The 71,535-nt window shown below is 49.3% G+C and overlaps 1 protein-coding gene across 1 annotated transcript; it reads left to right on the top strand.

Annotated features, from left to right (window-relative positions):
- Positions 1-17,063: 17,063 nt before the first annotated feature.
- On the top strand, positions 17,064-42,837 carry CRHR1 (corticotropin releasing hormone receptor 1; the record flags this gene model as incomplete). Its single annotated transcript, XM_084275646.1, has 13 exons — positions 17,064-17,105; positions 25,080-25,164; positions 34,001-34,120; positions 35,271-35,356; positions 36,379-36,485; positions 36,858-36,978; positions 37,219-37,372; positions 37,625-37,685; positions 38,574-38,646; positions 39,733-39,818; positions 41,008-41,143; positions 41,333-41,374; positions 42,697-42,837. The coding sequence occupies 13 exons, from the start codon at positions 17,064-17,066 to the stop codon at positions 42,835-42,837; spliced, it is 1,254 nt and encodes a 417-aa protein (XP_084131772.1).
- Positions 42,838-71,535: the final 28,698 nt, after the last annotated feature.

Raw genomic sequence — 71,535 nt, forward strand, 5'->3', positions numbered from 1 at the left:
CCTTTTTTTCCCACTTTTTTGTAGGCTTTGACCCACCAACAGGCAGACTGGGGCATTAAATTCAGGCAAAGCTCCTCACCTCCAGCAAGAGACAGGCTTGCTTCATAGAAAAGAGCAAAGAACTTTCCATCTGCTTAGTTTTTTGGCCCATGAATCATGTCTTCAGAGCACATATTTCCTGGGTCAGGGGAGTCTGTGCCAATGGCAGGGAATGATGCTTCCAAATAACTTTAATAATGTGGAGAAGTGATTGAACAAGGCATTTCACATGAGGACTATCACTTTGGCTGTCTCACATTCACTCTGGAATTGCTGATCATGGTACATCAAATGCAATTTCATTTCAATTACAATCTCTCTGATAAAGCTCATGGTTTCTTTCCCCATCCCCCTTTGAGCACCCTCGTGCACTCGTGCTCTCATACACACAACACAGGCAGAAAGCACTTCCAGAAAGGAGAAGATCCAATATATTTCTGTTGCATTAACAAAGGCTTTGTGCTGGCATTATATCCCCCCTGTTCATACATGGCATGTTGAGAAAGTAAGTTTATTAATCAAATATTGCTCATAACATTAGGAATCAATAGATTCCCATGGGAAGGAGACATATTTCTGACTTCAATCCAGCACTATGGAGGAATCAGAAGGAAGAACATTCCTTTATTTGATTGGCAGTCAGCTTGGAAAGCTGCAGAAAATTTTATTGATTTCACTGAGGCTGTAGAATCATTATGAAGGCTCTGGCTAGAACAAATAATGGGTGCCCAGATATTCTGCAAATGGTGTTGGGCATCTGCACAGGTCCTTGGCAGTCTGGAGCTCGAAGCCCAGAAAACTGGAAGCAGGAGGCAAGAATGCAGTGAGCAAGGGCAGGTAAAGGATGGAGAACTGAGGGGGACATTGAAGAAAGTCTGCAAAGGACCAGAGGGGAGGAGGTCATGGCCAGTGGCAAAGAGCTGACGTTTTTTCCTTAGTTTTGTTGTGCATGGATCACAGCCTACTCTTTTCAATAGTCAAACAAACTTTGAGATCTCAGTCTGATATCCCCTTATCCTCTAGCACAGATCTAACACACACACAGACATATAGGCATTAATTTTATAATTAATTCCCATGTTTAGGAGCTTTGACTCTAGCACTTCTGATTTTGCAGTTTCTCCTGTCTACTCTAGAAACCTAGTTCGCTTTGGAATGGAACAAGAAATGTGGAGAAGACAAAGGCAGCAATTAGCCACACAGTCCTTAGACTGTGGGAGATCAGAGCCTCCCTACAAAGAACAAATTGTGGCTGGTGGCTTCATAGGGGCAGAGATTCAGGCAGCTTCCAAGGAATGTCACATCCAGGGTTATTTTCATTTCAGTTCCTTTTTGATTTATTGCAACTGACTCTGCTTTGGAAATTGGTCTTTAAAAGAATAACAAAAGGAAAGCCCTGATTTTGCAGTCAGAGCAAGGGAAATGGTGCAAACTAGATTTCCAGGGCTGAAGGCAAGTTCAGATAGCTCAGGGCTGTATGTTTATGGGCTACCTGAACACCATTTTCCACTGCACAGGCGCAGGGGAGTGTGGGCTGCACCCTATCTGGATCCACCCTCTTGGAGTGAAAGGATGGGGTTTTTAAAAGGTTGCTGGCTGTTTTATTGCCAGCAGATCCCTGAGACTCCCCCAAAACACCGTAGGCTCTCCAGAGGTGATGGCGAGGAGGACAGCCTTACAATTTGTCTCCCTTCCTGTAAAAGAGAGATTTCCATTTCTTTTGCAAGGGATTAAATGGAAGAAAGGGACTGCAACACACTGCTTTCTCTCTCACTCCTGTATCTGTCTCTTTTTCACCCTTCTTGTTAATTTTCTCTCTATTCTCTCTCCCCAACACACCTTTTTCATTCTTCCTCCCCTCCACTACATGGTCTCAGCTTTCAAGATTTGGCCCTACCTGGTTGCAGCCCTTTGGCACTTCTACCTGAAATAAGCCTTTTTTATTTCATATGCAAATACTTTTCAAATTTCAGCAAAACCAGGCACCTGCCTCCCATTGAAAGAGCTTTTCAGAAATGTGTCCTAAGCTGAAGTGTGAGCCTCCTCAGAGCTCAGCACCTGGCAAGTGAAAATGGAAGTTGTCAGGAGAAAATGAGATTAAATCTTCACAAAGTGTGAATAGAAAATGACCAGGCTGCTATGAAAAAAAAAAAAAAAAAGGATGAAGATACAAATAGCTTCTAAATATCTTTTCTACAGATTTTGAATTTGAGCTGTATAAAGGAAGAGGAAAAAAAAGTGGAAGAGGAAGAGGAAAAGAGAGAAAGAAGGGAAAGGGAAAGGAAAAAAAGGAAAATTAATCAAGGGTGGTAGGAGAACCATTGACCCTTTTGATGGAGAAGACAGCCTGGTTGTCTCCAGGCAGTTGCAGGCAGGGTGGCTTTTTCACGAGGGACATTGGGGTAACCCTTCTTGCTCAGGTCCCCAAGCAGCACAATGTGCATGGAGCTGGGTGAACCCAAACCCGTCTCTGTCTAAGCTGAGGGGGCAGCATGGCTGTCCCAAGACACCATCCTCAGTGTAGACATGGGAGCTCTTCTAGGGGCATCCTTTGGCTTTTGTCTCAGGCTCCAACCCTAGGGTAATATGAAACATGACCCAGAAGTCCCCCAGCCATCTCTTCCAACTTAAATTACTCTGTGATTCCCTTAGCTTAATGCTTTAGCCAAATTCTTACAGCAATTACTTTCGTATTCAGCATCTTAAGCTTGTCAAGAAGTGAGTGGACTGGTGCTGGAAGAGAACTTGAATGGAAATAAATCCTGACCTGTGGGTTTGTGGGTGCTTGTTACGAATGGAACCAAAGCTTTGCACTCTTCTAATGAGGGTTGGGTTATGAGCAAAAAGCACTTTAAATCAGGGCAGTAATGCTTGAACAATCTGTGGGACAATGGTCCCAGCAGGATGCAGTGATCAGGACCTTGCTGCTCTCTGCAAATGCTTGAACAAACTGGCCTGAGTTCTGGCACTGAGCCAACCCACGCATCCTTTATGAAAAGCTAAAAGAGAGCACTGGAAGGAAAGCATGTGGGAACTGATGGCCATGCATATATGAACATTGGAAATTGGCTGGAAACGCTGCCCAGAGCAGGGAGGTTAGGGCAGCTGCAGTGGCCAGGGCAAGGGTGATGGCACTTTGCCTGTGCTTGGGACTGTCTCATGTCCTCCGGCATGCCATGCTTTTGATAAGTCAATTAGGCACAGAAATGCTTCACTTTCTAATCCAGCAAAGGTCCCCCCAGGCATTTCCCTTCTGAGTTATCACAGTTATCACAGCCAGTCCCATGCTACAGGCAGGCAGGGCTCTCCTCCCCAGTCTGCCTCCCCCAGGCACTGTTGCTGGACCCAGGCGCTCTGCTTGCCTGGCTGGCACCACACAGTGTTTTCCATCTGATCCTTTAGATTTGCTCTTCGCATCTGGCAAGTCCCTCTGCAGAGGCTGCTGTGCTGTCAGCCTGGCTGAGACTAAGGGGTTGGGGGGGTTTCAGTTCTGTTTGCAAGGCAGCTGCAGCTGCCTGAAGAATCCCTCCAGCCCATCACCCCTTGTGCGGTGAAGCTCAGCATCACACTGTCCCATGTACCTTGGAGGAACATTTGGCATCCAGTGATGGACTGCAGTGAGAGCATGCAGGGGGAGAAATAAGGTCCAGCCCTTGGAAATGCCAGCTGTGGCTTTGGATGCTGAAATCAGTGTTGGGATCCTGTCCCATCCTCATCCACTCCAGCTGCAACAAGAGAACGAACAGTCTTGGCCATCTCTGCTTTCAGGAGGTGGGTTGGACTCTGTCATGAGTGGAGCTGTCTTCAGTTGTTCTTTGGACCCTCCGAATCATTCCCAGTGTCTTCCTCTCATCTGAACCCACTCAGTCTAGGCAGACGAAGGGGCTCCAGTGACCTGCTGGTTATGTGGCATCTTTCCTTGGGGATACACTGTGGTCCTCCAAACCCTCACAAACACAAACAGAAAACCTCTAGAAATCACAGTGGAACAAAAGTGATTTTTTTTTTTTCCAGTTCACATATACGAACATGCTGTGAAATGTGGGAGCCTCACTTCTCCGGCTGGTCCCAACTCTTACATCCCCAGGGAATGGTTGTTATTGAAATAGTGGAGCTGTGGAAATAAATTCATACACATCAGGATACATAACAGGCAGAGAGGTCTGATTACTAGTTTAGGGCCAGTTCTTTTGCTGATAGGATCTGGTTAAGATTTATTTGCTTACAGGTTACGCTGGAGCTGCAGCTCACCAGCATCGCCTAGACCAGGGTTTGATCCTGCCTGGCTGGTTTCCTTCACCTCCACTATTTGTAAAGCATCAAAGCTGGAAACCAACCACTGCCACCCACCCCCCAGTTTCAGAGCAAATGGTGGTCCAAAGTATTTCTTGACACAGCTAGGCTGTCATCTGCTGTGAGTCACTGCCAGTGACTCGGGTTGTCTTCCCCTCTCTGAGGTGTCTCAGTGTCACGTCTAACCATAGAGAACTTCTCTCCAGCTCTCACTCCTTTGCTCTCTATGCTTCTGCACTTAAGTGGAGACCTAATGCATTGCAGCAGGGAACTTGTCACAACATATTAGCAGAATATCTCTGGATAGTTCCCTTCCATCATCTCAACTACATCTCATTTTCCAGGAAGACTTTAGAAAATTTTTGTATATGTTATACAAGGCTCAGGAAATAGCTATGACTTGCTTTGCAGAGCTTTCATGCAGCCTGGTCAGTCCTTCATTCGATGCTTTTGATGCATTCCTTGAGCTGACTTTTTCCCCCTGTATCTGATGACTTTCTTCCCTCTTCTAGCTCTGCCTTGCTGAGGACTTGATTCACCTGACCTAACGGAGATGTCTTGTTTGGGGTAGGACAAAGGGAGCTTAACGTGAGCAGCCCCAGTGTGGGGACCTCCACAGTGACAGATGGCAACTTTCCCCAACAAGCAATATAAAAGTTAAAACAAAATTAACCTAAAGAACTACGGTGAAAGATGTGTGTTTGCCTTACAAAATATTCCAGCACCTTAAAAAACTCTTCCAAGCTCAATACCAGGTCTTTTCCCCAGCAAAGCCATCGTTTCCCATTGAATGGCATTTCCTCTCCCCTGAATCATTTTAAGTAAACCTGGGCACTATTACAGGGCTGGTTAAATGGCAGGAAAACAGCCATAGATCAGTCTGCCTCATCCTTATAGCACAGTGATTACATGGAAGATGTATCAGCCAGGTAATATCCACAGAGCAGCCATTAAGCTGACTGGGGGCTGATCCAGGTCCTTTGGCTGGAATAACGAGGTTAATCACACAAACTCATTTCACGACTATTACTTTTGTGGCTCAGGCTTCCCATGCACCTTCATCACAGCAGTATGAGTAGAGAAGCCCCTGAGCAAGGCACGGAAACAAATCCACGCCCTGGGCTTGCCCCACTATTGGGAAATGGGATTGTTTCAGCTTCTAGATAACAAATTTGGGGTTAGTAATCTGGTTGAGCCATAATCCCAACATCCCACAGCCAAACCCTGGTCTGCATCAGCAGGGTTTGCCTTCCTGATCCCTGATGGGAGGCACAGCCTTACAAAGACCATGTTAGAGTAAAACCTAAGGCACTGTCAGGCTCTTACAGAGATTCACATGAAATAAAAGCAGCTTGAAAGGACCAGAGCAACCCCAGAATCTGATGGGATCACAGGGAAGAAGGGATGATCTCAAACAAGATGCACAGATCACCAAGGTAAGCCAAGTGCTTCATGTCCCTGGCTGAGCATGCTAAATAATGATAACAGAGTGAAAATAGGGAAAAAAAATCTTGAAAACTGGAAGAAAAAGCTCAGCTCATTGAGATATTGCTAGTCTAGGCAATGCTTAAAGCCCAGGTAGGATTTGACATTATTAACATTTTTCTGGGCACCCAAGGACCCTGACAGAGATCAGAGTAGAGCTTTTTAGTTTGCGGTGGTGGACCTTTGCTCTGAGAGCAAATCTCTACTCCCTGGTGTCTGTCACTGAGAAGCAATTTGCCTCTGCAACTCCTTGAACTTGTAAAAGCCAACAAAGGTTCTGGATTGTCTCAGGTTGGACAGGATTATAGCAATGATGCTATCTCATTGCAGCACAATTGTAACAGCTGTGTGGATTATTATATTCTTGCATGTTTTTCTTCTTCCCTTGCTAAAAAATTATGTGTGCAGAGGCCAGAAAGCAGACAAAAGGTTATTCACTCATTTGCCTCTCCATACTCCTTCACCCCCTAAATGTGGCAGCACATCCCTCTTACAGCAGCCTGTGCCATTCCTGCCAGCCACTAAAACTCAAGCCCAGATGAAGTTTTCTCAGTACTATAGCCTGAAATACTGAAAATTCAGCAAAATTTCACTCACTGCAATGGAAAGACCCTCCAGTGCAGGGTTTTAAAAATGAAAAATAGTAATTGTTTTTTGAAGCACATGCATTCAATACGTACGTCACGACTGCAGGTTTCATGGATACAATGGAGAAATGCACTACTGCTATTTAGAAGTAAGACTACACTTATTACAGTCACAAGAGATTCGCAAAATAACACTACTGCCAACACAACAGTCACAGAATTCATCGTTACCGCCTGCAGCAGGGTCACCTCACTCATTGTTACTGCCTGCAGGCAATTCACGAGGTTTAATATTACAACCACAGCAGATTCACAGAAGACACCATCACAAACACACTAAATACTAACATGTGTGTTAGTTAATTACCTGAGAATACAAACTTAAAGCACAGCGAATATTTACTTACCCAATGATGAAATTCTGTCCTTTAGAGGGATCGCTATCTCTCTGGTAAGGGTTCTCAGTGCATTACCTCAGCCCGCATCCTGGCTAAGGGGGAAGAGTCTCCTTGCAAAATTGGAGAAGTGGCTCCCCCTTCTCAGACTGAATCCAAGGGGTTTTATTTGATTTTTTTTGTCTGATGTAGGTGACAGTGGGTAGGACTGTGTCCTAGTGGACAATGCCACTTTCCATGTTTGTCATTAGCAGTGATCCCCCTATCTTATGCCCTACCTGTTGCATATCTCTGCATTGTCTGGGCCCATTAAGGCCAAATGGAGACCCTCTGGCTTGTAAGACTCTGCAATAGTGGCTTGATTGGGACTCAGGGCATATTGTTTGTTGAAGGAATTCCAAGTCTCAGCACAGGTTTCAGTTCATTGAATTATGCAGCAATGCCCATTTAGTCTTGTGCAGGGCCACTCAAGACCAAGCTATCTACACAGCTCCCCATGGGTTGTCTCTGCTGAGATGGGGCCTCAAGGCAATCCAAGCCACTGTGCAACCCCCCATGAGTGGCCTCATGGGCTTTGACATTGCTGCTTGATGGTCTAGACATCGCTGAAACCTGTTTGTGGCACTCTGAGCCAGGTGACCCTTACACTCACAGATACGCACCCAGCTTGTCGGCCTGTGTGCCTGTGTGAAACACGGCGGGTTTTTTCTGCCCCCCCCCCCCCCTTTGGGTCTGTCTGGGATTAATTTTGCCAAAGCGGAGCAGTGCAGTGAGGTCTCGTGTGTGTCCCCTAGGTGGCACCCGTGACTGTACAGTGACTGTCCCCACGCTGTCCCTACAGGTGGGGCTCACACCCACACCCACAAGCATCACAGTGCCTCCTGAAACCCCCCGCCCGGTCCCAAACAGCTTTTCCTTGGAGATACACGTTTTCTTAAACTCGGCAAAACTCTTCGCCCGTATCTCCCGCGTGTTGGCAGCGAGAGAGTTCCCGCACGTGCATTGCGCTGGGGTCCTGCACTGTAATTCACCCCGTTAGCAGCAGTGATAAGCTCTGAAACATCCTTCGCAAGCTGGGCTTTAATCTTGCTTACTTTGCAACAATGGAAATGAAAGCACAGGGGAGCCCCTGGTTTGCCTAAAGCCACAGAGCCGAGCAGAAAGCTCACAGGGCTGAAAAATACGGAGAAAAACAATGTCTGATTTCCCAGACCACTGCTGCCAACAAAGGAAACTGTATGGTAAACTTCCAGTCCCTACAATTCTGTGAATCTGTGATGCTGGTCTGGGTCCCTCTCATGTTGGGGAGACATGAGTGGGGCTGGCTTTTTGGGCTCTGGCTTGTTTTCGTCCGATTTTCTACAGGTTCCCATCTGCCTTCCTGATCTGCTGCTGTCACTGCTTCCCTCCTCATCACCCTCTGCTGTTTCATCAGCTCTTCTCCTCCTCCTTCATCTTCCCATGCTCCCTTTATGCCTCCTCAGAGGCAGCCCATCAGCCAGCTCTGCCCCCCAGGGACCTCTGCACCCTCCCAGCCAGGATGATGGCAGCTATGCCTGTTTGCTTTGCCCCATCCGGGAAGGCGAAAGAGGAATGTCTGGGAAATCCCAGCTCTTGAAGATGAGGAAAAGCCAGGGAGGCACAACCCCCTGCAAGCAAATATCTGATGGATTGAACACACTGACATCAGATTGTAGGGCCCTGGAAATAATCCTGGACTTTGTCCTCTCCCTGACGAGTGGAGGTTGAGGGGATGGAGGTGCCTCAGAGAAGCAGGTCTCTGACCTACATGGCTCCACTGGAGAGCAGGATGTTGTCTCAAACATGCTGCCTGTAGAGCACATGTGTGAATTTGCTTGGGAGGCAGTTCAGCGCCCTGGGAAGGGATGGGGTGCAGCAGACTCTAGCACTGGCTCAGCACGCTGGCAGCATGACATAAATCACCAACTGCTCTCCCTGCCCATGCTGCTTTGTCTGCTGAGAGTACAGCGGTGCACCACACAGGATAATAAATTTCTGCTCTCTGCCCGGAGGCAGTGACAGATCAAGCGATTTATTTAGCACTGACCTCCTCGCACGTGGCACTGCTCGGCAGCAGGCGATGCAGCCATGGTGGAAGCCATTCAGACATAAGGCGGCCAAGGACAAGAACACATCCCTCTTCTTTCAAAAAAAAATTTACCTTGCTGAGGCATTTCTTGGAGCCTTGTTATTAGGTGTCTTAGGACACCAGCCCATAGAGCATCACTCTGGGGCAGGACCGGGGTCCCATACTCTCACAGACCCTCAACAGCTCAGTGTGCCCATCTAAAACCCCAGTAACCAAGAGAGGCTTTTACACTGATCCCCGCAAGCGTGGCTCATTCCATAGGAGCAAACTGAATCTCTGGAGGACACCCAGACCTGAGCTGCTTGTACGTGGGGAGGAACAGGGACCTTGGCAAACCCACCACGCACTAAATAACTGAACCTGCACAAGCTTAAGGAGACAGGGCAGGTGATGTTAAGAGAGCTGGTGTATTCCTGGGCTGAGATTAGCTGTCAGAAAGATCAACCAGCACTAGAAAGCCCAAGAACAGAGGAGAACCACAAATGATGTTACTGGAGACCTGGGTGAGCAGCCCGAGCCGCCGCTGAACTCATGGCCTGACCTGTTTCCCCCTGCCCGCTCCCCTGCCTGCTGCTTCACAGCTAATTTTAGGTTAAAAGCCTTTTATCAGCTGCCAAGCCTCCAGTATGCTCCAGGCACTCTGTAAGAACCAAGTCTCCTCCCCATGGCTCTCTGAAGGGAAATATTTGAGATTTTGAGGGCGGCAGAAGTGACAGCTTCCTGTAAAGTTGCCATAGCTCCTGCAATCTGCCTTTGAAAGTGCCCAGGAAAAATATCTCCAGCACCAGAACTTCTTGAAAGCCATTTCTATGCCTCACTTGGCCTGTTTTGGCACCTTCAGCTTCAGGGGAGCCTCTCACCTGAGCTTTTAAAGGCAGCAGATTCATCAGCCTTAAATGGGGCAAATTTTGCATTGTGCATCTTGCTGAGCACACCTTCCAGCTGGAGGTAGCTTTGAGCAGACCAAAGTGCTGAGCCAGAGCCAAATCTTGCAAAATTAGTTAATTTAGATGTTTATGCTCAAGTTAATGGGAATGTGGAGGCTTTAGCTGTGTTGAGTCATCCTGTGTAGCAACAAAAATCCAAGCAGAAAAAGACCCATGAGGCCACATCACTGCTCCAGAGTGGATGTGATTGCCTTTCTGTAAAACTCAGTAGCTGGGATGACAGACTGTGCCTGGAAGACCTGAGCATGGATTTCATCAGCTCACAGGTAAGAGGGCTGTCAATGCACCTTCTGCTGGAACATGAACAAAGCAGCAGCTCTAGCTGCTGCCCAATTCCTTCCTCTGTGTAAGCTGTAAAGCTGCAGTTATCTGTGCTGCCATCATGGATGGTTTCTGAGCTGCTTCTCTGGATAATTGAGGGGGAAAAAAAGTCCGATTTATTGTAGAATTGTATTAGATGCTAAGGCTTCTAACTGCATGTCCTGGCCCTGCTCTGGAGTCCCAGCACCCTGAAGACTCTCATCTCTGCAGCAGAAAGGAAAAAGCAGGGGAGATGGATGGTAAGAGGGGAATGAGGTATATCAGGTATCTGTCAGTGCATGCATGAGGCTCTGCTGGTGGATTCAGTTCCGCTGAATTGCAGTGCCAAGAGATTTGGGGAGGGCATCCTGTCTTGTCGTTCAGCACACCCAGTGCCGAGCAGCCAAGATATGGCAAGGGAGGTCTGCCCTTCCCCAGTGCACACCTGAACCATGACATGGACTACTGACCTCACACAGTCTGGGGCTGCCCATGGTGTGTGGAGAGGTTAGGCTCAGATGGAACCCAACCAATGCTGCTTTTTCACTAGCGAGCATCATTCCTGCCCACAAGCATTCCCTGGTAGCCTGAGGTCAAAAACTCCCCATGCCGAAGCCCAGATGTGAAAAATACCTCTAGCTTCATACCTGAGTCCATCCTACATAGTCTAGGACATGCACAGGGGAGGTAGGGGAGTCAGGTTGCACGGAACAGAGGGCTTCTGCAAGTGGGATATACTGCTTTGCAGAGACATAGAAAAGGAGGAGAAGCTGGTCCTCTCTTCTCTTTATTTTATCCCAGAAAAGGTAATGCACTGCTCCAAAGGTAGCTCTGCCCTATCATTAACTCCTCTACAGAAGCAATTACTGCAGTTGCCACATCAATGCTCTGTGCGTGTGGAGGGAGGCACGGGCTGCCACGCACAACTTCCCATTCATACGAGGCCCACCACAAAGACATTAAAGAACATCTGCTGAAGAGGGAAATACATCCCAGTCCAAACTAGATCCCTTTCTGCAGACCAGCTTGTGATTTCCTCTTTCCCCCCCTGTAATAAACTGCAGTCCCTTTGTTGACCTTCATTTGGCAGTTAATTAATCCAAATGAAGGAAAATTCCTGGTTGAGCAACGATGGATTAAAATGTGTATGAGAAATACAGTTAGCAAACCTCCAAGGACATTAACCTCTATGGAATGGAGTGTTATTGGTATATTAATAATCTCTGTGCTTCTCATGGACTGAGGGACTGTATAAAACAAGAGACAAGACCAAAAAAATGCCCAGTAAATGACTGTCCTTCTTCTAGTTCCTCAGGTGAAGCAGTGAGGGCCTGCAGGATCATGCTTAACATGTACCTTGGTAGAAAGAGGACTTTTACCTATGTGGTCAAATTATTTTATCACGGCAGCTCATAGGCAAGCTAGCTTTCCATCACTTCCCACAATAACCACCTCACCCGTACACAGGCCATAGCTGGAGAAACAAAGGAGCTGGAAAGTTTTGGGACTCATCCAGTGTCAGGAGATCTTCTGTGAGATGACTGGAAGGAAAAGATGCATCAGCATCACAAAACACCCAAAGAAATTGGACTGAGAGGATACAAAACTGGACCACACATTGCCAGACTTCTTTTGGCTGCATGTGCAAAGCACTTTGTACCAGCACCATCCACCAGTCAGGAATGTTTTCCCAAGGGCTTAGAACAGAGGATCACAGCTTTGGAGGACACAGCCACACAGAACACCCCAAACAAAGGCTGAGTCCATGTTCAGGTTGCACTTCCCTGAAAGCAGATGGAGACAGGGCCTTACGTCAGCCTTGAGCTGGGATATGGGTGGCATCCCCATATCCAAGCTCTTTTCCCTGGGGGAGACTGCCAGTCACCATCATGCCAAATGGAACGGTTGCTATGAGTAACAGCCAGCACCACCTCCGACACACCCACCTTCTGGCTTCCTCCCATCTCCCAGAGCAAAGGCCCAAGCTGGCTGGTGTCTTGGCATGAACCCCCCCCCCCAACTAAGGCATAAGAGAAGGAAGGGGAAACATTCAAAGAAATCCCACCAACAGCCCTTACAGGAAAGCTAAAGACCTGCCCAGACAATTGCCTGATCCAAGTCCTCTTCATACCCTTCCCAGCACGATCTTGCTCAGCCTCCCATGTCCATCTGCCCCGAGGGCACCAGGTCACTTCATCTCCGCCCTTTGTGTCACCACAGAGATGTCTTTTATAGAATTTTACATTATGTTTGGATTTTTATTTTGCTGGTTTTTGTTCTCTGTGCGTCATTCCTTCGGGGTTTTGATTGCCTTTTGGAGATGAGGAGATTAATATTTCATCAAATGTACGGGGAATAAATAACCAGATGTGAAAGACATCCAGAATCTCTCCTGCCTTGACTGGCATTTACAGACCGGATGAATAGGGAGGTGTTTTGCCACAAGCCATTTCTCAGGAAGTCACAATTTTTGTTGTGATCTCTGCAGGACACTTCCACCATCCATGATGTAATGATGCCCAGGGTGATGTCATCATGCCCAAAGGAAGGATTTATCGGTTGCAATATGTGCAACACTGTGGATGGGGTCATAGCACTGGCAGGTACCCAGAGGCACAGGCATATCCCTGCATCAGCAGAGCTGTAGCAACCACCACTCCTGCAACAGCATCATGTGCACCATGCAGTTCCTGGCCATCCATGTAACAGCATCACGTGCAATGCAACAGCAGCACCTTGGAAGGGAGGAAGGGGTCCCCAAGCTGCTGAGAGAGACAGCCACAAACAGGAGGGCTCAATGCTGCCAGGGTTGTGAGTCTCATTCACATGGTGCATGAAAGCAGAGCACTTTTGGCTGGTGGATTGAAGGGATCAGTTGCCAGAGTAAAATCGTGGAGTTTTTCCCAACCACAAACTGTGGCATTTCATTTGATCAGAAATGCTGATTAGCAAATTCTGGTTGACTTAGCTAAAAGCATTTTGATTGAGGAAAATAATAATTATGACTATTACTATGATTAGTTTAGCATTCTGCCTTGGAAGTTTAATTAGCTGTAAAACAAAACCTTTTGTGTTTCTGCTCCATTCAAAATTGACACTTCCTCCCAAAAGAAATTTGAAAAATATGACAAGCTATTTTAAGAACCTCAGAAATCAAATGAGATGTTCTGTTAGATCCCAGATCTTTGTGGATTTCCCGTCTTCCTTGAGTTTGCTTGTTTTAATTTGCAGTTTTGATGGTTTTCCTACCATGGTACCTCCTATTGATGCACACAATCTGGGGAAGGGGTGAGGAGAAAGGTCAAGAGGGAATTATCTATGTACTGAAGGAATCAGTCATTTGCAGCATGGAGCAGCAGAGTTGGATGGGATGAGTAGGGGTCTGAAGCATACAGTGTCCATCCAAGCCTTTCACAAGGTCTTCAGGACCAAGAGACCTTTCTGTCACACAAGCTCTAAGGTAATAATCATTAAAGGAGGTTGTTGATTGAGTAATCAGCCTTTGGTTTCCCTTCCTGTAATGTATTTGGTGAGTCTGTGGTTTAAGCTTTCCTGCTCTTCCTTTCAGAGCAGCTGTAAGGCTTGCAGGGACAAGGCAGGCTACACAGCCTGCTCAAATACAACAGGACCACCTGAATTTGGGGCATGGTTATACAATGTAGTGACCTGGAACCAGGGCAACCTGGTCCCAGCAACTGCTTTCTTTTGTCAGGCAAAATTGGTGAGCATGTCCTTCCTCTCACTGCATGTCTAGGAGGAAGAAGAAGGGTGAGGCCAAAAAGCTTGAAACTGGATTTTAAAACCAGGGCAAAAAACAAGTCCCCTGGGAGAAGCTTGATGTGTTGTGGTACCTCAGCCTGCAGTTGCTAACGCAGCTCCACGTGCTGACAGTCCTTCCTCCTCTGAGCACTGCACTGAAAAGCATCCTCAGCTTTGCTGTGTTTTCAGCTGAGAAGCCACACTCCAACCTTCCATCAGCCTGATCAATACATCCATGATACTGAGGATTGTATTTTCCCTGCAGATATCCCACCTGGAAGCAAAGTCCCACAGCCCACACTGCTACTGATGTCCAATGCTGGAGGCAGGGACACACACGCCGTGTTCTCCCGGTGCAGGGACTGTCCCCAGTCTCATCCCCATTGTGCAGGATGGATACATGGAGTTGGGTGTTTTTCTCAGGCAAGTGGAGGGGATGTCTACAGGGACAATGTGTGAGCACTGCTGTGGCATTAAGTCATACCAACAGCACTGTAGAGCAGCTGTCATTGAGCTGCTCAGAAATAGGAGTGTCAAGCTACATGCAGTTATATAAAACAATAATAATAACATACTGAAGGCAGACAAAGTCAGACTAAATCGCTCCTCTCCCTCCTTCCTGGAGATGGATATTTCTCTTCATTCTCCCCATCCCTAATACCCATCTCCCACGTTTGTCTCTGAGCCACACTGAGGAGTTTGAGATTAACCATGACGAATAGACTGATTTCCTTGTTTCAGGGACTGGTTTATTTTTCCTTTGCCACATCTGACAAGTTGTGTTTTACTATAAATCCCCTCAATTAGGCCTTTCAAACAGAACTGCAGCCATTTCCTTGATATATGGGGAAGGAATTATCTTTAAGTTCCTGGCAAGCAAATCCTTGACTAAAAAATAGTTGATATTCACTTTTTCTTTCCTCCCATCACCCTGCACCTTGGGCATCTAAGAAAGCATGACCATTGCACATGCCCCATTCAGTTGCCATGGACAGGCTGACAAAAGGATGATTCCCAGGGTCTCAGTGTGGAAATAGGGTCTCCAGTGCTTCCAACTGCACTGGGTCTCCGATGTCCTGAGGTGCGCATAGCACTGAGCAGCCCCCCAAAACCAGAGCGTGGGGCTGTGTCCTAGACCCATCATGCGCTCAGTGAATGGCCCGAGTACAGGCTGCTCAAGGCTGTGGGACCTTTCTCAAGCTGTTTTTGGAAAATTTTGCATTTTCAATTGGGCTTATTGAAGTGCAAGATAACACAAGGGTGGCTCTGGAATGTGCCTTACCCTGACACTTGTCAGGGGTAGGGATATTAGGAGACCAGAGATTTACATATTTTCAAACTTCTTTGCCAAAGCAATGACACAGTTGATTAAATCCATCTAATGCCAGAAGATTTATGTCTCTGTTGTTTATTCCCTTTGATTACTGGGCCAGAAGCATTTACCCTTTGTGGCCTGGATGGGCCATTGGTTGCATCCATGTGCTGGGGTGCAGCCCTGGCTGGCCACTCTCACTTTGGTCCAGCAGATGCAGGAACGACCTTTATCACCTTCTGACCTCTCCCATGCTTCGGAGACAGAAAGCAGCTCAACAAAGATGGATGGAAGCTTCAGCCATGAATCCATGAAAGGGCACTGCCCTCCTATTGATCTGTCTGTGATACGCCACGGTCTGCAGTCGTTTGCAGAGGCAGAGGCTGTTACTGGGATGAAGCAGGGAGCACAGTTCAGCACCCCATGAGAGGCTGTTGGCCGATGCACCAGCATCAGGTAGGGGAAACATCTTTGTTTCACCCCAGGACGGTGAGCCTGGCTTCCCAGCAGCACACCTCGGCTCTCCTCATTTCCTCAAGGAAAGAAGAAACCATAACTTGCTGCCTGACTTTCTGCTGCCAGGTCACCACAGGCTGGTGGAGCCTGGCTTGCTCCCCAGGGTCAGCACAGCAGCCTCAGCTGGGATGAACACCTCCCACCCCACCCCCAAGCCCCAGGCAGGTGCAGAAGGAGTGCCCTCAAATTTCCCTGGCACAGAGAAGCATGTTTCACTCAGACAGAGATTTATCTAGCTCGGAGATGGACCTAAGCCTGGCCACAGTGTCCACAAGAAAGAGGGGATGTGGGGGACCCCTCCTCAGGAGCCCAGGGTGGAGTCTGCCCGGGGACATCAGGGGATGAAATGGAGAGGCAGGACAGAGAGCCCTTAACATCTGAGCTGGGATTGGGGGTGGGTGTGTGTGTGTGTCATTAGCCAAGACCCCAGGAGCATTATCCAGGCTCCCTACTCTCCTGAGGACACATGTACCCCACTGGTGCCCCTTTCCTCTATCAGTTCAAGCTCCCCTGCCTCTGCCCCTTCCACCACCCATCCTGCAAGAAAAACCACGGTCCCAGCAGCACCCCCACCTCCTCCATGACTCAGTTTCCCCATTATTATCAAGTGCCCCAGCACAGCCCTGCTGCGTGGAAGCACCTTCATCCACCCACCCCACATCCCGTCCTCGTCTCAGGATCTCACCCTCACGAGGAAGGTCTGAAACCCTTTCGACTCCCTCCCCTTCCCTCCGTGTTCACCAGCCAGTTCGCAAAGGGGGTGCAAAGGGTGGCAGCGGAGCCGGCAGCGCGGCAGGAAGGGGAAACCTGCCCTTCCCCCAGTCCCTGGAGCCAAACCCCCGAACACATAAAGCCTCCCGCGAAGTCGGCCCCAGCCCCTGCGCAGACACAGGCGGGGGAGGGGAGTAGAGAGGGGAGTGCCTGGGCCGGGAAGTTTCTGTTACTGAAGATGCTGAGGGAGGGAAGGAGAAATGGGGGGATAATAGAGTTGGAAAGCACTAAAGGCACTAGGGAGGTGGAGGAAGGAAAAGGGGAGGAGGAAGAGGAGGAGGGAGAAAAGAGGGGAGTGGAAGGCTTGTGGGGAGGGATGTAGCCCATCTCCGGGCGAGCTGGCAGGTGGGAAGCCGGAGCACCGGCTCGGGGAGGTTATAAAAGGCAGGAGCAGGGCGCCGAGTAACGGGGAGGGAGGAGGGGATTTGTGTGCTGCGCGCCTCTGTGCGAAGCTCAGAGGATTTTATCCCGGACGGCAGAAGGAGCCCAGCAGGAGCGGGGAGTGCTGCCAGCCATGCTCCGGAGAGCTGGGCACATTGGGAGTTAAGGATGGTGCCCAGCCTACATCCTACCCTCCTCCTCCTCCTGCAGGTAAGATGCTTTTAAGTCCTTTTCTTCTGGAAGGGCCCTTCTGCCTCCTTCCCCATCACCCCTCGGCACCCTGCACCACTTGCTTCCTCCACTTGCTTCTTTGAAGGAAGGGAAAAGTAAAAGGAGAAACTGCTATACAAAGGGCTCTCTTCCAGTCAAGATGTGGTGCCTAAAAACTAGTAGGGAAGGGGCTGGAGTCAGTGAAAGGGTTATTAGAGGGGGAGACCTGCAGCCCAGCAGCTCCCTTCCTCCTACCTCTCAGTGAAACCAGCTGCCACCCGTTTCCCTTAAGCTGCTGGGAGGAGGCAGACGCTCCGGGGGTGTGATGGATAGGGACAACACAAATGCAATGCCTAATTGCACTCCCCTTAATTCATTTTTTCCAAAGAAACCTCTGCTTTCCCCTCACTCACACACCTGTGAGGCACACGACTTTCCTCTCTCAATTGCTTGCTGGGGCACTGTAGCCACTGCTAATCTTGCAGTTCTGCAAAAAAAAAAAAGCAAATGCTTTGTCAGAAGCAGTATTCCTCTTCCCCAAGGGCTCGTCAAGAAAAGAAATGATCCCAGCCCAAAGCATGGTTAAATCCCAAACCCTGAGCAAACAAGGAGATGAAAAGGTTTCCAGTGAAATCTTGAACGTTATTTGACCAGACCTGTGTAGGCAGTTAAAATGATCAGCTTTTCGATTAAACCTCTGTGTTAAAGAGGGTTAAAAGAAAAGATTTGCCTGGCTCTCTGCAAAATGCTGTCTCAGTGGCCCAGTTGTGGCTGCAGAGTTAAAACAGCAGAAAAAGCCGAGGGTCAGCCTTCTCCATTAGCACTGTTGCTGTTCGTACCCCACGGGCTCGACTGCAGGAAGAGCAGGGAGTAGTGTTTAACCGCACCTTTGGGATAGGGAAATTCTCACCCAAGCAACGAGAAGAGCTGATACGCATCAGCCGACTTCCTTGTTAACTTAGTGTTGCTTTTACAAGCTTGTCTTCTCAGCAGCTGTTTTCTCCTAGAACTGCACATCCCTAATCCTGTTTTATAGGAGCTCTTTAGTGGTTGTATTCCCCAGGTCAGGTTATGTTTGGTTCCGATGTAAGAAATAAAGGTGAGACAGGGCAAGGTGTTTTCCCCCCCAGCCCAAGTCCTCCTCGGTCAATATATAGGGACGCTGCAGACCTGGTGCAGGGTCTAATGGGGGCAGCCATGCAAGCGTGACAGCTCCTGATAGCTACCGTGAGAGCAAAAAGTCATTAGGAAGAAAAAAAGTGCAAAGGTGCTGAGATACAGCTCCCATCCTCTGCTAAATCCCCTCAGGCTCAGGGGTTTCCCCAGCCATCCCTAGTTGTTTCCTAAGGATGGTCTTGTGAAGATGGGGGGTGGGGGGGTGGGTACAAGTCCTCCAAAAGCTTCCAGAGTTTGAGCACAAAACCACCCCTGCGCTGGGGCTGGGACAGGAGGGGGGGTCATGAAAACCATCCCAAGCAAAGAGAAGTCTCTCCTAGTCAGTTCCAAAACAAGCCATCCAATCTAGAAAACACCCCTTTACTGCAAAGCTATCTTTTTTTTTTTTTTCTTATAAAAAATATTCATCCAAAATTCAGACCCTTTCCAGCACAATCCCAACCATGTCCTGGGGACAGTGCAGGCTAAAAGACAAGGAAACTCCAGCCTCAAGTGAACGTGTCCCTGCAGCCAGGTACACCCACAGCAGCATCCAGCCTGCAAGTGCAGAGAGCTGCAGCATCCTGGCTCCGACAGAGCTCAGCAGGGGCCAATGTCCCCTGCTTGGGCAGGTTTCACAGCCTGCAGATACCTGGGCTGGCGGAACTAATGGGTTCCCCATGCGCCTGACCAGCAGCTCCAGTTTAGCATTGATTTGTCCACCTTGCCTTGCTGGGTAGACATCCCTTGGGGAGGTTGGACAGACAGGCCAGGAGACAGGCAGCCAAACTTGCTGCAAAATGTTCTCTGGCATCCTGCAAGTCATTTAAACAAACTGAACAAGTTGTTTGAAAGAAAGAAACACTTTACCTGCTGTTTTGTCAGGAAGGGATGACATTTCTGGGGCTGGTAAAACTGTTTTCAAAAGCATTTTATGAAAAAAGCAATGCTTCATGCTGGGGGATGGGGTAGTTTCCTTTCGCCCTTGATCAGGTCCAGCGGTAAAAAGCCCAAAACCAGCCCTCAACCCTTTCACTGCTCAAATCCTTGCATAAGATGTGGAGCTGAAGTAGCAGGATACGCTGACCCTGGGGATCTCTTCCAGTCCTTGCTTTCCTTAAAAGACTGAGTTGATTCAGTGTGTATGAAATCATCCCCGTGGTTTTGTATCCTTAGTGAAGAAGTGAGTGGAAATGGCACAGCCTGTTCCCAGAATAGCTGCTCTATTGCCACAGCACGAATATATAGAAATACGATGAGAACAGCCCGCACAGGCGGCTCAACCCTGCCATGAAATACAGCTCTGCTCGCCAGAAATCCTGCATAGGGCTGGCCCAAAAGTTTGTTGTGAACAGCAGGCTCGAGCTGAGGTCCAGGTCCATGGCATTTAGAGAGGTTTTATCTTGGAGAACAGTATTTGGACCCAAAGGAAAGCACAAATAGTTACTGTGGGGTTCCCTCCACAGAGCCCAGGAGCTGTTGTCCAACACTTGAGAGCTGTCATTCATGAGCGGGTGGCTCTTTCTGAAGTGGGTATAACATACCCCAAGGCCCATCTGTTGTTTTTCCTTCTTTCTCTAACTGTGTTTTGAGCTAATAGAAAAGACCCTCCTTCTCTGCAGTGTCCTGTTTTATCCATGAGTCACCCACCCAGAAGCAGTCGCCTCCATTCAGCTGAAAGAGGGCAAAGGGTGTTGGTCTTACAGATCATAGTCCATCTTCTACCCTGAAATTCAGTACTGTTCCCTTCTGCAAGCTAAGGGCAGATGCAGCTTGGGTATGTGGATAAACTGGAGGAAAATTACAGGTGAATTATAGGTATGATCCTTAAAAGGTGATGGGTGAAGGAGGGGATTGTGGCAACTGAGATGTGGGTCTTGGGAGGCAGCTGGGGAAAACAAGTCTTCGAGCCCAACATGAAAATGTCTGTGAATGCACACAGATCCCACATGTACAATCTGCAGGAGAGTTCAATACAACCACTTTAGAAAAACAGCCCTCCTGTGTGCTTGTGTCCATCACCAACCCTTCTGTAGCAGCCTTTATCGTGGCACATCCAGATGCCGTAGGAGCCACTTTGATTCAGGCAGTGTCCCCTTTCCCAGCTTCTTTGTGCCTTTAGTTTCCAAGGTTCAAATGCCATTATCCCTTTTTTTTTTCCGCTTTTTTCACCTGTTCCCCAAAACCCATGCCCCTTTTCATAGATAAATTAAGTCAGAATTATTTATGGCAAGGGAGAGAAACCAGAGCTTAATCCAGGAAAACCTTTAATTGCTCATAAATCAGGTTTTTACGTGGCACTTGTTTAGCCCTGATTGATATTCTTTTGTTAGGATCATGCATCCAGCATGCTCAGAGACTCCAAACAGAATAAATACTCACACCAAAGCCTCTGTCTACACACAATGGGGGATGGCCATATAATATGGCTTAATTCATAAACTCACAGATTTTCATGCCAGATGGAGGTTTTCGTGCTGCTTGCTTTCTGCCCCCCCAAACCCCCCAAGTAACATCAGCCACAGAAACTCCCCACCCTACCCTCCCCCTGTGGTTTTTCCTTTGAGCCTTATTCTGCTGCCTGTGATCTGCCTTGATGCCTTGACACTAGCAAGGCTTCTGCTGTGGCTTTGCACAAAAGCAAGTGAGGGAGCAACTAGGAGCTTGTTAGTTAGGGTGGAGGTCTCACAGGAACCTTGAGCTCGGGGGTGGCAAAGCAGGTCACACTGTTTGGGCTAAGGCAGGGGCATGTAGAGGGTGTCTTTTGTGGGCCAGATGCTCCCTGGGAGGTTCATCTGTGGCTTGGACTGGGGATGTGACTTATCCAAGTGAAAGACCCTAAGGTGAAGGTGTTAGAAGCTCACCAGCTGCTGAAGATGGTGCCTGGAAATCAGAAGAGACAAGGGCAAATGGATCCCCTCCAGCACAGTGAAGGCAGGGGATGGGGCTGGGCAGCAGGGGCTGGAGGCATTCTGACCACCCCTAATGCTACCTCCAGCACGTGTTGCTCCATGCCCTCCTTTCCCATGCTGCTGATGTTGCTCTGCCATCTGAGGTTGGCATCCAGCTCCAGGGTGGCTGGTGTTGGGCCCCCTCCCAGAAGGTCTCAGTGGCCATCACCATCCATCAGTCCCACTGACCTCCCCGGCTTTGTGCAAAGCTGCTGCCTCACACTGCTTCATCCTGCTAATCACTCCAGTCTCCAATTACAGCCCTGTTGGCAGTGGAAAACCCAAGCCCTGTCTTAGATTGCTAATTAGGCTGCAATCCATCTATCTCATTTCTCAGAGCTGTCAGCCCTTCCTGCCACACCAATCTGATCTTGTTTGAGGCAAGAAGATATCAAGGGGGGACAAGCCTGTCTGAGTAGTATGGTGCAGGGGGGTTGATGTTTGACTCGGATGTGAATATATTAATTAATACATGTGGATTGCTTTGGAGAGGGAAAGCACTGCAGGGGGACATTAATTCCTAATTGTTATTAATTGAATTTTGCTGCTAGGTCAGTGGCAGGCCACAGAGACTGATGCTGTGCCTCTGTGTGATGTGTGTGTGTGTGTGTGTGATGTTGCTGCTCGCATCCAGACAAACAGTGAGACCCCCAGTTTCCTCAGGCCAAAGAGTTGTGCTGCACCACCTGTCCCATGGGACCTGTCGCCTCGTTTCCCTCCCAGGGACTAGCTTAAAAAACCCCAGTGACATTACATCAGGACACAGTTAGTGGGTTCAGGTAGGAGTGAGCTGCTCCATATGGTGCAGCACAACCTGAAACACCTTAGGCAAGTGGCACTCCGTGCCTCAGTTTCCCTGCTGGGATGGCATTTACTAGGTGGGTGGCAGGACACCAACTGCAGCTGGTGTTTGCAGTATGTGGGATGCAAAAAGCAGTGGCACAGCATCAGATTTTGGGGTCTGGGCCATACAGTGAGGACTGGTGGGGGCCAGCTGATCCCACCACAGGAAACGTGGGGGTGAAAGGAAGGAGCGTGCTGCTTCACAAGGTCTGAGGTTAACCCACTGCCATCGGCATACGCTGCAATGCCTTCCTGTGCGTAAAACAAAGACGTTAACAGAGCCTGGAAGGGAGCTGGGGTGATGCTGAGCCCAGTAGTGGCTCACAATGGAGGAGAAACTGCTGCCAGTGTGGGGACTCATGGGGCCTGTGCAGCTCCCGGCAGAGCTGCCATCGCCTCAGGACCAACACCCCAGGCAGACCGGGGCCTCTGTGCAAAGCAGCTGCTTCTGGGAAAGCAGATTGCTTCTCTGTCCCCATGCCACTGACCGGTCAGCCGATGCTCACTGGGGTTTTGGCAGAGGTCACGGAGGTGTTCTTCACTGCAGACCAGTTTTCTGTAGCCGGTGTCAAAGCAGAGCTGGGAGGGCAAAGGAACACAGCTCGTCTCTGGCCCAAGCATGCCGCACCACCATTTTGAGGCTGCTGAGATGTGCTTGGCTCCTCCCTGGCCAGGCTGGGACCCGCTGGGCACCATGTGGCACCTTATGGCAGCGATGCTCTGGCAGGAAAAGGTCTTCAAGGATGGAGCTTTGACCAATTCTCTCCACAAAGCCTAAGGAGGGGTTAAGGTAATCCACAAAGGATGAAACACAGGAGAGAGCCCAACTATCAGGGTACCAGCTCGGAATTCTTTTGGCTTATGCAAACCCACCTGGAGCTGCAACCTTCTTGAGCTCATGCCCCTGAGCTGGGGCTAAAAGGAGTGGAGCCAAACCTCTGCCACTGGTGAGACAGGGCCAGAGCCTGGTAAAAAAGCTGTTAGGGCTTGTTGTGTTTGGGGAAATTTTTTTTTTTTTTTTCCCTTCCTTCTGTAGCAGTTGCAGCTCATTTACAAAGCCTGCAGAGAGCCAGGGGCCGCTCTCCATCCGCACACACAGCTCCTCTAAGCTGTAGCTTGGGCCATGTTGCTGCTCGGTGCCAAGACCTCTCCCTGTGTCTGGAAGGAGAATGGGTACTGCCAGGCTGGAGCAGGCTGTGATTAGGTGAAACACATCCAATTAACACTTGAGAGCCTGTTCAGGTAGGCAGACCATCCCGGATCCTTCTGTGAGGAAACCTTTTGTCCCAGCTACCCATGCAGAGAGCCACCAGGTTCAGCAAGCAGCAGCTGGCAGCATCAATGCAGAGCGGAGCCACCCCCCTACTCTTTGCTTACCGCACATCTGGAGCTTGGGTAGTCTTAGCTTTTGGCAAAGAGACCCAGGAGGTGTCCAGCTCCTGCAGGACCAGCACAGGAGCAGCCCCATGCAGCACCAGCACTTGGGGCAGGGTTTTGCTGCCAGATCCCCTGTGCCATCTGGAGCAGTCATAACAAGGAAGCTATTCTCAGCTCCATTTATACGTCTGCCTGACATCTCTTTTGCTGTCAAAACCAGCTTCCCAAGGCAGTAAATAGTTGTTTGGAGAAGAGCAAGTGGGTGCTGAGCTTGTCTCCCATGTCTGAATAAATCCTGCTAATGCTTTGGTAAGATGCAGGGGATTGTTGGGCATGCCAGCAAGAGAAGCCAGTGTTTATATGGACAAAGGGCAAGAGGAGGATCATCTCCCTCCTGCCAAGAGTAGCTTTGAAGGTAAAGGGCACTCAGGAATGGAGATCAGGCACTGGAGACCAGCCTGGCCAGTGGTGAAGGAGGAGGTGGTTGTTCAGTGGTGATGAATGAGGTTGTGTTCATTGTATCAGAGGACTCAGTGCAGTCCAAGCCCCCTGCCCTGGGGAGCTGGGAGCAAGTAGAGGAGGCTGCAGCCTCTCTTGCCTCCAGACTCAGGTTTGAGTTTCCCACAAGACCTGACGTTCTTGCATTGTAGTGTACGGCTCTGCCACTCAGTCAGCAGAGAGCTTTTCTGCAAGGGGTATGGCTGGTCCTTGGAGGTTTAGGGTGAGAGGAGTTCAGCCGCATCCACAATTGGCGTCCATCCCCTGAGCAGAGGGGATCAGCCTGTGTCAGCATGTCACCCTTCTCTGAGATGCAGGAGAAAATGAGCAGCTGCTCTGGTAGAAATTTGTGTTTTGCAAAACAGCAGGCCCATTCCCCATCTGCCTCCCTGGTGACCCTTGGGTCTAGCAGCACCATCCCTCTGTCTTTGGTTTGCAATTGCCTGCCTTGGTTTTAGTGTCCCAAAATCCTTCAAAGACACCATAATTCCAAAACAGCTTTTCCAAAATAGCTGCCTGTGTAGACAGAGTTGATGACTTTCACTTCCACTGGAGCTGCAGAGCCTCCCAGGAGCTGCTCTGGACTGGGGATGGGATAGATCCTGGTCGATGCAATGGGAATGGCAGTACTTTGACATGATCTTGTCCTCAATAAAAGGCTTTAGCCAGACCTGGTTGACTGTGGATCAGATATCCTTAAGGATGTGTATTAACAGCTTCCCCCTGACAGCTTACACGGCTGTGATTTTAATAAGGTATTGAAAATCTGAGCGTCATGTCAGGCTCATCATGTTTCCCCTTGTCTGCTCTCAGGATGCAAAGATGCTAAAACTAAATGTTGATTAAATTGCTAACTAGCAGAAACTCCATGGCCTGACAGGGGCTGGGCAGGGCTGCAATGTGGTTTGCTGAGGGGGATATTTGGGGCAGAAGACAATCAGAGGGTGGTAAAGAGCAGAGAGCATCAATCAGCTCCAAGGGCTGGAAACCTGTCCTGCAAATGGGGACGTGCCCATGATGCAGCTTTGGGGTTGGCATCCACCAATGGACAAGCTCAGATCTGACCAACCTGCTACAATGGCCAAGGAAGGATCGGGGCTGGGGAAGCGGCATATTGCACATATGACCTTGCCTGCTTTCTCCCATGCAGGCGTTTCTTCTCTGGGACAGCCCAGTTGCAGCCTCCATCCAAGAGCAGTACTGCGAGAGCCTGCTGCCTGCCACAAACCACTCCGGTGAGTGCCCTGCATCCCCAGCCCTCCCCAGGGGAGCCCAGAGGCAAGGATGGCTGGAAGAGAGGGGGCAGAGGTGTCTCTTCAGGTTTATCTGCAGCTGCCTGGCTCCTTTTCAGGGGCAGGTGGGATGTGCTGAGGCTGCATTGCAGCCTGGTGCTGGCTGCTGCAGCCTCTCTGCAGGGTGACAGTTGAGACAGGTAGAAGCTGCAGAGCTCAGGAGAGCTAAAAATAGAGAAAATAAATGTCTGGTGGCCTGGGGTCATGGGGAAGGTGGGGAAAGAGACATCTGCCTGGACCCTGATCCTGCATGGCCCATACTCTGCTATGCTCAGGGATACCAGGACCTTTGTCCCCTCTGTCCACCCTCCTCTGCCACCCTTCTGCCCACAGTTGTGACTTGCTGTGGAGACCATGTCACCAGTGTGGCTACCACGTGCACAGGGCTCAGCCACAATCCATCCCCCATCGCTCTTAGATGTGTGCTGTGAGCACTTTGGGAGGCAACCAGCCATGAGAAGCTTCTGGGGATGTGTCCATGGCCAAGGCTGGCTCGGCTGAGCCGGGTGAGACCAGCAGGATCACAGGCAGCTCAGTCCTGCTCAAGAGCTGTGTATGGGTTTGCATCCAACTGGGTCAGGCCCAAGGTGTGTTTGTGCCAAAACTGTCTTTTGGTTTATATTTAAGATGTGGCTTGAATGTCACCTCAGCAGCGACCGGTCTGGTTCAGTGACACATTTTAGCGTAGGACAGTAGCTGAGGGTGAGGAGCTCGTAGGGACAAGGAGAAAAGTCCTCCTCAGCTCAGGGATGCTGCAGTGTTCATTTTCCCATGATTAAACAGAGACCAGAGCAGGCACCAAGCGATCACCCAGCTTGCTCCTGTCTCTGCTGATCACAGCAGCTCTCTCCATCAGGGTGATGGATGGCCGCAGAGGCCCGGTGCTGCCCGCCACCCAGCTCCCATTAACAGCAGCATTAAAAACTCCTTCTTAAAAAATTACAACTTGGCACCAGCTTATTCAGTGCCTGGCCAACTGGCAGAGCCCAGGGTACCACAGCCGTGCAAGGAGCATCCCCAGCCCAGGAAATGGAGGCAGAGAGCTGAGGGACGGTAAGGCTGCCAGTGGAAATGGAAATGTCCGTGTGTCTATGGCCTGGGCATGGTGCAGACAACAAAACCGGTCATCACTCATGTATTTTGCTCCCTAAAGGTTTCGTATCTCTGCTCAGCAAGGTGGCTGTCCTTGGCCATGTTAGGCTGTGGTAAATGTTTTCTTCTTACTCATCTTCTCTTGTGTGTCCAGCTCCATGGGCTCTAACCTGCAGAATCGCTGGCCAAGCACTGCAGGGACTTTGTGATGCAGAGAGCAGCCAGTGGCACAGCTCAGGGCAGCAGGGGGTCCCAGAGCCTCTTTGTGTCCACCTCATGGCCTTTGCCACCCCTTGCTGAAACCCCTTAAGCACAGGGGAGAGGGAGAGACAGGGGAGCATTTCTGCCATGGCTTTGCTGATAAATGAGCCCTGCAATTGCCACCACCCTGAAGCAGTGGGTGCTGCTTTCTCCAAGTATTGAGCTTTGCTCTGTAGGGATTTATTAGCATGAACCCAGGCAGGATTTAGTGCACCTTGGAACCTATCACTCTGGGACAGGGGAGCACAATGTGTCAGGCTTCAGATTTGCAAAATCTCCAGCCCTTCCATGCATCTGACCTGACATTGCTGAGTACCTTGTTAATTTGGGATGGGGCTGGGGCATGTGAGAGCCCCTTCCAGCTCAGGGAGGGGCCTGAGAATAAGGAAACTAATTGTCTTACATCTGCTGCTTGGTAAGTGGAGCTCAGCGCCCGCTGTCATCCTTGGGGTCCATTTAAGCCCTGCCTGATTCAGTCAGTGATTCCTAGGGAGGGATATTTACAAAGCTGGAAAGCTTGTTTCGAGGCTATTTAACATGGAGAGTCATTAGGATGACACTAATGGGGATTCAGTAAGGCCATGAGACTTAATTTGCTAATGTCCGTGTAACCCTGGGGAAATGGCACATGTGGCTAACATGAGCCCAGCCATCCTCGAGCGTGCAGCGCAGCAGGGCATCAGTTGGGTTTGTGGTAGAGTCCTGCCTCGTGCCTATGTGCAACATCCTTCCTCTGGAGAGTAGCCCAGTGTGGGTTGTCCTCTTTTGGGTCACCAGACCCTTTATAATTTAATCTCATACTTTAATGAGGATGCATGGCTGGGCAGTGATATCACCAGGTTGCAAATGCTCTCTCAGGCACATGCACTGAGCTGGAAAGGTCTCTGCTCACAGATATGTGATGGGGAGAGACCCAGGGTGATACTCAGCCTCATGGGTTGCAGGCATTGGGAGAGAACCCTCATCCCCCAAAAGCAAAGCAGATGAGGTCTGCAGAGGTCCCTTGTCCTGCCCCTCTCCCAAGCACTGATTTATACATCTTCCTCTAAACTCTCTGCCCCTAACACAGGGCGATGTCCCTTGGCATTCAGGCTGCCTGCACAGGCTGGCTGCACTGCTCACCCTGATATTTTAGGTCTGTGTCAAAAATACGTCTTTGTAACCCCCCAATTCTAGATTCTGGGGGACACAGGCACCCACACACAGCTGGCCACTCCAGCATAAAGGCTGTCTTCCTCAGCAGCAATGAACATGTTCTCCTCCCAGCAGGCTGGACCTGAGGTCTACATGGTGTGTTAGGAAAGTCAGGTCAGCTGCACCCCCAAACATCAGGAAGCAAAGAAATTCCCAGATTAGACTTGAACACAGCAAGGATCAGCATGGTGGATAGGTGCCTGTCCCAAGGGCTCCCAACCTACAGATTGCCTCAGACAGCAAATTTGTCTTCCTGCTGATTTAAGCTCCCCAGAGTCTGTACGCAGCTGCTTCTTGCCTTGCCATACCATGAAGCCCATCAGGGAGGGACAAGGTCATTTCACTCGCTGGGGCACAGCATCCCCCTGCAGCTGCAGGACTGCTTCCCACCACAACACCCTGGGGAAGGAAAGGGGAATCTGAGCAGATGGGAAAGCATCTTCCTAATTAATAGATAAGGCTTTTCCAAAGCAGCCCAGCAGAAAGCACTAAAGGAAACCAAGCTCAGAGCGCCCTCGGGGTTATTTTACTGTGCTCGGATCATCCAAGGAGTTGGCACCCAGTTGCTAATAGCCCTGGCTGGTCATGGCTACAAGGTTCACTCCTTTAAGATGTTAATAGGAATAAATTGTTACCCACAATCTAGGGTGTATGCTCACAAGAGAGAGAGGAGCACAGCTCATTCCTTGCTGGGAAAGAAATGCTTCCTGCCACTGCACGTTCACCTCAAGCACAGCAAAATGACACCAAAGCTGGGCAGAACTGAATAGAAATGTCTAGTTTTTTTTTTTTTAACTGGAGGTTTTTTGTGGGAGGGGAATGGAGAGTAGCTTTGCATTTAAATAACACAAATCAAGTTGGTCCAGATGTGGCAAAAGCCTGTGGTGGAGAAGCACAGGAGAGCAGGGAGTGATGAGAGCATTTCCTTCACAGCACTTTATCACACAGGTTTGGAAACATGTTTCACAGCAGGTGACAGTTGGACCAAGAGACTTTCCACCCGCTCCAGCTCAGCTCCCTGAACTGCTGACACTGCTCCAGCAGTCCCTTCTGCTGCTGCTGTTTCATTCACTCACTGACTTCCCTGGGGAGAGACTGGATTTTAAATTCATAAAGGTCAAATTAACAACATCAGAGCATCTTTTCCCTTCAGCCTTGTTGGCATCTCTCCCACAGAGGCAGAAATACTGACAAAGGAGCTGAGCAGGGGCTAAAGAGGCAGCGATGAGTCCTGGCAGGGGCTTAGCACTGAGGGAGAACAGGGATACTGGGGTAGGTTTGGAACCAAAACATTTTAACTCATCTATATGGAAAAACTGTAGTGTTTATAGCATATACTTGAATCTGTAAAGCCATTCTGCTTCATCATCTAGGGATGCCAATAGATACTGGCCTATATTAATAGATTTTATTGTGGTGGAAAAGGGAAGAAGGCAATGAGGTTTTCTGGTAGGAAACTGTGTCCTGGCACATCTTGGTGTGAGTAGCATCCACAGCAGTTAAACTGCACTTTGGACAGGATGCAGTAAAAGCGTTGCCAGCTACTCTGTTCTGTTGTGGCCAAACTAGATGTGTCTGCTAGGAAAACTCTGCCAGCAAGGGATTATGCTTCTCTGCTCACCCACCAGCAAAGCCCAGGCGACACCAGGGAATAAAACACTTACTGCTGCTGTTGGCAGTAACACAACTTCAGCCACTCTACGGGTCGTATCAGGAGAACAAAGCATGTCCCAAACCCAACCCACTACATTATACATACAATAAATATATGTGCTCCACAGAAGCTGTTCATGAATCAGTCTTAAGTGACAACATTGAGTAGATGCATCAAATACCACTGACAGAAGCTAGGCTTGACACCTCCTATTTATTCTTCTCCAGAATAGCAGGAAAGACCCAAGGGGATGGTTAATGATAATGAATAGCAACAAGCTGAAAATTCATTATAAAGACACTTTACTATCATAACGCTTAATTAGCCTGTGTAATTATTTTACATTGAGAATCATGGAACTTGAATGCTTGGGAGGATTGCTGGGGATCTTTTAAGGACTGGACTCTCATAAACAGAAACACCCAATGCCACCAAAAGTATTGCTGGAGGTAGGGTGTGAGCTGGGGCCTAGGTATTTTGAGACAACTCCAGCTTCTCCCAGCCATATTGACTACCCAGCCCTGTCTCAGAGAGCAGGCAAGCAGCTCCTCCACTCCAGTTGCAGCCAGATGTTAACAGAAATTGTCCCCCAGTGCCATTTCCCTCAGTGCCTCAAGGTGTTACTCAAGCATTTAGCACCTGAGTGGCTCTGTGGCTGGGACTGAGATGGCACGTCAGCGCCTGGAAATAAAACCACCCATCAAAATATTGCCCCTATTGCTTTGGGGCAGTAGGGTGTGAAATAGCTCCTCTGCTCAAGAAGCATGACAGAGCTGCTCAGGAGGGACAAATGACTTTTTGCATGCTGGCCACAGCGAGTGTATTTTGATTCGCTGTGGACATGAAGCCCTGATTACCAAATGCAGATGTTGCCACAGGGACACCCTCAAGGAGCCAGAGGCTTCAGCCTGCTTGAGCAGCAGCAGCCGCAACACAGTCACCAAGGACATTAGGGATGGACAGGGAAAATTGTGTTTAAGAGCTCAGGACTGGTAGAGATGTGAGCTAACACCTTTCAGCTGTTATTTACCTTCTGAAATACCTTAAATAAATAACCCCATCACTCCCAAACCATGGGAATGGGCCTGTGATTCCAATTTCCATTGTTTCTCCTGACCATTGCACAGTGGGAGAGAGCTTTCAGCTTTCAAGTAGCTGTAGTGTTGCTGGGGACAACAGCAAGCTGGGATGCTGCATTGGTGTGAAGCTTTTCCTGGTGTGAGACAAGAAAGCATTTATTGGCACAACTATATCAGCACCACATTTGCTTTGCTCCTCTTCATACCATCCTAGCAATGGTTTGATGGTACAACAACACTTCAGACCTCCTGGCACCAGTTCAAGAGCACCGTGGCCACACAGCTGGTGGTGCTAGCCCAGGATAAACATGCACCATCCTCTTTAAATTTGCTCAAAATCCTTGGTAGATTAGCTAGGATTGGAGAGCTTTACCCTGCCGGCTTCATGTGGCTGCATGGCTTCAGCTTGGAGACAGCTCAGGGGCCTCCATGACTGGTGGAAGCAGGCTGAAGACGGATGTTTTACATAAACAGGGGAGATATTACTGTAGTTATTGTGAGACAGTTACTGTGATATAGTTGTCTCAGTGTAAGTCCCCGGACAGTCACTTTTTCCTTCAGAAGAAAAGAAATGCTTTATATTGTTTCAGAGCAGCGCAACCTAAAGGAAGTAGAGTGAGAAGGGATTTGAGTGACTTCTCCCGTGCCACATTCCCCATCTCAAAGTAGGACCAGCTCCTTCCTACCCCAAATATGGTGTTTCTGTGTGGGAGGGAGCCAAATCTTGGGGCTTGGGTGCAGGTAAGAAATTCATTGACTTCCTGTAAAGCTGCAAAGACCAAAACTGTCTGTGCAGCCAGCAGTGCCGAGAAAGCTGGAGCACGTGTCTGCAGAACCTGGGAGAATAATCCCCCTGCAAATACGGAGGGGCCGCAAAGCAGATATGAAAGCATTCAGCACTGTTACGTATAATTTCCATGCTAAACAGTGCTCTAAATGCTGGGAGCTGCACCTCACTGGAGAGCAGCAGAAGCAGATGGTCGTGCTGGGCAAACGGGATGTCGCAGCCCTCACGGCACTTTGCCTTTGCTGTTTCACTTAACCCTTACTCAGCAGGAGATGGGTTTTTTCTTCCCTATATGCAGCAGCTGCTTTCTGCATTTTTCTTCATCATTTCTCAGTGTGACCCTGGGAAAGATATTACAGCCACCCACTAGATTAAAACTTGGCTGGACAGACTTCAGAATGCTGTCTGCAGAGGTGCTGGAGTGAAGCATCAGTACAGGGGATGAGATCCCAAGAGCCTTGTGAACTCTGCTCACCCAGCTGCAGCCCCCAAGCCCAAATGTCACCTCACACCACAAACCCGAGCCATAGGACAAAGAGGGGGCTGAGGTCCTGGTGATGCTACTCCACCTTCATCCTGCATCCCTGCCATGGTAGGACTGCAAGACCTGAAGGGTGGGCATAGCACTTTATGGGAGTGCCAAGCAGCATTAAGCCGCATGCCTTGGAGAAATGTGGAGGTATCAAATCCATACTTGAGCTGATGTATAACAGCATGATGCTGCCTTTGTCTGACCACGTAATTTCTGTGAATCTATCTTGGATTTGGTTATTAATGGTAGCACTGTGGTTTTGTTTTACTGATGGAGAGTATCATTGCTGCCAGTCTCTGGCCCTGATGACTATTAATTATTGAGTCTTCCTGCTTGCCCCCCTGAGCATTTGCATCTGTGCAAATGGGATACAGAAGGAAAACTGAGGCAAAAGGGGAAGAGTTTGTGCTCAGCCACACTGATCACAGTGGTGGTTTTCAATGGCTGCTCTAGGCCTGAGCACTGTGCAAGCCCCATTTCCCTGTGCTGGGTTATTACAAGCAAAGCTTTTCCTATTCCAGAGCTGCTCACCTGGTTGTATTCCCAGGTAGCTAACAGAGAGAGCACTTGCAATTTAACTTTGTCCTTAATTGAAGCAATTACCAGTTGTCTTTTCTCTACCTGGATGGCTGTTATCATAAAATTTTAAAAGGGTACTTAATTTTCTGTGACCCTCTATTTCTCTGTCAAATTTGGGTCAAAACAACTAAGGAGCTTGAAATATGCTAATGGATGCAGATAAGCTCAGACATGGAAGCTACATGTGATTAAATGCACCTTGTTTTCTAAGAAATACAGGTTTAAAACAGTTAAAGTAAATGTTGCTGCAGCAACCATACACATTAGCAGAGATAAAAGCAAAGGTCACCATTAAAATTAATTTCTCACTACGAGCTCTGGAAGGAGAAGGTAACGCTCACCACGGTCTGATGATTTTCCAGCTCACACTCTTGGAAGTTGTTTTCCCTTGCAACAGTATTTGAAGAAAACCCTCCTTTTCTTTGCACTGAAAATTTGCTCTGAGAACATCCCAAGAAAACAAGGCCCCCATTTTTCACGTCATCTATGAAAGCAAATATTCCCCCAGGAAACTTTTATCATATTGACAAAACAATATTTTCCTTTTTTTTTTTTTTTGAGGTTTTTCAGGGTGGGGTTTTTGGGTTGGGTTGAGTTGTTTTTTTTTTTCTTCATTTGCATTTTTACCATCTCTATCCATAGAAAATTGTGGAAAAGCCATTCAAATACCAACCATCGAGTCCGGGTGGACAGGAATCACTCTTTTCTCACCCAGAGAGCTGCGAACTGGGGTGTTCTGTCTTAGGAAGTGGCAACGACTGTCTCTGCACAGGCAGCACAAACATCTCTGGTACCCAGGAGTGGTTTGCACTGACCTCTGCCCCTTCCATTGTCTGCTTCCCACTCATCTGATGCCTGACAAGGATTTTATTATATGGATGTTACAGCTGTTGTGCTTCCTACCTCGCTTTGAGATACAGCTAGGACATATTTAGCTACAGTACATGTTGTTCTAAATATACACAAATTATACACAAAAAAGCCTGCAATCTGGCCTACCTAATGCCTACGTTAGCACACTTGTGTAGCTGGGAAAAGCTACACAAATCTGAAATAGCAGCAACAGACTTGGAGTAATTTTCCTGGGAAAGGCTGGAAGAGACCAATGGGAATGGATGGGAAGGTCTTGCAGCCAGGACGTGTGAGATGGTTGGAGGGGCTCTGAGGAACATTCCACCAGCACCAGGCTGGAATCACTACTGGGAAAGGGATAATCTGGCTTATTGCTGCTGGTTGCAGGGCTGGATGTCATAGTCATGTTTGAGGAAGGGAACAGGGCTGGACGAAAGAGACAGAGACCCCCAAGCTCACTTTGGAAACTGGGTCAGAAAACCAGGGTTGTGCCAGGATTGGGCTTAACCTAGGTTGTCAGACGGGACCAGGGGGATAGTGATGGCCAGGATGGATCAACCAACCCTTGGGGAACCTTGGCACAAACCACATTTGGCATCTACTGTGAGGGTCTTCTGGGGGCTGAGCTTGCAGCAACCTATCAAGTCAACTGGGACTGCAGCTCCAGTTCTCTGGGCTAATCATGAACCTTCAAAGGCCTGGTGGTAGCTCACAGACCTCCACTGACTCTGTACCCTTCTTCTCCACAGGCCCCCAGTGCAACGCCTCGGTAGACCTGATTGGCACGTGTTGGCCCCGGAGCGCAGTGGGACAGCTGGTTGCTCGACCCTGCCCTGAATATTTCTACGGTGTGCGGTACAACACCACGAGTAAGATGAGCAGCACTGGAGGAGACACAGCGGACGAGAGATGGGGGAGTTCAGAGAGCAATGGGCATCAGGGGCTGCAGGGGCACAGACAACAGTACATTTCTGGGTACAGAGCTCACTGTGGGGCTCTGTGTGATCCATCAACTTAAAAAGGATAAAGCCCTCATATCCCAAATTTCAGGGAGGGTGGTTTCACAGCAGCAGCTTTACAAGCAGGTCCTCCTTGAAGGGGGTCAGGGCTGATGCCCTGCTCTTGGAGGTGGCACAGAGGTTTGCAACCCTCAGCTGAACAAGGACTGGGTGACGTTGCAGCTCATCCCCTCCTGGTGCAGGTGACAGTGTTGTAACTGCTGATAATGTGCTGGGAGCAGGGGATGAAGTGAAGGCATTTGAAAAGTGCCCACAGCCATTCCTAGCACACGGCTGAGTTTCTGACCATCCAAGTGCTGCTTTGGATGAAAGCAGCATCCTGCTTCCTACAGAAAACATCAGTTTTTCCATCCCACACACTTGTTCAGCAGTGGAAGATCATATGCAATACAGTTCTCATGTCATCGCAGGAGTCTCTTTGCATTAATCCATACTTGTGCCTGCCCAGGAGCCATCCCCATCCCTGTCCCATCCCATCATCCTGATGAGGCTCACGGTCTCCCTTGTTAATGGCAGAAGCTCAGCATTGTCCCAGTGCTGATGCTAATCAGAGGCTATTCCAAGACTGTCATGGCCATTCCTTCCCAATTAGCCCTGCTGCTTGCCCTCCTTGCTGGGAGGCGAAGCAAGTGCCTAATGCAGGGAGAGAAGTGATAGCTTCCTGCTGTCCCTGCAGCAGCACTCACAGGATGGCACGACTGCTTGATCAAATGGCACAGGGAAAGGAAAGTCAAAGTTATGCTGCTCCCACTGCATCTCAGTGGAGGGAGGCACCAGCGTCCCCCAGAGGGGCAGAGCTGGTACAGGCCCAAAGCCCTTGAGGGGGTCTGAAATGTTCCTGCAATAGCAGGCAACCAAAGGAGCACCTACACTGGCTTCAAAGCAAAAGATACAGCTGGTTTGATGCCAGTGACCCCTTGCTTAATGACAGTCATTGGGTCACATATTTGTTCCTCTCCTTAGGCACCATTAACCCTTCAACACACACCCTCTCTTTCAGATAATGGCTACAGGGAGTGCCTCGCCAACGGGAGCTGGGCAGCGCGGGTCAACTATTCCCAGTGCCAGGAGATCCTCAGCGAAGAGGTAGGACCTTGGTGGTCCCTCAGCTGGGACCTTGGTGGGAGAGTGAGGGATAGACAATGGAATTTTGAAGGGCAGCAGCATCCATGTCAGGAATGGCCCAAGGGATCTGTGCTGGGTGTGCAGCTGCATCCTAGATATGCAGTATATATGACCCCCCTTCTTGATTTGTATTTTCATTCCTTGCCAGAAATAAACCCAACCCTGTTCTCTTCCCTGTTCAAAATCCAAAATTTGCAGTGTGAGGTCCCCTGGCCTCAGGGCCACTGGGTGCAGATCAGCATGCCCTCCTGACACAAGCACCCAGTGCAAACCCCATCCCTCCCTCCTGGCAGTGAAATAAAGGAGACATTTAGGAAGCTGAAAGGGATTAAAAGAAACCCCAGGCACCAAGAATTACAAGCCAGCCCTTAGCACAGAGGAGAAGAGATGCATGCTGTTCATTTGCAGCTGATAACCACCTCTGGTATTTAAAATGTTGGTATCTCTTGCCAGCAATAGTTTTCTCACTCAGTTAATTGCTAATTCACGGGTTGGATGAGTGCCTAACAGCAGGAGCAATCAATTAATTTAATTATCACTCACACCTTCCTGAGATCCCCTGTTCCCTATGCCCCAGCCTTTCATCTGCCCTCAGGGCAATGTGGAATGCACTGAGACATCAGCTGTCGCATTGCCAGTGAGCTCAGCTGAATTACAGCAGGATTTCCTCAGACAATGTTTGGGGATGTCCCAGGGGTGATGTAGGATCAGCACCCTCGAGCTGGGTTGGATGTGTGGGATGTGAAACACCTGAGCCCTTTTCAGGGACAGGTTAGTGCCTCCCCTGTCCATGTTTGCCCCATCCAACCAGCATTATGCCTTTCCAGCCCCATCTCCACTATCCTGTACCAGGTGGGCTCTGCTTTCTTTCTGAAAAAAGGCCCAAAATGTCTGATGCAGCTCTCAGAGGTGCTGTGGTGGCAGAGGTGGTTTTGTGTTGTTACCTGGGGCTGTTGCTGACCCCATCTTGCCTCTTCCTCCAGAAGAAGAGCAAGCTGCACTACCACGTTGCTGTCATCATCAACTACCTGGGGCACTGTGTCTCGCTGGGGGCCCTCCTCGTGGCCTTCGTCCTCTTCATGCGCCTGCGGTGAGTGACCCAACTGCTGCCATGCTCCTGCTGGGAACAAGCCCAGGAAGGTCACCTGTGGACCTTGGGCTGTAGATAGACCCAGCCCCTGTGTTTTGCCACATCTTCCCTGTGGCCATTGCTCTCCAATCTGGAGGCATCACGGCTATCTCTGGTTATTATCCTCCTGCTGCTTTTTCAAAGGTGTGGGTTATGGAGGCAGAGTGCCTTCCACCTCCTGGTCCTGGCTCTCCCCACCTCACCCAGAGCATTACCCCAGCAGTTTGCCCTTGGGGTCCCAACAAAGACACTCAGCTACACAAACAGCTCCAGCCAGCGCGTGGCCAGACCTAGGCACCCATCATGCTCTGATGGTCCCCTCCTCTTCTCCAGGAGCATCCGGTGCCTGAGGAACATCATCCACTGGAACCTGATCACAGCCTTCATCCTGCGCAATGCCACGTGGTTTGTGGTGCAGCTCACAATGAATCCAGAGGTGCACGAGAGCAACGTGGTAAGTGCAGCTCTGCCGGGCAGCTGGGGTGTGCAGAGCTTGAGGATTCTAGATATGAGGCTACAAAAGCAGTCTGAGGACCTAAGTAGGGCTGCTTGGTGGTTAGTGAACAACCCACACCTGTGAGAAACATGGGTTCAGTTGTTCTGCTGTGGTCTGTGTTGCTCTGGGCTTCAGTTTCATCACTAACACAGAGCTCTGCTCTTCACCCTCTATGTCTCCTGCTAATGCACACGGCAGGTCTGGTGCCGCTTGGTCACTGCTGCCTACAATTACTTCCACGTTACCAACTTCTTCTGGATGTTCGGCGAGGGCTGCTACCTGCACACAGCCATCGTGCTCACCTATTCCACGGACAAGCTCCGCAAGTGGATGTTCATCTGCATTGGCTGGTGTAAGTACCAGGATTTCCCCTTCCCCCACCAGGTACCTGGAGTTCTAGTGGTGGGTGATGCCCACCGCCACTCTGCTCCACCTCTTCTTGCACCCAAATAGCTGCAAAAAGGCTGCCAGGAGGAGGAGGGTGGGTTTTGCATCCCTCTATCAGCTCACCCAGTGGTTCACCCTGCTTGAGAAAAATCTGCATTACAACATAACTCGGTGGCAGCGCTGCACCCCTGAGACTCACCCATGTGTTCATCTGCAGGTATCCCCTTTCCCATCATCATCGCCTGGGCCATTGGGAAGCTGTACTACGACAACGAGAAGTGAGCCTGATTGCTGTCATTCCCCCTTCTCCTTTCTGCCCAATTCCCCAGAGATCAGTTGTGCCAGGGGCTGTGCACAGAGGCAGGCACGGATCCTGGCCGGTAAGGCTGACATGAGGCAGGGTACATGGAAAGGGTGGGAGGGAAAACAGATAATATTCTTCAGTTATTTCTTTTATCCCACCTTTAGGCTCTCTGCTGCACAAACTCTGCCTGCAGTCACCTGCCGCTGTTTTTTTCTCTTCAAAGGGCAAATGAGATTTTTAAGGGGGAAAAGTGAGATTAAGCCAGAGCTCCTACAATGTGTTTGCTAAATGGAGGTGGGATTTAATCTAGCAGCAGAGATAGAAACTCTCCATCTGAGCCATTTTCACAGAGACTTGCTAATGGAGGACTTAACAGGCACCTGAGAGTTCATAGCACGGATGCTGAAGGTAAAAGGAGCCCATTCAGATGAATGGCAGCTTGCCTTGTTTTTCAGTGCTACTTTTGCTCCCTGACTTCGGCACCACCATGCTATGTATGCAGGCACAGCTCAGGTTTAACAAAACCCAGCAAGGTGCTCTCAGGACATGGATATGCTCATGTGAGCTTCCACAGGGTTTGCTGGGGACAAAGCCAATCCAGGCATGTGTGTCTGGTCCCTGCTTATCATACAGTAACCAGTTCCCATATCCATACAGGGCCCATAAACACCCCCACATCCCCCATGCATCCCTATGTATTGGGTTCCTGGGGATGCTATTCCATAAGTGGCTGCAGCAGTTTTAAGTTGTAGTGTTTTCACCCTATGGACAGTGATGCACAGAGATTGTGCATGGATAGGAGTAAATCCTGGTCACTCATGCTGGAGGCTTGTCCCCAACACCCCTTGTCCTTGCCTTGCAGGTGCTGGTTTGGGAAGCGAGCAGGAGTTTACACCGACTACATTTACCAAGGCCCCATGATCCTAATGCTGCTGGTGAGAGCAAAGCAACCTTAATTGCTAAATAAACACAGGGTTTTTCCCATCTCCATGGGGCATTAGGCTGCTCCCGAGCAGGGTCTTGCTCTCCTCTCCTTCAGCTGCACCCTGCTGCAGCTGATTGTGCTGCCCTGTGGCAGCAATGCTGCTTACCCTGCAGACCCATCTCCCCTCACCCACACTGCACCTTGAGCAAATTGGTACCTAACCCACTGTGATAAACAGCGTGCATGAATCCTGCTGGCTTGAGATGGGATTGGAGACCTTGCTCTGACAGGGATGCTCCCTCCAGCAGATCCTCACGAGTATCAGTAAGTCCCTCTGTGCTTGTGCTGGTGTTATGTGGGTGCAGGTGGGTGCTTTGTCAAGCATTGGCAGCAACCTGGAGACCTCAACCCCATTCCCTGACCCACATTGCTTTTCCCCTGGCTTTTGGCTGAGCAGCAATGCTTGAACCAGGGGTCATGTGGGCCTTTTGGGAGGGAGAAAAAGAGATGACAAGGTGTTTGAAGGGGGAATACTGTGCACAGAGACTCACAGCTTTTCCCCCTTATTGCCCAACGCTGAGGAAACCCAAGGTTTTACTAATGACCATCACCAACTGGCCTCACTGATTGTCATTTCCCATCCTGCCAGGCAGCCAGGCCACTTCTAATTTGCATCTATTTGTGCTCAGTTCCCAGAGCTGCCTTCCCATGTCCTCATTACTGGTTTGGTGGCCAGGAGAATGGTCAAGTGACTCCTTGGTGTGATGGTAGCCACTCTCTCAAAATCCTTTGGGTCACCTTCTATTCCTCCTCCCCTTCTGTCTTTTATTCCTTCACACCTTTCTCTAACGCTTGCCCTTTCTCACCCATCTCCTGGTGTGTCTTGCTGCCCCACTCCCTTGAACAAATTCTCAAATCTTATTGCTAAAGAGCTTTAAAAACAATAAATGCAGATGTCCTGTTCCAGTGCATGGAAGGCAGTAGATCAGGATCGAGAGGAAATTTCCCATTTCCCCTGGGAACCCATTGCCTCCACTGAAGAAATGGGAGGAAACACTGGGGAGCAGACACTAAAAAGGTGCCCTCTTCCTTCCAGATCAACTTCATCTTTCTGTTCAATATCGTCCGAATCCTTATGACAAAGCTCCGAGCTTCAACCACATCAGAGACAATCCAGTACAGGTAAGAGCATGATCAACCCTGCAGAAAGCAGACATAGAAACTGCATTACCATGATTGGGGGGAGCAGGAACAGCACCATCAGCCAGCTGTCGAGGGGATGGGAGCATGGAGAGACATCTAAGAGCACCTCAAATCCTTTTTGGTTGCACATGGTGATTGCATCTGGTGTTGTCCAAAAATCCTGGCCAGTGAGAGCTTTGTTATACCTTCACCCTTCCTTCCCTAACAAAAATCAGGCAAATACTGGAAAACCAAAAGTCTACATCTCTTGACCCAGCACACCTTTGGGTGAAAGTATAACATTTTCATTACCCAGAAACATTTTGTGGGACAGGAAAACTTGGACAGTCTGGTAGATCATGATCTGTGTAGTGTCCTCATGCAAGGAACAGCCCTGGAGGGCTCCTGCTCACCTTAGATGATGACTTTTGGTGAAAAGCTGATCCCCTGCTATGATGGCTGTTCCCCTGGAGAAGCTACACAGGTGCACGTGCTGTCCCATAGTTTGCCAACCTGGAGATTCTCATGTCCATGGTTATTTCCAGCCCCTCTATGCCATACCCCAGTTTGCGTCAGTGGCTGGAGATCTCCTCCAGGTCACCAGTGCAGCACAATCCCCGGCCCTGTGCAGCCCAGACCTATCAGGGATGTCTTTTCCTGGGTTTGGCTGCTATTGGATCTGTCCATTAACAGCAGCTTTAAGCAAAAAAGTGTTGACTTTGCATTGTTCTTGACCCTAATCCAAATGAATGAGATGCCAAGCCCTGATCCTTCTCTTGTATCAGCACTATTACTTTTCACAAACCACACTTTTATCTCATTAAGAGAAGATATCAAATTAATTAGCTGAGATGTTTTTCATAAACCCATGTTGAAGGGTGTGAATTATTTTTATCCTCCTTAATTCCTTTTTAATCAAGCCAAGCAATCATTTCATGCCAGCTCAAGGTCAAGCCTCCACTATCCACTGCCTTTTTCTGGATGGAGAAACCAGAGAAGGTGCCCAGTGCTCAAACCATCCCAGTCACTTGAGGATTGCACTGGAAAACAGCACAGCTCTGCTCCATCCTCCCCTGGTCACTGGTTTGCACAGACCCAGACAGACCAGTCTGGTGCTGGAAGTGTGCTGGGGAGAGTCCCCATGCCCCAGTCTGCACTGCAGCAGTTCAGGTCCATGTTTTCCCCCCAGGAAAGCAGTCAAGGCCACACTGGTGCTGCTGCCCTTGCTGGGAATCACCTACATGCTGTTCTTTGTTAACCCGGGGGAGGATGAAATCTCCAGGATCGTCTTCATCTACTTCAACTCCTTTCTGGAGTCCTTCCAGGTATGGTCCTTAGCACTAGCTTCCATCCCGGTCCCCTACCAAGGGATGTGGGGAAGCCTATCCTCTGGCTGATGCCTCGCACTGCTCCTGCCCTCTTACAAAAAACAGACATACCCAACCCCAGGGCTGCTCCAAAGCTCCTGATCCTGAGGGTGCTGCTGGTCATGACTGCTGCTTGTCTCCTTCCAGGGTTTCTTTGTCTCTGTCTTCTACTGCTTCCTGAACAGTGAGGTGAGCACCAGGGGTTAGGGTGGGGTGGGTCTACACCCTTCCTTGCAAGGCCCAGTTAGTAGTGGGATGGGAGACTGCCTGGGAATACTTGGAGCCCAGGAGTCCTGGGCTGCAGTGTGCTATGCCAAGCTAAGGCCGGCATCAGTATGGTGCCAAAACCCGGGATCAAACCAGGAAACACTAGATCTTCAGTATAAGACCTGTACTCTGAGCACAGAGCTCAGTGGGGGCTGGCATCTGATTCTGCAGCTGAAGACATTTTCTGTATCACAGAATGTATCACAGTCAGTGTGTTACCTCCAGCTCCAGAGACATCTGCAGGCACAGGTTGTGCCTGGATGGACAGAAGGAAAACACATCCCTGAGAACAGATGCTCTTGGGATGTACCCACGTGATTGGGTGCAGCAGAAGGACCTAAGGTCCCCCCGTCCCTGAGAAATCCCTCCCCAGAGTGATCTCCAGACACACATGGGTATCCAGCACATGGACGGCGGCACCTCCCAGGCTCTGACCCAAAACACAGCAGAAAGCAAAGACGGTGATGGTAGAGTCTGGTCCTGGGGCCAGTCATTTGGGCAGCTCTTTCCTCTGCCTTCTCCCAAATGCCTGTGTAACTTTGCTGTCTCAGGAGAGTGCCCCAGACAAGCTGGCTTCATTACCAAAGCATAAATAGGTGATGCAGGAGGAAAAGGGACTGGTCCAGCGCTAGCTGGTGAAGCAGGAGCACATCACACCACAAAAGTCATGGTCATCTCTCGAGCCTAGCTGGGCTGGTTGAGGATTTTGGTTTTCAACTGCACAGTCGCAGCTGCCTGCATCCAGTGCCCTTATCCCAGGGCATCCCACACTGCAGTCATGAAAGAGCATCTCTTCACTGTGTGCCGGCCACACCAAGCACTGGGGCAGAATTAATGTCAAGTTGATGCCACTAGCATGAACCAAACAAACCATAAAATTTTTCCAGTTGTGTCTTGCATCCCTCCCAGCCCCTTGCACCATCCAATGCAGCGTGAGATGCTGGCTCTCCTGCAGAGTCCCTGCTTAGATTTATTTATCCCTCTTTATTCCATTTTGTGCTCAGAGACACCATTGGTCGAGTTCATCTCTTTTTACAGCTGCAAGGGCTGCTTTTCCCTGGCATCCCATCAAACAAGTCTGGGTGGCCTGGAAAGTGGCAGGGGCTCCCAGGACCCTTCCTTCCCCTGGGGAGCTGAGCAGGATCTTGATTGAAAGACTGAGGATAGGGTTGGCTGGTGCCTCTGAACAACTTTGGGTAGCAATCTAGTGACTGAATGTCCACTCCTCTGTCTCACGCCCCCAGGTCCGATCGGCTGTACGGAAGCGGTGGCACCGATGGCAGGACAAGCACTCCATCCGTGCCCGCGTGGCTCGGGCCATGTCCATCCCCACCTCCCCAACCCGTGTCAGCTTCCACAGCATCAAGCAGTCCACGGCTGTCTGAGCCGGGAGTGAGCTGCCATATGGGATGGGGGAGCCAGCATCCCTGCTGTGTGGTACACCTGTCATGTCACAGCAGAGGAGCCAGGTCCCGCCTGTACCCACCAGTCTCATGGAGGACGCACAAACTTGCAGCTATGGGAAACCCTACAGAACCTTCTGTCCCGTGTGCTGGGGCAGATCTGTAGGTCAGGACAACTGAGACACTACTTTGTCATCTCCCTGGCAGCAGTGTAACCTGCTGGGGCGGCAGAAGGAGACAGAGGTTGCAGCAGCCTCCCTGCCTGCCTCCATCCTGGGTATGATGTCCCATGGCCCACTGCTGCCTCTCTCAAGTTTGTCACTGCTCTGAGGTGACAGAACACCAGGACATTACTGGGACAATTTATGGGGCTAATCCCTTGGGAAGCTGGGTCAGCTTTCTGATGAATGCATGCTGGGATGCTGGGGAAGGGGAGCAAAACCCTCTGGGGAGACAAAGCCCTCTGGATTGACGGGATGGATCTAGCAAGCCCTGAACTGATTGTGGTTGTCGCTTTATGTGACTGGTTTTGTACTACTGGAATTATCTGAGCCCTTCCCTTGCCAGGTGTTGTTTCTCACGTTGACACTGAGGATGTGAGGCATTGTAGCAATGGGGTGGGAGAGGGGAGGAAACCACGCAGGGGATGGGGATGAGTCCCAGCACTCTTAACAGCCACACGGATGGGACTTGGTCTGAAGGGAGGCCGGAGGGTCCAGCCCAGCCCAGATTGGTCCACAGGTCTTTGCCAAGCCCCTGGACCTCAGGGTGGCTCCGTGCACCTGCTCAGGGTGGGAAAAGTGAGGGAGAGCTCCAGCAAAGCTCCCTAAAGGCAGCTTTGTACCACAGGGACATGCTGTGGCTTTGCTTCCCCTCCTCCCTGCCCTGCTTTTACTGGTGTAGGTGGACTCGGTGTCAAAGCTGCTCCTTGCTCTTACACAGGGGATGAGGCCAAATCATTCCCATGCTGGGTTAAGTGCCTTGGAGGAGCAGCAGCCTCCCTCCCCATGCTGGGTACCCCAGACCATCTATCATGCAGCCCTCAGGTCCCAAATTCCCTCCCAATGCCCTGTTTCATGTGGTCACCAAAAACAGCTGAGCAGATAGGTCCACACAAGGTGGAAGGTTTTGGGAGTTTGCCCCAAACTTGGAGCCATATTTTCCCTGCCTCATATTAGATCTGGGGATGTTCAGACAGGGTAAGGGGATTTTATGGGCCAAGTTTGCTCTCTGCATCCCAGGGACTTTGCCACTGGGGCCCTATGGGGTCTGGTATGAGTCCCTTCACACTTCCATGCCTCAGTTTCCCTACTATAAACAACAAGCATATGTGTTTCCCACCCTGGGGTGGTTTAAGCATCTTTGAAATTGTAGTACTCTCTGATCTACTCAGAATACACCACCAGAAATGAATAAAATCTTTCTTTTCATACTTTAAAGCTAAACATCAGATAAACCCTCCAGGTTCTTTCTTTAAACATTCAAGAAGTTCAGCAGTTTGAAGCAAATTCCTCCCATTTCCCTCCCTTTGAGATTTCCTACCTGCATGGCTACTGTGCAGCCACCCCTAGAAATACCCCTTTGCCTCCAATAATGTTCTGGGAGCAGCTACAGCTCTCAGTATGATGGGGTGACCCCAGTGAGGACCATGCCCTGCACATGGGACAGGTTTTGGTCTTTGCACAAGCTTTTCTTGGAAACTGTCTCTTATCAATACATGGGTAAGAAAAAGACACCCCCCCCCCCCCTAGATTTATGCAATGGGAAAACTGTCAACTCCTGGCTTTAAGTCTCCTTTTAAAAGGGGCTGATGCCCTGCAAAGAGTAGACTTGCTCTGTCCTCACTGTTAACAGTTGGATTTCTCTGCTGGGTGCTTTGGCAGGAGCTAGTAACAACCTGCTGGCTACAGAGAAAGATCTGCCAGTGCACTTTTTCACTGTAGATTCCGGTAATGTCACCAAAAGGCCATGTGCTACGTGTTCAATTCAGATTTTTCTAAAGTGGGGTCATGTTTGGTTGAAAAATTGGAAATTGAAAACCAAAGAAAGGAACCCAAACAGTGTTTGCATTACACGGGTTTTGTTTTCCTTCTGCTCTTGGTGGTCTACTCCAACTGGCACGACTTTGCTTTCTGTAGCTGGGGAGATGTGTGTATTCTTGGCCTTGTTTGATTAAAATTACTTCAATTCCTCTCACAGGGACTTTTGGGGCTTGTTTATCTTTTGAAAGAGGCAATCCCAGCACGGCCTCTCCCTGCTTTCCATAGGAGAATCCTCACACTGCAGTGGGCTCAGCATCCCACTGGCCACTGAGGCAGCTGGTGGTTTTCTGTGTACTCTCCCCGCCAGGCTCATAGGGTGGAGGTGGGATACAGATTCTCCATGACGGTATCAACATCTAAGGGGAGGTGAGTAGCACACTTTGTTGGCTTCCCACACAAGGAGCATCATGGCTAGAGAGACTCCTCCAAGCTTTCCATCATGCTCCCTCTCGCCAGCTGAGCTACGACAGAATAAAAACCCTAGGTGCTTTGCAGCAGGAGGGAAGGCCAATTAAAACCAAAATTCATTTCATACATCAATGTTTACAAGTGAAATTCAGACACAAACATCACTTTCTGGTCAAGCTCTTCAGTTGCAGAATTAATTTGCTCATCACACGGAGCCTTGGAGAGCGCTGTAATTTGGTAAGCAACATGCACATAAATAATAATTACAGGTTCCTGCTGATTACATGATTGTATTTCAAGTTATCAAGTAATTCTAAGATTAATGACCTGCCAGTCCTGCACTCTTGATGAGCTCTTGAAGCAAGGACAGAGGGTGAAAAAATGACTTTGCATTGCAAGTAGGAAGCACATGTCTGTGCACAAACAGGGATTGGCACAAACACCAGCCTGTCCTGTGCTTGGAGATGTGACCACCAGCCATCCATTCTCAACGTGCTCAGATAAACCCCAAAATAGGTACCAATTGATGCTCAGCAGTTGAGTTGCAGCTGCCTTCTGTGTCAATTACATACTGAGGCAAAACACCACAGTGCTAATTGCATTAATAGGAGACTAAGCGCACCGCTAAGAGATGCAAACGGAAGCTAATTACCCAACAGCGACACCGTGCTCCATACAGAGCTGTCCCTCTCGGTGAAGCACGGTTGTTCCTGGAAGCATCATCCCATGTCAGAAGCACCAGGGCTCTCCAGATGCTCAAGCCACAGACCAGAGCAAGTGGTGGTGAATCATAGGGTGGCTCTTGGGACACATCTACTGCTAACTCCTAGCAGGAATACCTCCCATGTGCTTCATCTGGTGCTTCTTGGGGCATATTAAGCTTGGAGGTGTATTTAGGCAGGGAACACCTATAGGCAGAGGTGTCTGCCTGTGTATCCAGATCACCCATGATGAAGGGTGCTGTCGGTGTCCTCTGGGGTCTTGCCCTTGGGTATGACCAGAGGCAGTGTGTCCTGGAAAGAGAATAGGAAATGTGTTGTTCCTGCCTGGAAAGAGAAAGCAGGAACTGGGGAAGGTGCTGAGGGCTGCTCAGGTGCTGTGAGGCCACCAGGTTTTGCACCGTGTTTCTGTTCCTGATGTCCAGCCCCACGCTTACCATGGTTCACAGCCACTTGCTAATACCCATCCTAAGGCTCCTCTAGCTCCCTACCTCCGTCATACAAAAACTGAGATGGAAACTTTGCACGCCCACAAACCACAGCTTCTTTTCCCAGAGAGCATCACAGCCTGGTGCTAAGCAGGTAGCAAACAGGATAGTCATGCAGGCTCCTTCCCCGTGGTCTCAGTGCCCTTCTCTGCCTTGCTGGGTAATTAGTGCCTCTTGATTTGATGGTGTGATAAAGTAGCAATTTTTGGTAGTGGAGCAAGGGTGGCAGAAGGGGAGTGGGAAGCAGCTGGGTGTCAGGAAGTCTGGCTTTGAAATCCAGTCTCGAGGGACTGAATCACTTTCTCAGGTTTTTGGATGAGTTTAAGCATGTTTTCCCACCCATAGCACTATGCTAACCAAGGGCAGGTTGCTCAGGGGATGTTCATTGCTTGTTTAGACACCATTAGCCCACCACAGCAGTGAAGCCATCTGAGTACCCTTAACACGAAACAAAGTGCTTAAGAATGTAAAATGGTTTTGGGAAGGAGAGAAAAACTGCATTTAGAGGTAACACTTTCAGATAACTGGAGAGCCTGTTTAGCAGGAGGGCTAAAATCTACCAGGGAAGAGCCTGAACAAGGGTCTATCCAGGACACATGGCATAATTAAGGTTGGGATGTATCCTAATAAAACCATGAGCAGAAAGAATAATCGCCCACATCATTTTTCCATCAAACATAAATTGCTCTGCCACCTCCTCACAAGCCAAGCCTGAGCAAGCAGCTCCACACCACTGCAAGCAGAGCACACCAGTGCTGCTTGCTGCAAGCACAGCCCTGCTGCAAAGCGATTGCGGAGAAAACCACAGCTGGGCTCTCACCACGTTCAGAGAGTGTGACAGCGCGGTGTGAGAGGAATCCTAATGGGAGGACGGGCAGCTGCAGCAGCATTTGCCATCTCAGCAGTCCCTCCGAGGCAGCACAGGACTGCGTGGGCACTGAAGGCATTCGGGCACTGCAGGAAAGGGCACAGGCAGCGCTCTCGGGGCACAGATCGTGTGGAGATTCAGTCATTTTGTTTTTCACTGTGATGCTCTGAGCATGAACAGTGTCGTGGGCTCCTTAAAACGAGCAGGGAAGATGCTGGGTTCCCAGCTTTTGCTGTAAGAGGAGGTTCTGGGGCTGCCATACATTGATCTGGCAAAGTTGGCCACCCAAGAAACACTCTGGAGCTGCACACTTGGACAAGTCAAGAACACAGCTGGGATTTAGAAGAGTGCAACTTAGAGGGTAGAAGCCCAAGTATGTCTCTCCCCTGCTATCTCAGCATTGACTTTGTTTCAGGGATAGAAGTTACTTGGTAGATGAGAGCAGCTGTCCAAAAATAAAATAAAATAAAATAAAATAAAATAAAATAAAATAAAATAAAATAAAATACACACACACATTCAAAAGGCTTTGGAAGAAAATTTCCACCCAAATCAGCATCCCGGGAGGGATCCACATAATGTAATTTTGAAACACCACAGCAAAATGTTTCAAGCTTGGAGAAAAAAAAGCAATTCTGGATTTTAGGGGAGCCTGTCAAATTTCACAAGAAGCCCTGCACACCCCAGTGTGTGCTAGCACTGCTCATAACACAAACTACTTTCATTAGAGCTCATGTTTCCAGCCTCAGACATTTTCCAGTGGGTACAGACCTGGGCAAACCAGCTGCCTTTTCCTCTCAGAGGAACATTAATTATTTTCCCACCCAGTTAGACCTCTGCAGCTACACTGAGCTGCTGACCTCTCTCTAAAGATAGGGCTGCATTTCACCAGCCAGGGGAAAGTGTGCAAAGGAAAAATCAATAGCTGTCATCTGTATTTATGTATGAGCTTTTATTAATGTGGACTTCTGAGTTTGGCATATGTTCTCTCTATCTGTCCCTAATACCCTGTTCCATGTGCTCTCCCCACTCCAGTCAATAGCCATTCCTGTTTGCAAAGAGATGCACTTTTAAAAGCACCTGCACCACTTACTTTACTCAAAGAAGTGGGATTTTTTTCAGCAGTTCAATCATATTCATGTACAATATAAATGAATACAATAGTCTTTGATGTCCTGGCTGAGCTGATGGTGTTTCTCTCTTTTCTCCATCACCTCTTTCCTACAGTAAAGGGAAAAATATAGTCAGGGCTCATCAACTGCTATCAGTCAAAAGTATTTTTTTCTCTGGAGAAGCATTTGGGGATTGATTACTGTTTTCTTCCTTAATAAAGTACCTATTTCTTTCTTGTTTTTCTTTCCCACTGGAAGATCAAACCCCGTGTTATTTTATTGGCAAAGCTCTCAGCTTTTAGTTGCTGAAAACCTAAGATGTTTTGGCCTGGAACCAAAGTCATGAAAGTCTTTCCAAGGAACATTTTAAAACCTTGAAACTTCTCTTGTTTTTGTATGTTTTCAGTGAAGATTTATTTTTAACAAGTCCTAGAACAGATGTCATCTGGGAGGGGGTGTGCATTCAACACCTCTATCTACAGGTCACTTTGTGGTCATGGCTGTGGCAGGATGAGAGCTGGGGATGCCCTATGTCCCTCCCCATCCCAGTTCCTCCTGCCCAGTTACCACTGGATTCATTGGGAGCTCTGACTAATTTCACCTCCCCAAAGCCCAAGCAGGGATCCCCAGATAGGACGGTTTGGCAAGGCACATGTTTTGGGTAGCGGCAATGCGCTAGCAGAGGCAGCTTTCTAACTTGGCATCTCTCCACAGCAGCAGTGAAAAATAATCCAAAAAAAATTAAATGGGAGGAGAGAAACACAGGGAATCAAGTGCCTTCTGACTGCAGCTGAGCTGAACCTGCCTTTCCCCAGAGGCTCCTGAGGATGCTTTGAAGTCCCAAACCCTCCCTGCCATATCTGGATCCTCTTTCTCCCTTTCTTCAACTCATTCACTGCCCAAGAGTAGATTTAACCTGCAAAGTTTCTGGTTTCCCTTTGAAGAATTATTTGATTCATGCACCCTCGTCCCTTGATCCTCCCCATCCTTCCAATCCTCCTTCCACACAAAGCGATCGCTGGAAATCACGGGTGTCACTACTGGCACTGGGCTTGGCACGGCACGGAGCAACGGGCTTTGGCAGTGCTGGGAAGTTTGATTGCCTTCAAATTGAAAAGTAATGACTCAACATCAGTGTCCTGGTGCTGGAGAGATTTTTTTCCCCCTCATTTACTCAAAACCAGAAAGGAGAGGCAATATGAGCTTCACTTGTACAGGTCCTTGATGAAACTGGATGGTGAGGGGCTGCTTTTTGCTGTGTTGCTCTCTATTAAAGAGGTTTCTCTGGCAAATATTAAACGCTGGAAGGGTGGTGTGAGCATGACCCCATTCCTTTTTTTCTCTATTAAATTGCTTTCATCTCCCATTGATCCTGCTCTGGCAGGGGGGTTGGACTAGATGATCTTTCAAGGTCCCTTCCAACCCCTAATGCTCTGTGATTCTGTGACTCTGTGATTGCAATTCTTACAAAATTAAGGGGGCTTAATTAACCTGGAAAACTCCCTTCTGCTTGCAAAGCCTCACTCCCACAGTAAAAAGGCTGGGAGGAAGAGCTAGGCACCCCATGGGCTCCTCTTGGATATCTGCATGCTGCTTATCTGCATCTCTTGTTGCACGGAGGGTGTCCTGAGGTGGCAGGGCAGCTCTGCTCCACTGGGACCTGTGTTGCTCTTCAGCAAGCAGCTCCTGGGGTGGGGTGGGAAGGGTCCTTCAGCTCCTGGCTGCTCCTTGAAGTCAAAGGTTCCATTGAAACAGCAGCAGCCAGAACAACACATAGATGATGTCTAACTTCACAGGCAACTGCTTGAGGATCCAGGACAGGAATAAACATGAGAAAACACCCTGCTGCTCCAAGCTGCACAACCTGAGTCGAATTGCCTGTGCTGCCAGGCTCTCCTGGCCATGACAGCCCCAGGAAGATGGATCTTCAGGAAAGCAACAGCACTGCAAACTTTTATCCCCAGGGCAGAGCCCCAGCTGCCTGCTGGAACCCCAACACCTGGGGATCAGATGGCTCTGAGAGCCACAAAGCTGGTGGCTGACTCAAAATGAAAAATGGGATGCCAGACCAGGGGCTGACCCACAGCAGCTAAACATGAGCAGCTGGGCTCCTGCCAAAGAAAACAGTGACCTGCTCATGTTTTAAAGCACTGGATAGATTGACACATCTCAGTGAGCTCAGACACCTCCTCTCTCTGTGTTTCGGGGAGAGAAGAGCTGAGGTAAAGTGGAGTCCTGGCCCCTGAGGCTTTCCCTGCACTTTAATTTCACCACACAGACAGGATGACCATTAATTGTTTGGGGGTGAAGGCACAGCATATTTATTGCTGTCTGAGCCAGATGTACTCTCTGTGGAGCATCCCTCCTCCCAGCACGGTGCTCTGAAACGCCTGGCTGATTAACAGACCAAGCAGCCAAGCGAGGAGAGGAGGCCGGGGGACCACACCTAAACCTACAAGGGGCAGCAGTCGCAGATGATGGGAGCTCCATAGGAAAAGGAGCCAGAAAGGAGACTTGTGGAGAGCTGGAGGTGGCCTCAGATGGAAATTCCCCCTAGGAGTGCAAGCAGACATGATTTTATCCAGGTCCTGCTGCATCCTTGGGTAACCCATTAGCTCTGTGTGGAATGATCAGCTTTTCAAGTTTCATTAACACGCAAAGAAAATATCTATGAACTCACTTCTCTGCAGCAAGGTCCTGGGGGAGCTGTGCTTGCACACCGGCAAAACTAAAGGCATCGCATTATTCAGCATCCCAAATGCAGGGGGAGGGGAGAGCACATGACACGGGGACAACACGCAGATGCTCGCACCCACGTCCAGCCTAACGCAATGTGGGATCCTCCACACCGCAAAGCACCATCAGTTCAGGCAACTTTATTCTTACCAGTGGCTGTCTGGGGGTGATGGCTCTGAGGAAGCCCAGTGTGGTGCCAAATGGGATGGGGAGGGCAGCTGGAGCTTTGCGACCCTGTCTATATGGCACAGTTGTACCCAGCAAAAGTGTCAAGGTTATTTCAGAGCATCTCCACACTTGAGAGAAGCAGGACTTTGGCAGGTGGGATTCTTGGTACTTCCAGGCTGAAGCTGTCACAAACAAATCTCCAGACTGTGGGAAGTGCCCTGCAGTGCTTCCTCCCAGCTCGGACTGGCCATAGGTGCTGTTTTTGGACCTCTGAGTGTGAGCTTGCACTGCTCTGCCAAACCAGCTGGCTGCTGTATCAAACATGCAGGCACATGCAGAGCCACCCTTGCCTCCCCTGTATTCCCAGGGTACTGGGGATGCTCTGGGATGTAGGGCTGTGAGCACCGAGAGGAAGAGAGAGAAATTACCTTGTTGCTCTGCTGGTAAGGAGTTTGGCAGGGGAATCTGTGACAACTTTGCTGACAACTGAGAAAAATTGCTGCTGCAGTCAATTGTCCTGTTATTTGCACAAGGACAATGGAGTGTTTATTATCGGGCTAGTTTTTGTTAGCTTCTTCCTTCAGGCAGGAGAATGCCAGTGATGCAAAGATGCTGCAGGGTTCTAACAGCAGGTTAAATATAATAGATTGCAGGGATCTTCAGATCAAGCCACACTATCACTTGGAAACCAAACCTCAGAAAATCCATTTAGGAATTTATGTTATATGGGTCGAGAATTTCTTGGCCTGTGTAGAGATATGGGTGAGTGTGACAGAGCATTAGAATACCTCTTAGACAGCTTATAAATAGGAGTGGAGCAGAAAGCCACACTCAGCATGCATAGCTTCATCCTAAGGACATCTTAATGCTACCTTTAGCTTCCCCAAGTAATTACTGAATTTATTAACTTATTACCCATGCTCATTTTCAATTCCCCATTCTCCATTTTTTATGGATAAAGTTTATCCTTAAAACATCCTAACGGACCATTCAGGCAGACATTAATGCAGGAGCAGGAACACTGGCCATCATAGGGTGGCCAGAGAAATGCTCTTCCCAAGGCTTCTCCTTCCTTTCTGCCCAGAATGCAAATGAGTCAGACCCAAGTGTGAACTTTTTTTTTTGCATTAGACTCTTCCATGGGAATTATTTTGCCCGTTGGCTCTTTGTTCACAGTTATAAACCCAGAAAAAAACTTAATTTGCTGCATCTCGCAAAACCATGTTGAATGCAGTGCTTCTTTTTCAGCAGGTGATCAGCAGCAGTGGGTTGCAGAGATTTCATTCACCTTAATCCACCTCTCTCTTACAAGTGTCCTTCACTGGTTATACTTTATGTGTTAATTACAACTGCATCCTACCTGATCTTTGCCCTATTATCTGTTTTTCAGTGATGCTACAAAGAGCCTACCAATTGCTAACAAATTGGATTAAACTCGAATTGATTCCACAAGAAATATGAGAAACTCCCAAGGGTCAACCAAGGAATCACACAGCAGTAAACACCCAGTGGTTCGTTCCTTACCTCCCAAACCAAAGAGGATTCAATTATTTACAGGAACAGGTTACAAAAATGTACTGAAAATGACTTGAGATTAGGTGAGACTTTCTTCAATAACAAGAGCTCTTGCTCTCTGCATCTATTGATTCTGCAGTAAAAAAAAATATAAACATAAAGTTTGCAAAAAGTTGTCAGCTGCTTTTTTTCTCAAGCTTCTGAAAACTTCAGCTCCAAGGAGGTAAGAGATGTGAGCCACAGCTTGAAAAGCACATGGGGCTGGTAGGTGTGAGTGCAAACTCTCTGCCCTTCCTGCACTGCTCGACCTCAGCCTTGTAGAGTGGGTGGCGATGGTCTCTTCAGCCAGGGGACAGGAGATGGGACAAGGGGCAATGGGCTCAAGCTGCCCCAGGGCAGGGTCAGAGCAGATGGGAGGGGAAAGTTCTTCCCTGGCAGAGTTGTGGGGCTGTGGCACAGGCTGCCCAGGGAGGGGCTGAGTCCCCACCCTGGGTGTGTTTAAAAAAAGGGCAGATCAGGTACTTAGGGACATGGTTCAGCATAGGATGGGAACAGTTGGGCTTGATGATCTTAAAGATATTTTCCAACCTTGTAATTCTGTGATTCTGTGAACCTCCAGTGATATGGGGAGTGTTACACTGCCCTGACCACCCTTGGCAAACAGCAGCTGCTTTGGTGGGCATCACCAGGACAGTGCCTTGGACCAGCACTTATGGAAGGGAGTAGTGTTGCTCTGTAGCTCCTCTCACCAACAACCAACGTGAGAAGAAGGATCTCAGAGTGTTGGGGTTTTTTTCTGTGCTGACTCCTGGCATCAGAGACTAGCTGGTTATCACACCAGGAGTCCAGCAGAGAACTCAGGTGTCCTGCTGCTCCACCACCAGTCACTGCAGCTTCAGGATGTGACTTCAAGTGCAAACTTTCAGCTGAAGGTTATGTAAATCATTTTTTTTTAGAAAGCAAATCCTCCAAGGAGAGGATTTTTGGATTTTTTTCTTTTTCCGTCACTATTCTCCAGAGAGAAAATATCCCTGGGGGGGTTGCCTCTCCATCCCACTAGAACATGGCTCAGCTGCCAGTTTTGCCATCCTCTGGGTGTCTACAAGCTAAAAATACACAGTCTACAATCAACCTGCCAATCGTTAACCCCTGGCGATGGGACTGACAGGTGCTCACAAGCTGCAGTGATTTAAATCAGAGCTCTGCAAACAAAAACCAAGCAAAGTTGCAGATGTCTCTCTGTGCTGCACTGCGAAACTCCCCCCATGGTGGGCAGGGAAGGGATTTCAAAGTACCTGGGAAATTAATGCCCAATGAACAGATGTCAGGCAGAGTGCGGTGTGATGGGAGACAGCTGGATTTGGGCTCGTGTCCAGTGCAGGGCTTGGATTTATTTGTGCCCCTTGCTGCTGAGGGATGGCTCTGCTCTGTGCACAGGAGCCCATGAATGATCACGGTGAGCACAGCTTTTTTTTGCATATAACACTTCTTTGTGGGAAAATTAGGGTGATTCGGGGAGATACCATGTCCCTGACCCTCAAAGTTTCCAGCAGAGAAGGCAATTGCAATGTCCCCACATCCTGATGATCCCTTTACAACAGGCCTACAGCACTTTTTGTGCCCCTCTGACTCACCTTAGGTGGCTGACAGTTTAGGGGTAATGTCTCAGGGAAATGAGACTCACCTATTAACTAGATTTGTTCTGGCAGCGGAGGGGTTTGAGGACACCAGGGTATCTGTGTCTGCCAGCATGGGCCTGATGAATCCCACCCCACCCAAAGTACCAGCAGTCACCCCCTGGGGTTTTTCCTTTTCAGAGGGAAATATGGAGTCTTTCCAGTCCTTGCTGTTAGATAGAGGAGCCGACTGCAGCAGGCAGCAAAAGCATTACTGCGCACTGTGTAATGATGGCCTGGCACCAGTTGTTGCATCATGGTCACTCCTGTTGTCACCCACTTCAAACAGTAAGAACTACTGGAAACAAGAGATGCTCAAAGTTCACAAAACACCGTATTTTGCCTGGCTTTTACTTTATTAGCAGACTAGTGTCTTTCAAGCTACCCAAAATATCTGCAAATCCCAGAGGGTCCATCTCCTCCAGCTCTGCCTGGGTTGATGCACCTCTGTGGTGGTTTCGCCCTGGATGGCGGCCAGACATCCACCAAAGTCAGTCTATTACTCCCCTTAGCTGGCCAGGGGAGAAAATATACATATTAAGAGGCTCAGGAGTCAAAATAAGGACAGGTAGAGATCATTCTGTCATCAACGATGTGGGCAAAACAGACTCAACACAATGTGAAGAAAAGAGAAACTATTACACTACACTACAACTACAAAGAACAGTGAAGAAAAAATGGATTTGGGAGTGGGACCAGATCATAAAACAACCATAACCAGATCTTAAAGCACTTTTCCCCCCACTGTTCCCTTCTTAGCAGACTTTAGTCAGGATTATGCTCCCTTCTACCTGATCGCAGTACAGGGGGGCAGGGGCTGGGAGCTGGGGGCTTCGGTCAGTCCCTTGCAAGTTGGTTTCCCTCTCGGCTGGTGGGGGGAGGCGGCGGGATGGGACACATTCATTCCACACCCTCCCCCTGCTGCACTGTAGGGTCTCACCCACAGCAGACAGTCCTCCATGAACTTCTCCAACATGAATCCTTTCCCCAGGGCTTTATCTATTCACCAGATGCCCTGGCGTGAGTCACTGCTATGCGTGCAGTCACAAATCACACTGTCTCTCAGTCCCAGTCCTCTGTGGGGTCACCAGCCTCCCCCAGCGAACCTGTTCCGGTGCAAATCTCTCTCTCACTCGTCTCTGTGTCTCTGATTCTCCTCATGGCTGCAAGTGCTGTCAGGGGCTTGTTCCAACGTAGGGTCACAGCATCTCCTCTATGTCTCCACCATGCAGCCCCTCCATGGGCTGCAGGTGGGGTCTGGGCCTTTCCCATGGGTTTCTCCCAGGCTGCAGGGGCATCTTTCTCTCCGGCACCTGGGGCACCTCCTCTCCCGCCCTGTCCTGGCCTTGGTGTCTGCTCAGCTTGTTACATCTTCTCACTCCTTCTCCGGTGGCAAAATGCAGCTGCTGCCGGTTGTTTTCTCCTCTGTGTGATTCTCAGAAGTGCTCGACTGTCTCTCCAGCCGTGACTTTGGCCTTGAATTGCTCGTTGTTTATAGTTTAGGCTGGCAGAAAACTCTAACTGCTGCTTAAAGAAACTTTCTCAGCAGCACAGCTTCACAAAGCTGCAACAACTTCCCAGACCCCAGTGAGGAGGCAGACAAGGAAGACCATGAAACCAGAGCTGTGAGATAATTTGCAGATGAGACCCATCACATTGTGAGTCTGCTGTCATGCAACTGTCCTTGTGAGAGCTCGTCAGGTACAGGAGAGCAATGGGTCTGTAAGTGTTGCTGTCAACTGAAGTGCTTTGGTTCCAGGCATTGTCATTTAGACAATTTAGTTGTCAACGAAGATAAAGATGTGATTTGCATACAGTGGATGAGCATCTTCAAAGGTGAAAATACCAGGTTCTGAAAAGCTTTTTCATCCAGTAAAGGCACAGCAAGATGTCAAACAGCTGGAAGGTAAGCAGCCACACTGGCATTAGAAACCAGGCATGACTTTGAAGAGGTTAGGACCAGGGACAGTGACTGGTAAAAAGACCTGCTGTCCTCCAGAGAGCCCCTAGGCTTGGCCCTAATACCCTCCAGGGACTTGCTGACTAGAATGGTGCTGGATTCATCCTGTCCTCTATTGTCAGGTTGAAGCCAGCATTGGTCCTGGCAGCAACGAATTCCTGCAGTATGCTATGGGCTTTTGTAAGGGGACAAGCTGACATTGCCCATGCTGTGTTCATCACAAAGTCAGTCAAAAGAGCCAATGCTGCCTTGTAAGGTGTAACACCTAGGGGTACCTTTGTGGGCTGAACAGCTTTGGAGTTGGTCTCAGGAAACCCCTTGCCATTAACTGTAAGAGAGAGGCTCTGCCAGAGAGCAGTTGTTGCACACTTTACGACAGAAGCAACATATCTGGCATCTGCTGTGAGCTTACCCAGTCCAAACATCACAGCAGAGCATGAAATAAAAGCTCCAAGGTCCAGACTGACACTGTCACCCAGACATCCATCCTCAGCCCATCCCTTGAGATAGGTATCATAGTAACCGAGATAAGTAGGGGGAGGCTGGAAACCAAAGCACTCTGGACTGGGTATCTTTGCTTGTTTTTCTTCTCTGCTCTGCTTTGACTCACTGAGCAATCCCATCTGGCTCTTCTGAAGAGCAGTTTTACTCACCTTGCACTTTATGCTTTCCTGGGGATCAGTAATAAACATCCCCTTCAGTCGATAATGAAATAGCAAGGAAAATTAGCAGCACTTCTGCCGCAAGCTCACAGACAGTAAATCCCAGAGAAATGCCAGGGTACTCGCAGAGGCTTCAGACACCTGCTGGGACTGACCCCCAGGTCTCCCTTCTTCATCTTTATCTCTTTACCTGCAGCTATTCTTCTCCCTGTGATGCTGAAGGATGTGCCCATTGTAATACCAGAGCCGCAACGAAATCCTTCTTGAGTGACCCAGCAACAGCGGTTTGTGTCCCCAGACCTCCCTGTCAGGGTGGATGTGATTCATTTCAGACCAGTGCCTCCACAGGAAATCTATTATTTCCTGTTCTTCCACTGAGTGATGTTTCTCCCTCTAAATTGAAGCTTTTCACAGGAGGGAATAGCTCCTCCATGTATTTCTCACCTCAAGGAGACATTTGACAAAGCTTTAAAATCATCCAAGTGTTTGGTTTCAGCTGCTTTGAGGTGAAAATCTAATTTTCTGGCTCAAAAGGTGTTTCAGCACTAATGGCTAATGATGGTAAAATAAAATAAATACTTAGATGCAAATAGTCAAAGGCCAAATGAGATGTCATTAATAACTGAACTGTTAGGCCTGGTTTGATTTTCTTTTCTCTTTCTTCCCAGTTTGAGGAAAGTTCTGTCTTCTCACCCCAGTTTGTAGCACTAATGCACCTTGTACAACCAAACCGGTCAACTATTTTCCATCCATTCTTGGAATTAGTCCGTTGCTGTAATGCAGCATGGTTTCTACTACAGCTGCAGTGTCTTACTCAACTGTTAAGTACAGGAGGAATGAGTGTTAGGTGATTTAACTCCTCTCTCCTGGGGGACACTGAACGGACACCAGCAGTACTCCTGCATGATTCAGAGAGCTTTAGTCTCAGTTACCAACACAGTGGAAGGAACTTAAATCTTAAAATCAAGAGCAGGGAAAATCTTGGGGAGGGACCAACGTGGAGTCACAGTGAAGCAGATCCAGCTGGCTTTCTGGTGACTCAGCTTCAGGGAGATAATTGCAATCTCCAAATATCAAGGGATGTTGCTGCAAAGGAAGGAAAGGAAATATTTATGGTGGAAGAGAGTTCAAAGGCATCATGGCTGAGCTGCTTGTGTGAAAACAGAGGTGGGATAATCCAGGCTGAGTAATAAGGAGAAGTATTAGCCTGTGAAATTAGCCTCCTGAGTGTGGAAGAGTTAGAAACTCCATCATTTGGGATGCTGAAAATTACACTGATCAAGATCCAAGCAAGTTCCCTCCAGGGAGCAATCACACAGCCGCTGAGACAGATCTCTCCTGCCTCCCCACCTCTGCATTTCACTACATTTTCTCAAATAACCACAGGTGTCAGTAAGGAAATTATTAGATCCCTGTCCCCAGCAGTCCCATGATGCATCCTCTCAATTGGAGCTACAAGTTCCCGCATCCTCTTGCCAACAGGCTGTGATATGGCCCTGCCAGACAGGTGGGCTTTGTTTCTCCAGGAATGTTTGACCTCTGCAAGAAGGGAATTGGATGCACTCATCACAGCAATAAGTAACGGGGATGCCATTAAGTGCCACCTATGAACACTGGAGATACTGCTCTTGTATCTCTGCAGGTGCCTCTTTTGGCAGCTGACAGAAGCCTGAAAACAGATTCCACCAAACTAACTGTGCCTCAATGAGAAAGCTCCACTCCTTCATACGTGGCAGACTCACCTACAATTGTCATAAAAATAACTCAGTGAGGATTTAAAAGATTTTCTGTGAAGAGCAGGGAACAGGTTTAACTCTGCTCTGGAATACCCACCAGACTGGGACTGGACACTACAGCTGTTCCCCCCACCCCCACCCCCCCACCCCCCCCAGCACCCAGGGCTCTGTGACCTTCTCCACCACCTAAAAATCAGAACCCACCCCCCAGCCAGAGCCTGGGAACAGCCTGGCATGCACAGCCCCGCTCAGACAGCTCTCTCATGAAGATGAATGATCCTATTTTATGTCATGGCACGAGCTAGTAGCTGGGGCCATCACCCAGCCGCTTTAAGGGCAAAGCGAAGCATTGAGTCTGACATGGAGAATAAGGCATCCTCTGCATCTGCAGGGAAGGAGTGAGACAGATTGCCTGATAATTAGCCCTGGGGTGCTAATGACACTTAAAGCACTTAGAACACTTACAACTATCACCATACTCTCCACTGAGCAGGGAAGAAACAGTATACAAAGGGCATCAGGAAACCTTGGCATGCCAGAGGTGACATCTCAGTAGGACAAGCTGTGCTGGTTTGCAGTGGCCAGATCATAGGCAGGATTTAGGCACAGGGGGTCGCTTTGGGACTTCCTACATGAGTGAAAATTGCTGCTGTGCTTTTGATTTGGACTTGGTTGGCTGTGTCCATAAGCATGAAGGAAATCTGCTTTTGCCCTGCGACCAGATGTGGGCTTTGGAGGATACCCAGGGAATGGCATGGGGGAATCTCCATCCTTGTGATCCACACAGAATACACCCCAGCAGAGCTGGGCAAAGCTCAGACCTGAAAAGTCGTGAGGGCTCTGCCCAAATAGCAACCAAGATGCAACACTGCTTCTGTTCAGGGGAAATGAAATCCACACACAGAGAATTTTCTTTTCATTTGGTCAAAACCTTCCACTGATTGTAATCAAAGCATCACATTCTGCCTGCCTTCTCCTTAGTGGTGATGGGGTCACTGGGGATATCTCAGCAGGAAATTTCTAAAGGAAATGTCTTTCAAAACAAGCCTTCGCAGTAAGAACATACCCATCTTATCAAAACGGCTTGTTCCCTGTTTTATTTTTAAACAAAATTTGCCCAGATGTGCGCTGTGAATCCGTACCAGGCTGCATCAGCCAACCGTGCCTGTGGCTCACACCAGCCCTGCAAGGCCAGGAGAGGCATTCAGGCATTTGCTACCCTCTGCTGTCCTCCTTCTGCTATTTCACCTCCCTCTAGCAGAGGCCACCGCTATTTTCCTCTCCCCTCTATGTCCCACCGAGCCTCTCCAGGTGCCTTTGTGCTGAGGCCGCCGCCCCCCATGCCTGCTGCTCCCCCAACCCACTCAGACCCATCTCCCAAATACTGTTGCCACCGTACGCAGAGTAGCTGTGCTTCCCTCTAACCCCCAGCATGGTCGCCCACATTGTCCTTCATGCTCCCCAGATGGTTCCCCTGCCCCTAACCCTTCTGCATCACTCCCCAGTATGAAATGGCTCAGGGCAGAGATGAAGTCTGGCCTGCCAAGCACTGAGAGTCCTTCTGCAGGTCTCAGAGAAGAGCCTGACACCACCAGAGTTAATTCTGAGGTGGTATCACTGCAGCTCCTGCCTTTACGAACAACCTCTGACCCTCCACAGAGGAAAACAAGCCAAGAGATATATGCCAGCCTTGTTGCTTTGGTGCCCACATTGAATATTTATCACCACCCAAAGTTATTTATTGCAAGAAAAGAGATCAGGGCATAATTCCTTTCTAATGAGCCATGTTCCACTGGCTCCTGATAGGATCTGAAGTGTGGATTCCCTTTCTCTGCCGAGCTATGCTGTCCTCCCCCAGGAAGCCACATGCTACTGCCTATCCCATGGGCTGGAGGTTTCACAGCGAGATAAACACAGCCCTTCCTTACCGACACAACTTGGTGATTGCCCTTGATAATCTGTCTTCATCAGAGAGCGCTTCTGGATCAGAATATAGTCACCAAAACATCAGTCATGGTCTGAAACCAAGACACCTAGCAGCTGTGGTGACATTTTTAGGTGGTGTTCCTTGGATCCTCTCTAGGTGTTGCTCTGAGGCAGTGGGAGCTCAACAGGTCTCTTTAGGAGGCATCACGATGTCAAGAGATGTAGCTCTGGAGTCCATGGGCCCTGAAGGGCTGCATAAAGGGAGAAAGGGGTACATCGCCTTTGCGGTAAACAGCATGGAGGGATCAGGATCTCGTGGCTAGGAGCCAGCCACCCTCATCAAGCACTTGTTCCCCTTGTAGCACTGCAGTACTTCCCTGGACACCCTTGGGGAGTCCCTAAGGGACTGGGAACCTTCTCATTCAGCACTGAAGCTGGTTACTTTTTTGTTTGACAAGTTTTATCTCCCCCAGAGATCAAGCATGGGCACCTCTGTCTCCTTGTGAATCTGGACTTCGCTGTATCCCAGCTTCAGCGAGATATAACTGAATTTCTTGCAATCCACACAACTTTAGGGAACCAATGTGGGGACTGACTGAGCTGAGATGCTGCAAGATCTGCCAGCCGGGAACAAGGAGGGACAGTGCCAGAGGCAGAGAGTGGGTCTGTGTTTGTACAACACAACAGCACGCTTCTCCATCCCTGGGCACTGTTGCAGCTCAGTCAAGCTGAGGGAATATGAAACCTCCTCCATGTGAAGTGCCCACAAAGCCCAGGTCCCTCCCTTCCATCCATGTAGGGATGCAGACACTACTGAGATGGTCTTGTATCAGTTCTTATTTATAAATAGAGTTTGCAGGCTTGTGTAATTTGCAGCATTCTTTTGGGGGGAGGTTGATTCTTAGTCAGAGCAACACATGAAATGATCTTTCTCTGTCCTTACTGGAGCAGTGGTTGAGCTCTCTCCAAAATCAGCAAATGAGTAACAAGTGCTGTAAAATGACAAGAAAGTGAATCTGTATTCTTGGCATTTTACTATGGATGACCAAAGTTCAGCTTCATATGTGAACCTGAATTTTACATTTCCAAGTTCTTTGCTGTGTAAGAAGGGTATCCCATCTCCCGATGCTGCAGCATGCCTTCAGCGGCTGCTAAGAAGATTTTCTGAGAACTCACAAACAAACCCCTTAATGAGCTGATCAGCTAAAATGAATGCATAAATAGGGAATTTCAGAAATGCCACACCTGTCTCAGATCATAGGTATTTTTAGCCTGGTTCTCTCAGGAAATCACATCCATGGAGCCTGGCTGGCTGCCCTCCCCGTAATGAATTTGGAACATGAGTTTTGCTCAGATTTGACAGAGTGGAGATCCCAAAGACACTATCAAGCTCCTACACGCTTAGAAAAAAAAAAGAGGTGAGGAGGGAGAAAAGCCACAGCTGAGCCATGACTCAGGCTCCACCAGGGAGGAGGGAACACACAGCCCAGCACCATAAACTGGAAGGAAACCTTCATCCATTCTGCCTCTCACACAAGTCTGCGTATTTATCCCAAGTGATTTCAGGACAGCCTGGGTTTATTTATGCTAAAACTGTCAGAAAAAAACTGAAATCTAGGGTGTAGGGGGATTACTCTTTTTTTTCTTCCTTCTTAAAAAAGCACTAGGGATTCATTCATCCTGTTACTCCCCAGAGCGATGTTTTCTCCATGGGCACAGCCTGAAAACAACCCCTGGAGACTCTTGTTCAGCCCTGCCCTTTACTTAGATCCCTACTGGATGGGGGTCCCACCCCTCCAGGCCAAGGTACTGGGAAGTATAAGGTTCTTCACTGATTTTCCTCATTATTTCCTCATTCTGGGAGAACAGGGAGCAAGGGCTGCCTTTTGCTTGTCATCATTTTCTCCAAGAATAATTGCTGGTGTTTTTAACTGTCTCCAAGTTGTCGTGTGGTCTGTATTCCTGTTGTATCTTAAATAACTGGTGGGTGTTTTCTGATTTTCTGGGTTTGGGTTTTTTTAAACTTGGGCTGTTTTCTCATGCATATTTTTTTTTTTCACAAACCAGTAGGATGATTTGAACATATTAACCCTCAAAGCACTTCTTCCTTCCCCTACACCTTGCCTCCAGAAACCCTGGTACAAGTGGCAAGGAGTTTTTAGCCTCACTCCTCCCAAGTTTCTGGCTGTTCATATATTTTAACTGCTCGTTTTTCAGTTCTCAATGAACAATCATAGGAACCTAAATCTCATTTACAGGGCAAACAGGAACATTAACAGAACACACCCTTTTTAAGAGATTCCGATCTGATTCCGATCTGAACCAAGATATGTGTCCCAGGCTTGAATCCAAACTTCCTGCTGGAAACTGCAGAATAAACTCTTGCTTAAGATGCACCCAAGCTGTCAGAAGGACTTGAAAATCTCCCCTGGTATGTGGCCACATCTTACTCTCCTCTTTCTATCAACTTCTGTCATTTCTCTGAGACTTTTGGCACATGTAATTAGCCCTCAAAACCACCATTTCCTATTTTCTTCAACATCCTCATACTTTTGTTTCAGTTCTAGGTGCCCTCCATAGCTGAAGACCCTGGAGTTTCCCTCTCTTGAATTAGGGGGCAAACACCCTCAATCTAGGCTTTCTAGGTTTTCCCTGCCCCTTGTTCTACAAGGATTTCTACGGAAAAAACCTTGCCTAGCACTGTCATCACTTACGTCCTCCTCCTTACCTCTGATGACAGAATCGTCGGGGTTGGAAGGGACCTCTAGAGATCATCTAGCCCAATCCCCTGGTCACCTCTTCCACCATGTGTCTTCTACTGGGATGCCCTCAGCTATATTCCCTCTTGTGCACCCTGCCCAGGTGGTCCCCAGAAAAGGGGCCCTGCTTCCCACAAAGCCCACACTTGGTGAATGTGACCAAGGTGAGAAGGAGATATAACGGCTGCCCAGCCTGTGAGTCGTCACTACGGTGACAGAAGCAGCAGCAGATTCCTCATCGCCATGGTAACAAAGTGTTCCACAATGTGCAGTGGGGCAGGATGCTCTGTGCTCCCAATGTCTGGCCACACCTGAGGGGGCCTGGGGTGCTGGAGACTGTAGGAATCCTGATTTTGGCACTTTGTAGATGCTCTGGTAAAACCTGTGTGCAGGTGGAAGTGTTCTGCTCTGACTCCTTGGGAGGCCAACGGGAGCCTTGGAGAGGAAATCAGAGTGCAGTGAGTACCCTCCAGACTGAGCCTGAGCACTGTGTCTCTGCTTTACTCCTAGGACAGCCATCATCACTGCCTTGGGACCTGTCAGCCAGCTCCCACTGGGAACACCAAGGGGGTGAGATCGGCAAAGCTCTCCTGCTGAACCTCCCTGACCTGTGCACTTCTCTTTTCTGGGTGAAGTATTGTCCCCATCCAACCTGTGTCCGGGTGTTGGTGAAAGGACCTTCTCTTCACTGACCACTCTGCCAGTGACCTGGCCAGAAGATGTGGCTTCTAAGTCACAGCCAACATGAGCAGAGATGGCCCCGCCTTGCTGTGCTCACCATAGCCTTGATTCTTGCCATGTATCCCTATAGCCCCTGGCATTTTCTCTCCTCTGAGTGTGTAAACAACCTCAGGACTCCCTGTAGGATGGTCCCCAGTGGGGCAGGGTCCATCCATATCCCACACAGGTTTCTCATCTGCTCCACTGGCTTCCCAGCCTTCCTCTCTCCTCAGCTCCAGGCCTGTTTTTCACAATGCTCTGAAGTTCCTGAAACATGTCCCCAGCTTTTTTCTCTCTTTCTCTGGCCTAGGCCTCATCTTCATCCACATGGACAGCAGCCTGTACTCACTGCCCTGCAGCCCCATGGAGATAGACATGGCGGATCCCACCTACCACTGGGTGCAGGACAAGGCAGGTAAGGTCCTCACTCCTCAAAGCTGCACAATCAGGAACAAGCAGCTGCAATGGGCTCTGCTACCATGAGGAAATAAAGGGGTAGGAGGGGAAACAGGCCCCCAAGGAGGAAATAAGTGTGTGGAGCAGGTGAGGGACACATGAAGACTGGGATCTCATGAGATTGCATGAAAGGACATGAAGTTATAGGGTACTACTGTGTGGGGCAATATTTACCCCTTTTTCTGTCTCAGTAAGGTCCCAGAGGTTTTGTTAAGAAAGTTCTCAGATATCTGGATGGCTCTTCTGCAGACAGAAACATTTCTGGCATAGGAGAGAGCACTGGTTTTCTTATTTCCTTCTTTTCCCTCAATAATTCATCAGAGAAGGAAAGGGAAGAGTAGCTATGTGAGTCATTGTAGAGTCTCAGCAATGGTATAAGGAGACGAAATTTGGGGTAGTCCAGGAGAGCATGACACAGCCACCCAGGAACTGAGCCAGCTCAGCACAGGACAGCCAACTCCTAGTGATCACCATCAACTCCTCTGTCTCCAGCAGTGGACCCCAAGTTGTTCTTGGTTACCGAAGAGGGACATCTCCTCTTCCAACACTTCCAAGCAGGAGACAGTGGGAAGTATTCCTGCACCATCTCCTACGTGAAGCACGGGATCTCTGTGTCACAAACGTTTCACTACAGCGTGTTTGGTGAGTCATGCTAACAAGCAGCAGGGGGAAACCAACAAGGGCAGGAAGGGTGGAGAGGCCATGGTGTGAGAGGAGGCATGGGACCATACTCAGGTCTCTGGAAGAGGGAGGTCCCTCTTGGGAAGGGGGAAGAACCAGGCACCTTTCAGGCTTTTCTGCCACAGGCTACCATGTGCTCGGAGGCCTGGACACTGTGCTGCTCTTCCACAGCAAGATCTGTAAAGATGAGTGGACCAAAAGATTCCTGTGGGGTCTAAAGGAGAAGCTGAGGCAGCTGGAGATCAAGCAGCACTGCAAACTCCAGTTCACTGCCACCTTCTGCTTTCCCTCACTCAACAACCTTTTGGATGAGTTCATCACTCAAGTACAGCTAGAAGGTACAGCAGAAACACCACAGCAGAGTCCCAAGGGAACAACAAAGGTAGCAGGGCAGAGTGAGAGGAGTTCAGGCAGTGCAGTTTCTGCTTGAAGGGGGAAGGGGGAAGAGGGAGGCAGTACAGGGATGAAGGGGTTGTAGTGAAATTATGGATTCTTGGAAGACAGCAGTGTCTTAAGGTTAAATTTGTTCACGGCTTTGCCCCTCTCCTGCTGGAGCTGGGGCTGCCTGAGCTGCACCGGTGACCCTCTGTACTCTAGTGTCCCTCTTTGGGCCCCGCTGGGATGAACACTGCAACTCCCAGGACATGGAGACCGCCACAGACTGCTACCATAGGACAGTCCGGCAGAATCTTGGGCAGGTAAGCCCTGTGGCCTGTGCCCCAGCAAAGCAGGGAGTATGGAACAAGGGCTATGAGGAACCAGAACACTCTCCAGGCCCAGACAACCTCAGCAGTACTGGAAGCACCCATGAGGGCTCGCTCCCACCCACACTGGTGGGCAGTGCCTGTCCCCTCAGCTCACAGGTCACAGCTCCTGCCCTATGGCCCTGGGAGGACTTTTTCTGTCCAGCAAGGTCTCAGTTCCTCTCTTGGACCCCAACATTGCCCTGCTGAACTCTGCCGCTCTACCCTCCACAGGTCAAGCTTGCCCTTACCAGGTTCTTCAAGGAACACAAGTCCTTCACATCACTGGGGCTGATATCCCCAGCACCAACTTCACCAATGAATTCCTTGGCTTCTTAAACACTGAGCGGTGCAGTGGTGGCTATGGACAGACCAAGCAGCTGCAAAGATGTCTCAACTGTTGCAGTGAGCCAAGAGTCCCCAGCCCTTTGGTCCCCATTCTTCCCTCCCCCAGCTTGTCTTTTCCCCTCCCCATGCACAGCTCTGTGTTTCCAGTCCCTGGGTGCTCTCCCTGTGCACACCCAGCCCAAGCAATGTAATGGAGAGGGTAATTCTGAGCCCTTAACACCAGGGCTTAGGTTCCCTGACTCTTTGTTGAATATAACTTCATCAAGCAGCCAGTGTCGTTGCTTAGAAAGGCCTTTCTACATGTCCTCTCCTCAGTTGTATGCCCACCGGGGACATTCAGCCCTCCTAAGAGCAGTCAGTGCTCCCTGTGTCCTGTTGGGACCTACAGCCTCACCTATGGGATGGCATTCTGCACGCCCTGCAAGGACGGCATGATGACCAGGCTGCCGGGCGCCAGCTCCAGGACGGAATGTGTCAAGACGAAAAAGACTAAGCAGGGTATAAAGATCATCTGCTATTGAAGCAGGGGAGGGAGGGAACTGGGGGACTCTGAGCTGAGGGCAAGCACTACAGTGGGACTCTAGAGCAGCTGCCCCAAATATGTTGGCTGCCGAAACTTCTACAGCCCTTGAGGTTCCCTTTGTCTCTTCCATCACCATGCCTGAAGAGACTGCAGCTCCCTTGCTGCTCCTCATACCACGCCTATGCTGAACAATATTATTTCTCTCTCTCAGTTTCCTCAACTTGCCTTGAGCTCTGACAACCTCACTGCTAGGAGTAACATAGGTCACAATGTTCCTGCCTGTCTCTGGGGCTGGGGAGAATTAGCATCAGGACTATCTCCAGGGTCATGTGCTTCTCCATTTGAGTCCCTCCCACCGATGTCTCTCTCCTCAGCTGTATCCACTGCACATAGAATCCCAGTCCTGCTTCTTATCATCTTGCCAGCATTGCTTGTCACCAACTGTCTCTTCATCCTGTAAGTCTGAGCTGCTTCTCCCAGTGTGAGACATTTTGGGGGCAGTTTATTGGTGGTGAGTCACCCAGCTCTACATTCCTCCTTGGAATAGAAGATCAAGGAAAAACCAAGCCCATTGTTGTGATATCAGTAGGAGATGGCATGCCAGAATAAGGGTGCAGGGCACCAACAGCTGGGATAATTCTTGGCAATAGTTTACACAGCCACATAAGGAGGGATTGGGTATTGCCCCAGGGAATTCTGGCCATGAGGGCTGGTTCTGGGTGGCTGCAGGGTGCTGGTGCTGGATCCTGGCACTTAATTCCTGTTTTTCACTAGGGACTTCTGTCTTTCTGTAGCAGCACTTGTTACTGGTGCTACCAAGAGTGCCAACTGCCATCTCCAACGGGTTCCAGGAAGACAGAAGGCACCACAAGGATGGAGACAGTGACCAGTTCTGTCAAGATCACCATGCAGGGCCCCCAAGCTGGCCCTGATGCTGGCCCTGCCAGTGACACCAGTCATCTGGACACCAACGCATCTCCGGGGGGTGATGAGGAGCACACACAGGGAGGACCATCCCCTGCCGTGACCCTGAACCTTGATACTGCAACTGATGAGACTGACACTGGAGGAGAGAAAGGACACTTTTCGAGATTCCCTTCATGTACACAACCTTCTCCCTGAATTTTTCTTCCCAAATAGCTCTGACTACAACCACTCTTTTTTGCTAATAAAGATCGACTTCTATTTGCATATCTCTGCAATGCCGGAGGCACCAGACACAGCAGGATTTGGGGGTTACGAGGAGGGGGGACCTGTCACACAGGCCAAACAAAGCATTTTCCATTAGTCACAGAAAGGACCATTCCGGTCAGTCTTGCACTAAGGAATGACTCTGTTTCCTTCCTACACCACTTTTTTATATGCCTGTGAAAAAACCAACCAGCTTAGGCCAGAGTCATTTCCTGGGGTCAAGATTATGTCGGAAAGAGCAGGATAAAAACTCAGCCTCAAACATTTTCACAGCCAGGCCTTGCTTATACGAGAGACACGGGACTTTGGGAAGGATTCCCACCTTTGAGGCCTCAAAGAAGAATCAGCATCTGCAGCAGAAACTTTCATGAGCCCATCGGCTGTTGGAGAGTCCAGGAGAGGGCAGCAATGCAGTGCGAGAGGCACCGCTCCAGCACCCCGCATCCTGGGCAGGGAGCAGGTGATGGTGAGCAGAGCTAGAGAAAGGGATTGTTCTGTTTCCAGGTGCAGAAGCAGCACATTCAGGGCAGGGGTATTGGTCCAGCTCCAGGTCTTCAGTACAGGATGGTAGTTTCAGGGGCACCAAGAAACTCAGCAGACAGTGTGGGCTGGCAACTGTTTGCTGAGGACCAACAAAAGAAGAAAGGGCGTGATTCATGTGTGGCCTGCAGTTCCATCAACCAGGAATGCCAGAAACTGCCTCAGAGATAAGAGGTGGGAGAAAAGCAAAGTGGAGAAGGGGAAGAACAGGGGACAGGTATATGCAGTGTCTGAGGGAAGGGGTGTGTGAGTCTTCAGGCAGGAGATTATGGGAGGGATGCTGGTTAGCTATAAAGTTGCATGGTTCTTCCACTCCTTGTAGCTCTTCTCCACCTCACAAGGCACCACAAATGAAACACTGCTTCGGCATCAGCAATCTGAAGGGACAGAGAAAGGTGGTGAGGGGAGAGCTGACTTCCAGGGTCTCTGGTGCAGGGAGGCTGAAGGCCTGGAATAAAGCCAGAGGAAAGGAGATGGTGAGAACAGGCTGTTCAGTTCTGGGTCCATGACCTAAAAGCTGCTCTGCCAGGCTGGAGGTGAAATCCCTGGGGGAAGATTGTGCATAGGGACTGAATATGGGGAATCAGGGGTGCTGTGGCTCCCTGCTTCTGCTGTGGCACCTGGATGTGCTCAACCCCCTCAGTTGCTCTCAGCTTGTTACCTCTGTGCAGCTCAAACAGGGAATGCAACCCTCCTTTTGAATGAACCTGAATGCAGGGCTGCAGCCCAGGCCACAGTCACACTAATGAGGCAAAGCTAATGGCCACCCACTGCCTTGAGGAGCTTGGGTACATGCTGGAGAGACCCAGCAACATGTCATGAGACAGCTCACTTGGCATACACTGGGATGAGGAGGCAGCAGCAGCTGCTGCCCAACTTAGCTCTGCAGCCCAGCTTGAAGGGAACAGATTTTCTCTGACTAATCTTGAGACATGTAATTAGCGGGTCTGTGGTGGGGACCGTGGGTGGGAGTCATAGTTGTCCTCTGTCCCCTGGCTGTGTGGGCCTCTCTGTGAGTTGGTGGGGAAGGGGTGGAGGGAACAGTCTGTCAACACAGACTGTTGTTCTCCTGAAATCATGGGCAGAGAAAAAAACGAGCAATGAAAATCCGCACAGCCTGCTTGAGGAGGGTTTGAAGAAGGGGGCCGTGGAGGAGGTTGGTATCCTGGAGATAGACAGATGATGTCCAGCTGATGGCATAGCTATAAACAAGCATGGGTCTAGCGTACACACTTCTGGATGCTCTCTCACGGAGTTGGTCAAAAGACTCTTTCAGTGCATTATGCTTTGTGGGTTCCTAGTTGTTTTCTGTCAGAATTTAATGCCCTACTGCCTTCCTGATGCTACTGTTCCATGTGAACATTGAAAAAATAAAATTAAAAAAAGGCTGCTCCTATTCTGGGTTTAATTCCGAGGTCTGTTAGCACCTACTTTATTTTCAACATCTGGGGATGTTTGAAGAAGTATGTGTTTGGGTGCTTCCCTGTCCTGTGATCTGGGAGAAAGACCGAGGTCATTTGGTTTCTGGAAAATCAATGGGATTTCTGGTGTAAGGTGATAAGGCAGTTAAGTGGCAGCAACACAATCATTTGTAATAATCTACCCACACTGCTGCTTAACCAGACTGAGATAGCTAATTGATGCTTATGTTTGCAAGCAATTGCTTTGGAAAATATTTATGTCAGATTTCAGTTTTGTTGGATCTAAAAAGGTCTTCTGTTAAATCAGGGCAATTCTGTGTGTGCATGTGCATGTAACAGAAGCTTTTCAGAAGTAACCCAGGAATGAAAGTTTTGTTCACGCAAGGTCCCTCATTAATTGTCATTAAAAAAATGACAGAAAAGCTGATATCTTAGTTTTATATTTAGGGAGATGTTTTCCTCTAGAAATGGAAATGTGGCAAAACTTGCCTGTATTTATAAACTTCCCTAGGCCACAAAGTCAGTCCTACACAGGCTGGGGGAAACCCCCACATAAAATTCTCTGCAGGGCCTGAATCCAGCCCAGAAGAGATTTAACCCAGGATTTGGACCCTCTCCCCAAGCTGCCAAACACCATTCCTTGTGTGTACCTCTTCACTCATCTTCCTTTCCACCATCAGCAGCTGGTAGCCTTGGTTTAAAAAGGACAGGGATCTCCTGGAGAGAGTCCAAAGAAGGGCCACAAAGATGATTAGGGGCCTGGAACATCTCCCCTATGAGGATAGGCTGAGTAAGCTGGGACTCTTCAGCCTTGAGAAGAGAAGACTAAGGGGGGACCTAATTAAAGTTTATAATTATCTTAAGCAGGGGATGCAGGGGGAATCAGCCAGCCCCTTTTCAGTGGTCTGTGGGGATAGGACAAGGGGCAATGGCTGCAAATTGGAGCACAGGAAGTTCCGCACCAACATGCAGAAGAACTTTTTCACAGTGAGGGTGACAGAGCACTGGAATAGGCTGCGCAGGGAGGTGGTGGAGTCTCCATCTCTGGAGATATTCAAGACCCGTCTGGACGCCTATCTGAGTGATATGTCCTAGGGAGCCTGCTTTGGCAGGGGGGTTGGACCCGATGATCTCTTGAGCTCCCTTCCAACCCCTACAAGTCTATGATTCTATGATTCTATGAAAATACATGCTGGCTTTGTGCATTTTGGAGCAACCATGCATGTTTGACAGGCTGCAGGCCTCTGTCCTCAAACCACCGTCCCGGTTCTGCGCTTATGCC

This window comes from Gallinula chloropus (genome assembly GCF_964237585.1).
Source record: "Gallinula chloropus genome assembly, chromosome: 26".
In the NCBI taxonomy this organism is placed as follows: domain Eukaryota; kingdom Metazoa; phylum Chordata; class Aves; order Gruiformes; family Rallidae; genus Gallinula; species Gallinula chloropus.